Genomic DNA, 69,216 nt, shown 5'->3' with positions numbered 1-69,216 from the left:
GCCTGGTAATTCCTCTTCCTAAAAATGTCAGTATAAATTAAGAGAAAAAATAAAGGTAATAGGTATCCACAGAAAAGGGCACTTATCATAAGAGGTATTTATTTGTGAAGTTACGCTCTTCCTGGACTCGTTACAACTTTTTTTGGAGTGCGTTGTGTGCTGTTGTGCAACATGTGCATTCCATAGCATAAAAAAACCATTAAGGAAATAGCTTGGGTGAAGCAAAAAGATTTTCCTTTCTTCACATTCCTTTCCTTTCTCCACATTCCTTTCCTTTCTCATGCAAGTGGTTCTTATTTTTAGAAGATTCAGCCTTGTAAAGCTGTACCATGGGGCATTTTTGGTGCTGATTTGCTGATAATTTGCTCTCTTTACAATGAAAGTATTTGCTGAAATAACACTTTTTTCATTCTTTTTATTTTTCCTTGAAAGGATAACAAAACTACCTGCAATTGCACCAATGATTTCAAAAATACATTATTTCCATGTTTAAGATCAATGCAAATATTTTTACTTGTTGTAATTAAATATCTAAATTCAGTCTACTCTCTGCATTGTAAAGGTGCCTGAATGGGATTCTGCAAGGTACTGAGATCTCTACCTTGATACGGAAACTATTAAAACACAATGCTATCTACTGACAGAGAGCAAAAAAAATATGTAAATGTTCTGTCTGGATAAAAGGCAGATTACTCAGCTGCCTCCATGGTCAGACACTAATGAAACATATTAATGGGGGGAAGAGAAACAGTTGTGGGCTGCTTTTGATAAAGCTGAACTTTCAAAGCATCCCATTAGACACTCAGTCCAAGGAGTGTTCATTTAATGGGCACTATATAAAAGGCTATAATAATTATACTATGTCTTCTTTGAAACTTAAGGTATCCCTGATTGCCACGCAGTAATATAACCTTTAGTCACAAGTGCAGGATACATCACTGAACAGAGATAGCAATCAGCCTTCACGGGCAATGAGCATATTCCAATGACTGGCAGGCAGAAAGCAGTTTCACAACGGTCCATTAGCAGGACTCATGTACCTGCCAACCATGTTGTACTTTGCCACTGCCACTGTTCAACATGGTGCTATTTGAATCCTTAGGACTGCTGGCTGAAGATGTAGCTGTATGAGTCACAAGGAGGAAAAGGGATTATTTCTCCCCCTCTCATGCTGAATATAGTTATAACAGACATTTTTCTGTCTTTAGATGTCTATTGCAATCTCTTGATAACAGAGCTAATTCAGGTAGCAGTCTTTTTCCCAAAGAGTTCATCTCTCAACTGGGAAGCAATGGAGACAATACCTTGATAAGCAATACACTGTATTTTCCCTGACAGGGTTGTCTTTTACTAGCAACAAAGGCAATGCTAAACTCCATTCTAACAGATATATAGCTTACCGCAAAGAATTCTGCTTATGTTTGGCAAGTTAGAAAAAATTACCTAGATGTCTATATTTTTACAAGTAACACATTTCATTTCAGCACAGGACTTTGTTTTTCCAGTGAGACTCTGGATAAGGAGTCCAATGGTACTTAGGAAATATGATATTTCCCAGCTCAAGCTCTTTTTTTCATGGTTGCTATCACAGCGGCCAAAGTTGACACTTTACTTGCACTGCTGTCACACATCTGATGGTCTGCTTGTTGATAAAAAGGAGATATTTGTTTCCATGTTGGTGTTTTTCTCTGCTCAAACCTCCTATCATCTGGAAATTCCCATACAAACAAGGTGAAGCCAAACAATTAATAACTACAACTTCAAATACAGCTTGAAAGGGGCAAGTGGGAAAAATCTGTAGAGATCAGTCTGGCTACTTTCATCCTGCACTAATTCCCAAATAGTTTTAGCAAGACAGAGGTAAACATTGTTGTTCTGCCTTCTTCATTCAGCTTCCTTAAGTTCTTTTTGGCAACATTCTAGGTAAGCTGTTATACTAATTACATAATGGATTACATATAAAAATATACTTTTACATCCATCAATAAAGACTTTCTTTCCTTCCTTCTCTCTTTCTTTCCTCCTTTCTCTCTCTCTATCTCTCTCTCTTCCTTCCTCCCTTCCTTCCCTCCTTATTAACCCAGTTAGTATATGGAAAAAAACACTGGTATAGTTCTCCCCATTTCTAGGAAGCTTTTAATGGAAATTAGGAAAAGTAACTTTCAAATACTGTCTTAAAAGTAACGCTCCTAATCAATTGGTTAGGTTAACTTGATTTTCACATATAAACTAGAGAAACCTATAATCATGAATCCTTTTTCAATCTGACATTATATTTAGGCCTCAGTTTTTCAATTTGGATATCACCTTGTTCAATTATTTTTCTCTTTTTTTTTTTTTAATCTTCTCATGAAAGACAGTCTGCCATTCTGTTATATCTATATACCTATATCTATATCTACATCTATACATTTTCTTCTAAAATACACATCAATTCCCTATTTCAATTCAGACAACCAGTGGCAACATCAATAAATCAGATATAAATGATCCTTCCTCCTGCTTCACATGCGTATGCTTCCAGTTCCTGAAGCCCCATGGTATCACTGCTAGTAAGAACCTATCCTGGCAGAGGTCTGGAAGAAATCTTAATTTCAGCAATGTGTCCTGAGTTATATTGCTTAGCCCACCACCAATGGTTCTTAAATTGACTGATTACATACATGCTTAAAGAGCCATCTTGCAGCATCAGCTGTGTTGCATTTGCATTTTTAGTAACACAGATTATACCAGTTCATTTAACGGTATCAGACAATATTTGGATTTTTTGAATTACATTTTTTTAGAGATCACTATAATTACCTTAAATGCTATTTCTATGAAATAACTGCAAACTTAAAGCCAGACATTCACCACAAGAAAAGCTACTGCTACTACAACAAATTATTTTCTAATAAGTTCCAGGATGTACTGGAGAATTAAGCACTAGTTTAGTTTCTCAAATAGGATATGGTAGATTGAAGCCAGAGATTTTCCCACAGCAGGAGTGCTGTTGTGGAGCTGGAGATGCAGGCAGAAAAGAATAACCGTACAGCACTGTAAGAGAAATAAATTTATGAGATTTACAACACAGACCATCCCTTAATCAATAGGAAATAGAGATTTATGCCTGTGTTCTAAGAGATCTGCAACAACGCAGGATCACAGCATTCTGTTACCCAGAAGATTTTGCTTCTGGGTTACTGAGCTAGTAATTTTTTCTAGCTGAAGCAGTAAAATGGATTTCTGGCAAAAAGAAAGCATTCAGGAAATAGATACAGTCACCTATCCAGGAATTTTCCTAGGACTAGGATAACAGTTCTGTAACTGCTCTGCACTGGTAGCAATATAGTGAAAGAAAACAAACAGGCAGAATATTATTGTCTTTTTTTCTCAATATATCTGGACCTAATCTACAGTCCTCCTGGGCCAGTGGCTTTATGTCCTTAAGGGTATCACAAGAATGGTTTTAATCTTTTTCTAAATGGCTACAGTGAATTCAAAATTGTGCAGTAATTGCAACAGCTGATATGACTTTTTCTGTTGATCTGGATTCTAGAACTTTCAGAAAAATCTTTCCATCATGAAATTATACCACTTTTGAGGTATGTGAAAACTTGAGGTCTAAGATATTTGAAAGTATCCGTATAAAGTGTTCTCCAGATAAGGTAAAAGGACTATTTCTGTTTGACAAAATCGATTATTTAAAATGTTATTCTAATGGATGAGACCCTACATTAAAATGACATTTCAGCTTTTATGGTCAGGCATGAAGAAGCTAAAGCAGATGCACATTTTCTCAGCTAAATTGTGCTTGTCATAGAAGCATCAAAAAAGCCAACCCATACTGCTTTCTATAGATTCTTTTAATTCAAAAACCTTCAATCAGTATTCCAGCTCAATGTCTGAGTAATGCAGCCTTTATCTGATGAAGATAAGAAGTGGCAGTCGCAATTACAAAACTTCGCCACAGAATAAATACAATTAAGTTGTAGATTACAGTTACAGATGTTAATGCACAGCTCATGCAGGCAATTCAGATCCTGAAAAAATCTCTGAAGGGAAAACTTAGGCAGCCTTAATGGCAATGACAAAGCACTTAAACTGAGTTCGGGTTTTCATGTTACATTAAAGTTAGTCCAGGAGGAAATATGCTTTAGTGGATAATATAAAGGGTTATACTTGCTAACTTGCTCTAACTAGTGGCTTATTCCTGCCCTTGGCCAAACCATGTCATGCCCTAGATTTTTCTGATTTTACAAAAGCTAATGATTTTTACCTGCTTGCTTGAAGCCTGTGCACAAAGAGCATTCAATAAGTGCTCAAGAGAATTAAGGAATTAATAAATTCACTATTCCTCATTTATTTTGAAAATCAAGATCAGCTTTATCCACTGGCAATTATTTCTCTACAGCATACTTTTTCATAACGAAAACCACTTTAATAAAAGTGAGTTCAGAAGCCAGTAGGATCCACTGGATGACTTTTATTATTATCAAACTCAGTAACATGATCACTAGTGACATTATGAAGCCTCTAAGAGCTAAGCTAAAGTCCTCAGTTAGAGAGGAGGAAGGCTTCTAATTAATAAAGTGTGAAACACCTGCATCCAATTCCATCAGCAAAAGCAGATGGAGTAAAAGAGACAACAATGACTGAACACAGATAGTCATTGATCAAAAAAAAAAACCCCAATGGCAGAAAGACGATTATTTTATTTCTAAAAGATTGATTTAAAACATATTTTTGTGCATATTTTTGTAAATGGAAGGTAAACATGAAATGTACCAAACTGGCATAACTGCAAGCTATGTGTTCATCCTCACCCTACCACAGCATTTGCAACCTGTCCCTGCAGCTCTGTCAGCAAGATGTCAGACATGGTCCTTTACTGAGATGTGAATGAAGGAATTCTCCTTTCTCTAAGGTGTCAACAAAAAGTTTGTCCCTGCAGATTTCTGCTTTGGCATGATCAGCTAAGAACTGACATCAAATAGTAAGTGTTAGCCAACAACCATATGTACAACTGGTCAAAACTTCCATTCCTTCTCTATAGGGTCCAGACGTGAACATGCAAGTAATCTTCAGAGTCAGAAGCCAAAACTCTAACTTCCAAGACACTAAGGGAGGCTTAATGATACTTCGTTGTATCTGACCTGGCAAGAAATCTTTTAAGCTGGGGATATCCAAGGTTGTTTAGTGCCATTTGATATTGGAGGAGGGCAACCAATAACCACCGGGCAATCAAACACTGTTTACTGACCCCATTTTGCAAATAACACCTTTTGATTCTGTCCTCTCCTGCTGTACACATCTCTCCTACTGTTTCTTAGTAAATTCTCTGCCCAGTAGCTGACAACTATCTTCACCCAGCTGAGTCCCCAAGGCCTCCAAGCCATCTTACATACTGACAAGAACCGGATTGCCTTCCTCCACCTTACTTGTAGTTGTCATAATGTGACTACTTGTGTTTGTGGTGAACAGAGCCCCAAGCCTGGTGAGATAGCACCTCTGACAGTTTTTGCACTAGTGGCCATCACTGAACACATTTCAAGTGATTAATTTTCTTAAAAATAAAAATAAACCTAGTGAGTGCACATGTGCTAACAAGTTAAAAATAATAATAGGTGTCTGTGACCATGCTGCTTCTGTCTGAATCCTTCAGGGAAATTCAGTTGCTAAGAACAACTTATGCAGCTTGCCATATCTCTACGTGTTAAACAACAACCAAATAACTATAGGCAAAAATCCCAGCTGTCAAGCATGAGGAGTGTAGGGGCTGATCGGGGGAGTGCAAGGCATTTTTCTCCTGTGTTATATATGCATATTAGGTAATTTAAAAGGAAAATGGAAGTGAGGCAAGGACAGAGTGCTACCATCTCTTCAGAATAACATGCCCAATAGTTCACAGAAAAAATTGTGTGACCAGTAGCTCTGTTTTTCATATAGTGCTCCTAACAGTGCTTTCTAGCATAATCTTTCCCAAGGAGAGTGCACTACCAGCTCTTTCAAATATCAAGAAAGCCGAACTTTTTTCAGCTACCGATAGATTTCTCTTCTGGGCAGGTCTCAGATACCATGAGAGGAGCTGGAGGCAGGTGTAAGAAGTAGCATCCATGACTGATGGCTCATTCCACAGAAAGAGCATCTGGGCCTCACTCTTCAATCTTGTCAGTCTAGGCTCTTTGTATGAGACGTTTTGTTTCAAACTGCCACTAATCAATATTGATTTGTATGACAGAGGCAAGAAATGTCATCTTTGTTTCTTCATACACAAATAAGACTGGAAAAGTTGCTTAGGCTTTTAACAAAAGTATTTTGATTTTTCATGACTTTGCTTTATTTCCAAGGTCTTACTACGCAGCCATAAAACTTATCCCTGGGTTGAAACCTGACATACAAGCTTTAATATGAGCTCAGAGCTTTGTTTTTTAACAGACATATTGGAACACCTGAAGAAGACACCTCCCTCCTCCTCTTCACAGAGATCAATACATGCTATACATGGCATCCCTACCGATTTTATTGGTGGTCTTCCTAGGAAAGGATGCTGAGAACAAAATAAGCATGACAATTAGGAGAGGGCACCTTTCCTTCATTTTCCCAAACTTATACTTGTGGTATAGGAAGGAAATTTTGTTTTACAATTTAGAGAGTTTGTCTCTATGTATGTAGTATATAAGCAATAAACACAGAGCAAATAGAATAATTTCTAAGATTTGAAGTGGATAGTAAGTCAAAATTTTAAAGCTGCAATGTGACAAGAAGCAGGTCAGTATAACTAGCAAGGCAGAGACCCAAGAGAATGCTGACTTACAATTATCCAGATAGAGCTTTAAAAAAAATTGTGATAGCAGCACCTGTACTGTCTCTTGGCTCCATATGATTTATGCAGGCATTCAAATCTGGTAGAGGTTTTACTGCCTATTAAGATCTTGATTCATAAACTAAAAATTCTCTTTGAGAACCTTAACACAATGCTCTCTAGCTCATGAAGCATCACAGAACTTTGTCAAGTCAATATTTCATGCTTTATTAATTCCCTATTTAGCTGGCTCTTTGATTGGTTAAATTTAATGTCTGTAAACCTCCTAGTTGCATGTTTACCTGAAAAGGCTCAAAAGAGCTATTTCAGGCTGATGGATAAACACAGGCTTAGAGAATTCCTAATATGGAGTTTACAAAAGACACACACTGAAAAAAAAAAACAAATAATAAGGGATGGGCATAAACAAAACATCATTGTGAAAACCTGTACAATTGTGTTTGTATGCTGTTAATTGTGGCCTTATATATAAAGGATGTTCTCATCTCATAATTAATTTTCTCTGAATGTGCCTAACTCTGCATATCTACAGCAATAGAACTGTCTATTTCTTTATTAGTTTTTAATGGGTGCTAATTCCCGGTCATCACATGATACAGTTTCAGTCACTTCTGCATCTTACCACAATGACTGTCAGAGGAAACAAACTACTTAAGAACTAAAATCAATGACTGTATAAAACCTCCCTGCACAAGCTTCTAGCATATGCTCTGATTTTAGAAGGTGATTGTATTATAGACATTCAGCCTGATTCATTCGTCATAATCCACCACTAGGCATTTGGAGCTATAAGCTAAAACACTAAGTACTTGCCTATAAATTGGACATCATCCCTTCAGTACACTGAAGAAGAGAATAACTTCCAGTTGGAAAAACCAGTGTGATAATGCACTTAAAGATTATGCATCTGCACAAAGGGACTGACGTTGCTGACACAGCTGATTTTGAGTGGTTGTGAGTGATTGACTTGGGAGCTATAACCTTTGTTTAGAATCTTTTAGTATATATATAAAATGTATAAATAATAATAATGTGTTTGTTAATGTTGATGTAATGTGGAGGCTAATATAGAAAGTACACAAAGACATGTAAAATCAAACCTATTGTGTGAGTATTACATAATATCAGTACAGAACAATGCTTCAAACACAAAGATTTTCAAATTTCACTTTTGACATAACATCATTCATGACGTTTCACGTAAAAATTCTTATAGCGGAAGCCAGTGCATGAGCAGATGTGTTCAGCCCAATAAATTGTGCTTGGAATGAGGTATATGATTTAGAAAACCACACTGAGCCTATTTAAAGATTTCAGTGACTACCAGTTTCCCTGGGTAAGCTGGTCTATTGGCAAACTATACTCCAGTTTAGAATGCAGATAATTTTCCTATTGCATTCAAATAGGAATCCACCTGACTTCTACCTTCAGTCACTGAAGTTCCCTGAGCCTTTTTATGATGTCTGATTGAAAACCCTCTTAATATCTCCTGTAGGTATAGATCTAGATACTTGTTCTGCTTCTCTTTAATCATCTCCTTAAGTATCATGCAAAGACATTTTAAGAACTCAGCTCCCAGAAACTCTGAACCTTTTTTAGTTTTTTTTTCTTTTTTAATACGTGTATAATTTATCATAATTTGTGGAAATTTAAATTAAATTTTAACAATATGAAAGCATACAGAAGATCATAAGATCAGTGTCTTCAATTTACTTATTTCTGAATTGGAGTTCTAGACCTTAATGCTTTCCTAGTAAAATTTTTAATACTATCCCCATTATGAAAAAAAAAAAAAGAAATAAGAAGACAGAGAGAAATAAAGAAAAGCAGCGAGTTTTGGACTCCAGATCAATTCAGTTATTTTATCTGTAGAGCCATCCATAAGTTAGCTCGACTACTTAAAGCCAAAGAGTTTAAAACTTTAACTTATATTAATTTGCTTTCAATGCTTATGTTAACCAACAGTAAAGTTCTACTGCACATTCAAATTCTCCATTCAGACACATTCTGAATGTGCTTATTTGCACAACTGAAATCTTGTGCTTTTCCCCACAACAATGCAATGCTGCTGGATGAAAAATATCTTTCTAATATAAACTGCTCTGTTGCAGAGTAATTAAAAAATCATTTTTAGGGTAGGAACGATACTAATTATGATTGATTTCAATTTACATTTGCTAAACTTGCTGTTAAATTAAAAGAAAAATATAGAAGTTCAGTTGGTATAAGTGCAGCTATTAGTACACAGATATTTTGAAAATCAAAGGAAAATGAAAATATTTTCAACAGAAATATTCCCTTTTCTGCCCTGCCTTGTATTTGCTACACACTCAAGACTTACATCCACTTTAAATGGGAGTTCTGGGTATATCAGCTCTGTAAGACCCGTTCTTCATAGGGAAATATGACACATAGAAAGGAACTGAAAAAGAGAATTCACCTTGAAAACTTTAACTGGATTGTACAATTTGCCACTGATTCAATATATTTCAAAGGTATCCCATAATAGCCAGTAGTTCTTTACAAAGGTCACTGTAAAATCATAACCTGTATTACTATATATTTCAGGAAATGTTCCTTGACTGCCAGCTGTTCAGCTGAACTTTGTTAATGAAGGCAAGGTTTTCTATGGTTATCACTCTGACCCTTAAACTGTATTACCTAGAAAACCATAAATCTTATAAAAAAAAAAGATATGAAAAGGTTTATAAAACATTCCCTTCGCAGATCCTGTTTCTAGCCTCACCTTTTGATCTGAAGTTGGTTTCAAGCTCTTGCCACCATGCCTGCTGATTACAATGGGACGTGGGAAATGGAAAGCAATGAAAACTTTGAAGGCCTCATGGTTGCTCTAGGTAAATGAAAAAATATTATCTATATAGAGATAAAGAGAAAACATTTCAATTATAAGTAAAATCCTTCTAAAAATTAATTAGACTATTTCTGTAATGTGTGTTGTGGCATAAGGGTTTCTGCTAATCACATTAAAAATCAAGTAATTGTAACAGAATTAGAATGATCTAAGCATATAAGCAAGAGAAGACTTGTAGCTAAAGACAATAGTGTTTATTTAGATAAATGAAAAAACAGATACAGATGGATGAAAAAAAAATAGGCTGTCAGATACAGAAGCTCTTTTTTTATTCCTGGTATATACTTGCTGTAACAGTCACGCCACAACTTAGTTGGCTGTGTTAAAGAGCAATAGAATATTTTATATCACTAAAGCAACAATAGTGTTTAGTACTTAATTAGTGCTTTGAACTAGTAGAAATTATATGTACCAATTGCATGGCAAAGGCAATAAAAGCTTTAAAAGCCTTAAAAAATAAATGGGCAGATACTTCTGACAATTTTTGCGGGAGTCATCCTTACACATCAAGGAGACTTAGGTCACAGGTGTTCTTAAACACGTGTTTACGTGGTTAACTAAGCTTCATTTCACTTGGCTACGGCCATCATTGATGACAATTATATATATATACCTGCAAAAAGAGATGTTCTGCTCTTTAGGCAACTTTCTTTTACTACTTTGTTAGCCTCTTTATCATTAGAGGTCTGATAGCTACAGTTTGTGTATCCAATATTTTAGATATTAAGAATACCATTCGTAGATGCTAGACTGCCGAAACACTGTTAACTGAATGCAAGAAATATCCTTGTCAGTTCACATCAAGATCAAGTTTATGTTGTTTGTATTTATTTTTCCACACACTGACAGACTCAATTTTTATAATGACTGGATATAATTTTATGAGAAAAATGTCTTCTTTCACTGCACCTATTACTTTCAATATAAATTGCCTTTCAAGGATTTTCATTCTTGTAAAGGCATAAACCTTTTGCTCTCGGTCATTATGATTATGCAAGTAGTGTGCAGGAAATCCTTCCTCTACTTAGGTTAGCAGAGGTGTAGATCTTTAATTTGCTGAAAAGAAGAAATAATAGAAGACATCAGCATTTCTCAATAATTTCTTCAGTACACCCTGAATTGGCATTGAAAGAACAGTTACCACCTTTCCACCACCGCAATAATACAGCTGCATACCAAACCCACAAAAAATATGGGAGTTAGATTTATGCATGCATGAGAAGTGTAATCTTTAGGATCAAGAATCTTCTCCCAGCTGTACTACATCATAGATGAAGGGCATAAAGGACCATTGTTTCCTTACCCCACAAGATGTCTATGAAACTTACACAAGAAAAGTACTCATTAGAGTTGGGTGATTTAACCTAGATTGGAGGAGTCTGTCTGGCTCTGAATCATAAATTAGGATGTGGCAAAAATCAAGCCTATATTGGATTTTTATGCTTACAATTGATAGCCCTCAGGGGCCGAACTGGACCTGTGCACTGCTCATTCCCAGGCATATTAGTGCTTTCTATCTAGTGGTCATTCATTTCTATATTCTGTTCAGCATTTGCTCTTCTCTGTCTTTCCACTGACACCTCTGTAAGAATGATGCTGATGTACGAGAGTTTATTCAGGTCAAGCTGCCTTGTACTTTTCATCAGCAATTGAGATCAGACTTGTGGCTTCTTGTGCTTTGTTCAAAAGGTGTTGAGTCAAGTTAATGAAGATCTAAAGAACTTGTTTGCTCAGATTCCAAAATATTTGCTTGTAAAGATGTCGATTATAAAAACAATTCAGTGGTTCAAAATCAGTGACTACACTGTATAGCCACCTCCCACAAGCTAAGAAAATGTATTTGTTAGGAAGAAGGGTCTAATATATAGAAGGTAATCAGGTAATTGAGTGTGACAATTGTCGGTAATTCTCAACGTCTACACCAGTGACTGATTTCAGCATAACTACCATAAAGTCCTTAACCGAGATGAAGAATTTGAGGCTTTAACTGATTTTCTACTAGTTTTACTCTCGTCAAAGAACCTTTAATTTATTTATCTGTTCAGACTGAAAGAGAACATACAAAATACAAATATATACATAAAAATAAACTCTCTTCATTATTCAACAACAACTGAAAACAGTTATAGTTTCCTCAAAGCTTCAGCTCTTTTAAGAGAGAAAGGCAAGTTTCACTATTCATAGTTTTAAGCCTTTGCATTTATTGAGAAAAGCTTCATCACTTTAGAGAAGTCTGTAAATACCATACACATACGCCTCCGAGGCAGAAAAAAAATAATTTATAAAAAATAAGAATGGTTAAGCTAATATGAATTTCAGGAGACAGATGCACACTAACTGAAGTGTTATGAAGTGAATGCTGGGATTTGACAGTTATGCATAAAGAATAAGTACTACTTTATATGCAACTGAAATGTAATTTCAGCATTAAATATGCCAGCTGCAATGAGCCATGGGATCTGTTGGTCTGGATGATACTTAAGTCAACCCCTAGTTGTCACAAATTGACTATTCCAGGCTACCTTCATCTACCTCAGGCTTCTCCCACTGCTTGTCTCAGCTTTTGGTCTTACCTACAATTCTTGCAGCTGGCCCAATTCTCTCTGCTTGGGCTCTGCTTCAACCCTGACTCCTCTCTTTGCTCTGAGACCTGACCTGCTTTTGTGGGGTGTTACTCAAACCACCAGACAGGATGGTCATCCTGCTCTACGTTGCCTTGCTTCGCAGTGATAAATTTCATCGTATTTGCTAACTCTCTTTTGATAATTATCTTGATAAAGATCCCTTTACTTTTTATGTTTATTCCTTTCATATTTTTTAGGATGCAAATTAATGCTTGTGGTGTGCATATTTCCTTCCCCAAAGGATTTGCGTTTATGGTGATATCTTTGCAGTTGGTTGCAGTGACCATTTCATTATTGTTCCTTTCTTCCCTTCCAGGGTATCAGCAGATGAGATTCTCCTATTGTTTATTTCAGATGAGCTGTAATATTTCACTTGTGTTTGTCTTAAAATTTGGGAAAAATGTCAGGGAAAAGCATACCAGCTTCTAATAACAGGCATTTCTTTGAATTTTAATTTACCCACTGTGATTTTCACTCAAATTCAGTAAGAATTTAGCGTCTAAATGTCATAATACAAATATTAATTATATCAGCTTTAAACTAAACTTTAATTGTCATTGTCCTTATATTCTGATCCTTTTATAATAAGTGATCCATTTTCAATTTTATAATTCTTTTTGTACCATAAATGCTCGCATGAGCTCGTCTACAGCAGTTCCTCACTGCATCTCCCTGGCATCATTAGAACCATTTCAGTCAGTGGATAAATTATGACTTTGTTATTACTAAATCAAGTAGATTTTTGATCCCTTTCTGATCTTATGTATCCCAGCAGAAACTGGGAGACAAATGGGTGGATTCAGCCTACAATGGGGTCTGGACTACAGGCACTCAATACTGGGAAGCATGCTTAAAAAAAGACCGTAACTCGACCCACTCAACAGCCTGAAAGAAAGCAACAGGAAGAATGTGTCAGAATAAAGAATGCAATATAGATGTATTTTTCCTGGGAAATACTTTGATTCATTGCCTACCCTGGGCAGACTGTACTGGAGAGGTACTCACGGAACTTTCTGATAAGATTTTCAAAATACTTTCCCAATAAGAATGCCAGCAACTGGTTGGGATGAAGGAACTGTTTGCACCAGTTGTCTGGATATGGCCCTTCATAAGTACATCAGGACTTTTTGTAGATATGTACATCTATATACTATAAGTTATACTAATTAACAACTTCCAATGACTTAGCAAAAAACCTGAACACCGATAACAATGCACAGATGTATATGGCTATCAGTGATTATCAGAATGGAAAAAAATTACATTGAAAGGATGAAAAGGTATTGTTCTGTTCTGTTTCTCACAATTCCAGATGTAGTTGATATTTTAAGTATTAAAGTGCTCATGTTCAAAGCACACTGAGGTTTTGTTGTTGTTTTTTATTCATCCATCCTTCTAATCGATGCATACACATTTCTATGCTTTAATTAAAGAATAGTTTTGCCTTTTAAGCTAGAAACTTTGATTTTATCATAAACATGTTACAAAGTATTTTAATTTACTATAATAGAACACTATATCATTTTTATTGCTTGTGTTGTTCAAAATGCAGTTATGAAAACTATGCTTTAATAAAACCTCCCCTGATTTTTCTCCAGGAGATACAAAGCTAATATATTAGTCAGAAACAGCATTTCTTTAGAAGTCTAGACACTTTTTTTCCTCAGAGAGAACTGAATTTTATGTTACCTGGCTATAAATCAGACTCAGAGATACCTTTAATCCACCACAGCAGATAAAATATACCCAAGAAGTCTTGAATATAAATACTGAACAAGAGCATTATTTCCCATGTTAAAAAATCACCATTTTTTTCAAGCCAATCCTCTAACTCAACTCGATTAGTACTTCACAAGCAGTATCATGAATCTACCGAAAAAAGAGGGCTCCATTAGTATGTGGCACTGCTGATCTGACAATGATTAACTCACATGCAAAACCAGTAAAGGGTGGCTAACAAACCCAAACTGTGTTTCAATCTCTTGCAGAAGCATGTGAGATTATTTCATTTGCATATAGCACTATAACAAGATTCACTGCCAGCTGGTCAGAAATATTTATTGCAGATGCTAATGCAGCTGGCATTAGGTGGATTGTCTGAGGCAAACTGTCATCATGGCAATATATATTCTCCTTTTGATAACTTTCAATGCATTCAGTTGCAAGCAGTTGTTTACATTATCATGTTAGGCTTCATGAACAAAATAAGGATGTTAAGAAGGTCAGTACTGCATAAAATGTTGACAGAATATTAAACAGGAACTGTCAAATGCTGTAGTTTGATACCTTTTTGACTTTGAATTTGTCTCCCTTTAACAGCTAGGCTACAATTCATTTCTGTGTCTAACAAAAACAGATAGGTCAGGCTTTTATTTGATTTTTAAATTTTTTATTCATCAGTATAATTTCCATTCTTTTAAAATTAATTAATTAACCTCTTGCATACTCCCACAGACTATAGGTTCATCATAAAATAAACATGCCAAAATCCCTAACATGCTTATTTTCTGAAAAGGAATATTATTCTGAGACCCTTATTTTGGGGGTGGCCAACATTTGTAACCCCACAGGACCAAGAGCTACATGATTTACACTACTTGCTTAGAAAAGGGAATGGCTCCCAGGCCTAAGATGATAATTGCGCTCCTGGCATCCCACAGTTTCATGTGTGAGTGAGGCCAAAGAGGCAATGTCAGTCTTAATAGCCCCTGTTCTTTCACATTCTCTAAAAAAAAAAAAAAGGAGATTTGGGTGATTTAACATGCCCGCATCTATGCACCACTGGTTGTACATTGTAGCTCTGCTCACAGCATTCCCACAGATATCCTGTTAATAAATATTTTTATTTGAAATTATCTTTTTCTCTGCAAAATGTCACAGGAAAAACATCACTTGTGGAACTATGTTCCACATAAAATGCTTGGGGTTTTTTTATTATGTGTAAAAACAAGTGCTGTGGTTTATGATTTTTGGTAACAAATATTAGAATTTTCATTGTGATGCTCTCTTTTCTATTTTTTGGCAGATATTGATTTTGCGACTCGTAAGATTGCGAAACACTTGAAACAAACAAAGGAGATTATTCAAGATGGAGATAATTTTAAAACAAAAACACTCAGTACTTTCAGAAACTATGAAGTGAATTACACTGTGGGAGTGGAGTTTGAAGAGCACACCAAAGGACTGGATAACCGAGTGGTAAAGGTAAAAACCTGGTACCTTGATATCTGTTTACACTACAGTCAGCACCAGGAGTGAGCAGTTCCAAAAATCAGCTGAATATATTAAAAAAAAAAAAATACAGACATAAGATGATTTTTATAAAGCAGAAATCATTTGCATCTTGAGACAGTTTTCTTTCCTGATATAAGCTTTTGTTATAAATGCAAATCAGGATGATTACTCATATACATGAGGAGAATCATTAATTACATGTTTTTCTAGTAGGGGATTGTTCTAGCTTTTCTATGACACACCTTTATGTATTTAGAAAGTAGCAAAACTGTATGTTTACCTATGTATCTTCCTTAATGAAACTGTAAATTCAGTCCTTTGAATTTAGGTCTTTCTCTATGTCGATTTACATTTTCAGTTCTGAATGGTTGGGTTCACACTGTATTTTTAATCTGAGCCTGCTCAATCTCCGTTGGACAGTTCAACAGTTGGACACTGAGATAAACCTGCACTCAGCTACTAATCTTAAGGGACCTTTGGGAAGGGACAATAAAAAATTGTGAGCCAAAGGTACCACTGATAGGGGTGGCAGGCCCACTAGCAGGGCCAGACAGGCAAGGAGGCCCAGCAGTGCATGCTTTAGTATCTTTAGGATTACAGGAGTAACCTGAGCTCAAAATTCCGCTGGGAAACCGTGGGCATATGTTCAGATACCTTTCGGTGAGATATGTGGAGAACCAACGTTTAGATCAAGGACCATGTGTGTCAGTCCATGCCCTACCTCCTGCCACAGAGTCAACTAATACATTTGTTCCTGTGAGGCTTTCAAACAAGGCTGTATCAGGGAAGTCAGCGAGGAAAAGAATGCAGACAAGCACTAATTAAATTCACTTACTGAATTCAGCTTCATGTTTCTGTGTCAATACTGCTTCTGCTTTACTCTCCTCTCACCTCTAAAATACTTAAGCGAGATTTTCAAAGGTAGAAAGGCCAGTAGATCTCAAATTTCCATAGTCTGTCCCCTTTAGAGTCTTGCTAATCTTGCATCACTTGCCCCTCTTTGTCATCATTCCCTGAATCTACCCGTATCAACTCTTCTGCCAATTACCACAGTTTTATTCTTACACTCAGCTCTGAGCTCTCTTGCTCTTCACCAAACATACGCTGTCCTGTCGGTCAGTATCTTCCCAATAAACAGTTTTCAGAACTTGTTGCCAAACTCTGCAAAGCTGCAATCAAAGCTCATTGTCAACAAGACCTGTTTCGTTTTGTCAATTTCCACAGGAAACTGGCAGCATAAAGGACATGTTTACATTTGAACTCACATCATCTTTCACAGGAGTGGCACAAATTTAACAGAAGACATTGTTTATTCAGTATAGATCACTTTTCATTCTCAAACTAACTTTGTGCAGTTTAATTCCTATGACTTCTTCCAAATTATTTCTCATTCACAGCACTGCAAGCCATCAAATAATAAGACCAAGTATCGTGAATATCCCTATCTCTAATTTTTCCTCCCATCGCTTTCTCCAGTGGGCATTGAGTTGTACATATTCCTGTGACAGAGTTCATGCTTTAAAACATTACTCCCACACCCCTTTAGATCAGTGGAAAGCATTACTAAGGATGTAAGGACTCATTAGTTGCCTAATAAATCCATAGACTAATGCTGCTCTAGTGCTCTTCACCACTCTCAAAGCCATTGTCTCTCTGTGCAAAATCCTTTCACTTGCAGACTCTTCTCTTCATTATCGGGAGGAAGGAGGGAAGGAGGGAGGAAGGGAGGGAGGAAGGGAGGAAGGGAGGAAGGGAGGGAGGAAGGAAGGGAGGAAGGGAGGGAGGAAGGGAGGGAGGAAGGAAGGGAGGAAGGGAGGAAGGGAGGAAGGGAGGAAGGGAGGAAGGAAGGAAGGAAGGAAGGAAGGAAGGAAGGAAGGAAGGAAGGAAGGAAGGAAGGAAGGAAGGAAGGAAGGAAGGAAACACAGCTTGTACAATTACAACCCTACCTGATTTAATAATTTTCATCTAATATTATTTTCTAAACAAATTTTGTTATTTGTTTCTGACAAGAGGAGAAGGAAAAATAATTATTCTCTAGACTGCTCTAAAAGAGTTTTCTGGTCATTTTATTAACAAAACAATGCCTCAAACACATTGAAGTCATTGAAGTTAATTGAAGGTGCTAAAAGTGCTAGGCAACATCTAAATGTAAAGAGGGCATGGATAATTTAAAGAGCATGTAGCTTAAAAATTCCGTAAATAAGAAAGAAGTTGACTGAAATAGAATTAGTTTTGTCTCATTATTAATAGAAATCTCCCTCATAAGAGAAATAAATCATCCAGGGCTGAACTAGAAAATGAATTAAACTCCCAATACTCTTGGAGATTTTTAATAACTGAACTTACACTGACTGTAAGCGGTCTCTGATGAGGATTTGCCTATGATACGTGGTTAAATGTCTCCCTAAAGTACAATGGTTCAATTCCAGAACAATTCAAACAAAGCTGCTTTGAATATACTCTAGCATATCTGACTAGAGAATTTAGCTTGTAAAGAGAACTTTTTATTACAGATATGGTGGTCCTGCTCCTGGACAAGAATCAGCACACCTGATACCCCGTTTATTAGTGATAGACTCTGAATCACACCAAATCACGTTTGAAGGTGGAAGGGACCTCTTGAGATCACCTAGTGCACCCCCCTGCTCAAGCAGGGTCAGCCAGACCACATTGTCTAGCTTATAATCATATATCTCTTCAAAGATCTTTCATGAAAGTGCTTTAAAATAAATCAATAAATTTATTGTATAAGATAATATTAACATACACTTCATCTTGCTATTTTATGCAGAGCTAGGAAAGGCGTCAGCATGGCACAAGTTAGTATAAGCCTCCAGGTCTTCACTCATGAAACCTTATAAACAAGCAAGAAAGGAAAAATACAATTTGCATGACTTGCACAAGTATCTGTTAATTCTCTCAGCAATTTACTAGTTAGAATGAACACTTTATATTCGTGTACATGAAGAAATACACGGAAATGACAACAAAGCACTGTAAAAGCTTCACATCAAAATGCTGTTTTCATCTTGAATAGGTTTGGGTTGTTTTAGGAGGAAGATGGGGAATGGTAGGAAGCAACTGCAATCATATCTTCTCATTGTTTGATTGAGATTATTTTCATGTATTCGTAAACTTCTTGTTAACATATCAAAGTTAATTATCTGATTCCTGCAGACACTAGTGACCTGGGATGGTGACAAACTGGTATGTGTTCAGCAAGGTGAAAAGAAGAACAGGGGTTGGAAGCACTGGATTGAAGGGGACATACTGCACCTGGTAAGGGCTGCTGTACAGACACAGGGCACATAATGGAGGCTGCAACAAAGTATGCGTTTCCATTTCAAAGGGCTCGTTACTTGTTCTGGTTAGAATGGTCTTTATTTAGACAGCTCTGACCTCTGAACTATAGGGAAATGCCCCCTCTGCTACCACTCGAGAATGTTCGGTTTCTTTCCACCTACTCACAATTAAGTCACAACCCTGCCTTGTTTTTTTTTCCTCCAGTCCACTGCCCTCCAGCTATTAACCCTTCTTGGTACATTGCACCGCTACTATCATCTAGTTCTTACATAATCGATGGTAGTAAAAAAAACAAACCAAAACCAAAATCAAACCAAACCAACAGCAAAAAAACACAGTATGGGAAAGACTGCAAGAAAAATACTAAATTTTGTTCCAAAAGAAGCACTATGAAATTTTAGCATGCTATGCTCTAATACATATCAGAAACCTCTGGATACTCAAGACGATCCTTCAAACAACCTACACTGCGATTATTTTGTGCTCGTACAGTAAAAATTCAAAACATTCCCACATCTGTGTTAGTAAGCTGGAGCCCAAACACAAATGACGTGAGTCCAAGAGAGGCCAGAAGTGCCAGTGCGGGAAATAAAGTCAGTGAAGTCCAGAAAGTTTTAAAAATAATAGATATACAGAGATAATGATTCTGGAATTTCTTGGGAGAGCAATCAAGAAATGAGCATTGTAATGTTGGATGGTGCAACAGATGGGTGCAGAAAGATTATGGAGGAGAGCTCATTGTTCTGTCTCATGATTTGCATCTAGGTATCTACTCCTTCATGAGTTTACCCTACAGAATGTTTCAAGTCTGTGTGCTTGAAAGGTCAAAGCAATGAATTAAAAACCACTATTTGCCACTGAACTAAAAGCCAACTGTCTAGTACGCTTTTTAAGCTCTATTTTAACATATATTCCAAAACTGATCCAACAAAGATTCTACATGCTGGCACCAGGGTTCAGCCTAAGGCTGGTGGAAAGAGAAAGACCAAGCAGATTCATACAACAGTCTTCAGAAACTCTACTGCAGGTTTGGCCAATTGCTGGCCGAAAAGCCAGCTTCAGCTCGCTTCCAAGTCCTGTTTGGCACAGGAATGCTGGCTAAGCAGAAGACTAACCAAACAGACAGTCAGTTGCAACACTGGGCAAACATGGTGTATTGTTCTGGCCTTTCAAAAAAGGCTGGGCACATCTCTGAAGCAAATGTCCTCACCTTTTTAAAGCCTCCTCCATTTTTTTAAATTTCCTTGTTTCATCGCTTCTCATGAACGACAAGGTAATGTGAATCATTACAGTACATTGTTTTAATAAGAAAGCATGAAAAAGCCTTGTATTAAAGAACAATTTTTATGCATTTTTCATGTTTATTCTTCTTAGAGCTCAATTCAAGTATCAAAATCTAATTAATGCAACATGTAGTGCATGCCTGCTGATTGAGTACATATCATAGACTATTCTTTCTGTTCTTTATTTCATAAGCATATCTTTTCCATGCAGTGGCTCAGTTGTAGTAATTTCTGGTGGGATCTGCTGTGTGTGCAAAATACAACTTCTATATACTTACTAATTGTTTTAATACTATAGGAACTGACAGTTGAAGACCAGGTGTGCCATCAGACATTTAGGAAGAAAAAATAAAATTGACCAGAAAGCCACCCAGATCTTCATCAGACTATTATGCTGTTATATTTTCTCTAAAAAGAAGAACCAAGCTAGATTTGCAATAATTCTTCGACACTGCTATGTGAATGTATTTTGTGCCTGTTTATGGAAACAAACAAGTTTTATGGAAATAACATCAAAAAGTTGCAAATATCGTAAATTCCTTTGTCTTCAGTCTGGAGTTAAATAAAAGTAATTGTATTTCAAATAATGCTTTCCTACATCTTTGTATTCATTTTCAGAAGAATGTCCTTTAGCAACAGTTGAAAATTAACAGCCACAATTATCTCAACCACAGTATATCTCTCCACAGTGCTGTAATATCCTAATATATTTGGATGACTGAATAAAATTGGACATTCATTGGACTGTTTCTATTTCATTTAGTCCTGCATCGCTAAGTCCACACTTTCAGGTAACAGCATGGCTCACTGAACATGAAAAGCAGCCTTTAACATCTAGGTTATTCATTTGAATTTGGCCCAGGTCTATAGCTGCTAGCAGTTATCACCTGATTCATGGCCAATGTGAAATGCTGTAGCTCCTTAATACTGTCCTAAAGCGGATCAGTGACAATGCTACTAACTTCCAGTTAGAACTGGCATCCTACTAATAATCCCAGCAGAGAAGTCTGCTGTTTGAAGTAAGCTTTACATTCAAGAGTTGCTCCATGATGCAAAAACTAAGGCATACTTATGGCTGTAAGAGGAAAACTGCAGAGTATACACCGACTGTATGTACCCTGCGCATAGAGTACCCAGCATGATGCAGTCTTCACCTTGTACATACCTTTCAGAGATTTTAAAAAGGAAAGTCATTTCCATAGAACTCTTCTCAGTTTTATTTAGGGTTTTTCAAAAGAATTCATGTTCTTTGCTAAAGGCAAGTTTAAGTTAACCATGGACGGTGAGCACTACTTCAGTAGATGGAAACTGAAATTATTCAACAAAATCTGTGCACACATTCACAGAACTGAAGAAGGGCTTGTATGCCCAAAAGCTCATCTATTTTTTCCCAACTATATGAATTATTCTAATAAAATGTACTGTCTTTCCTACAGCCTTGCCTTGCATATACATAAACTTTCACAGAAACTCTGTCACCATTTCAATTCCCTCTTGTCCATAGGCCCCCATCTTCTGTTTAGTACGGGAGGAGTGGAAATTCACTAAACAGATTGGTGGTAAGGAAATAGGAGAAAAGATGTGGAAAAAAACTTTGCAGAAATGGAGGAACATATGCTTTCTCCCCATCCCCACCTGCTGCTGAGCCTACTCACTGTCAATAGCTCAGAATAGGAGTGAGACAGTCTCCCAACTGAAAACAAAATTACGTCTGCAAAAACCCAAATCTGATTAATATGTCACTAATACTTATATGGCCATGGGCAAATAAATGCGTATGTAAGGATATTTGTATAAATTGGACTTTGCTTCTCCTGATAAAGGGTGACCTGGTATCAAACTTCCTGTGCACTTCACCTGAGCAAAGCTCTAATGTCAGTTCACATTGAAGAAACTGCAAATGGAGTTGGTAAACTCCTTATTTTTTCTTGTTCAGCCCCAACCTAGACTTTCCAGTAGAAACATATTTAATTCATGTTTCTAAGTCTCTGCTAGTTACTAGGCTAAGTAGTACCACAGTTCATGAAGCTTTCAAAATGTTATCAGAATAAAGTAATCACTAGGAAACAAAATGTGCATGTTTTAATCAGTGACATTTCTCACAGTTGGTTCTTGCCAGGAGTAAGCCTGCACAATGCAGGGCTTCATAGCTTCACACCAAATCGTAAAACAAAGAAAAAGCTTTCATCTATCGCAAAGAACTGTCATTAATTCACAAATTATGAGTCTGAAGTCAGAAAGCATGCGTTCTTCAATTGATTTCTTATTATGTTTACTAGTTTTATCTAATGGATATGGTTGAGAAGTAAATTAAGTACTCAGTTGTGCACTCAAGTAGACTTTGATTAGGAGAAAACTGGATCTGACCCTATTTTTTGAAAATTTTAGAAATGAAAATTCCAGACTTTTGAACAGGGAGTGAGAAAATGTGCAAGGTTTTTTACACGCCAAAACAACATTTTCTTCCTGCACCTACTGATATGCAAGAACTTCCAACATCTTTTACAACTATATGCACAGCATTGGAGACAGAGGAAATATTAATTATGTTGCATTATAATTACTTACAAATGTATACTTATTTGTATCATATCTGTGATGTTAGGTTGGTCTCTAAGCTGTACAAAGTCCCTTGTCTCCTTGTCAGCAGATTAAATACTTGCACTGGAGGAATGGACCTAACTGGTAAATCAGAGAATGTTCATTCACATTTTTTCAGCCCTTTGGCATTCAGTGCTGTCTCAGCTGTTTTGAAGGATTACCACTTGAATTGATTCTTTTCCTCATAGAGAATATTACTCAAATGCAGCTAACGGGAAGGGAAATTAACAGCAACATTCTGATCCAGAAGACAGAAAAGCCTGTACAAAAGCACTTCCTAGTGTGTACAGTACTGGGCAAAGAGTCAATACCATTACCTGTCACTGGACTTTTCAAATGACAATGACAAAGGTATGTGTAAGAAATGGTTATGCTGGGATTTCTAAAAATCCTCTGTATTGAGCCCATTTTTCTCCCTAAAAGTCAGCTAGCATTTTCTTATCAGCTGTTAAAAGAAGAAAGCAACACTGCAGGCAAATGCTGTAGAAGAATGATGTAAATGCTCCTACCACTAATGTTCTTGGCTAGTTCCTAAGATGCTATCTTTCTATTTAGCTCTGAAGGGTCACCTAGGTACTATGTGCACAGAATGACTTTCAAAATTTCCATGAATATCCTGTGCATTCTGCTGATCTGCTGCTTGTGAAAGATGTCTACTCCGCTGCCATCTGGCAAAAAGTCCGAGGTTTCTAAATCAGCATATACTTAAAGATCCAATGAGGACAAAAAAAAAATCACACACACACAAAAGTTGTTTAATTACATTTGTTTGTATTCCTTTTAAACAAGGGTGTGTATTTTGCCTTAATGGAGAGAGGTTAATATAAAGGATTTATTGGGAAGGTTTTTTCTGAATAGAATACATGCTTTCAGGTTTAATTTGTGGTTGATTTGGAGGGCAGAGGTTGCAGATATTTTAAATTCAGCTCGATGATTACACTTGTTATGCAGATGGTGAAGATTAGAAGAAATCATTTGTGAAAATGAGATTTAAAATAAAATTAACCAGACAAGCCTTTCAGTAGCTGCAAAAAAAAAAAAAAAGTCAGTTATTCTCTAAATATCACACTTGCTTTAATTATATCTCACACTACAGTGTTTCAGTCATCATTAAATAGAAATGGGAATGCAATAGATGACAGGATATATTCCAGAGTTCCTAGAGGTGGAGGAATCCATTAAAAGATTAGGAGCTTTGCCTTACATGACAGCAAACAGAGACTCCACTTGCCCTAAAGAACACAAACAGGAAAGGCTGCTGCTAAAGGAATGAGGGCACACTGACATCCATGGCGGGAAAAGAGAGACAGAACAAGAAGAAACAGACTTAAATTGCAGCATGGAAACTTCAGATGGACATTAGGCAACACCTCTGTGCTCAAAAGATAATGAAGGGCTGGAAGAGGCTGGCAGATGAGCTTGTGGAGTCTCTATGGTCCAACCATAGTAACCGCTTTCATCAACAAATCAAGCCAAGTCTTTCATTGTCCCTGTAGCAATAGTTGGCAAAAAGACTGTCAGAAAGATCTCAAGGATATTATATTCTTACTGTTTTTATGAAAAAAAAAAAAAAATAGCCAAACAGAGTACCTGCAGTAATAGAAAGGCTACAGCATAAACTCATGTTTACCAAGACCCAGAAACCAGCCTGAAGAACGACTTGAAATTCTCTTTACCTATTTTCATGTTGCTATACTTTGGATTCCTGCTGGTTTTAGTTTAGGTAACAGTCTATCATAGAAAGGTTTTCTGAAAATCTGATAAACCCTTCACAAAGGATTTTCCTGTAAAATTAGTTATGACTTCAGAATTAAACCATGGCATGAAAGTTAAATAGAATACCTCCCTGTGAAAACTGCAGAGGGCATTCCTTTGAACTGCTTCTAAAATGTAGCACCCTCTCCTGCCTTTCGTCACAACACTCAAAGTCAAGCATTTTCCTACAGTTTTTAAATAGTTTTTGTTTGTTTCTTTGTTTGTTTGTTTTCTGTCACCTTGATTTCATTCACAAGCATAAAGACTCTCTAAGATCTTATAGTTCTACAATTTTATGTGAAAATTAATGGCCAGATAGAAAGCCTTCGGTAAAAGACAGGCTACAGGGTGAACTCATGTTTATCATGTCCCAGAAAAATCACTTGGGATAAAAACCCAATAAACGCCTGTAACCATGGAAAATCTTTGGCTGGAGTTTGTATCTTGTTGCCAATGAATTCAGTCATGAGAATCAAGCTTCAGTAGTTCTGCTGCTCACAGTAGTACTTGTTTTATTGACTACCTTATAATATTTAATATTTTTGCTACTTAGTCAATTCTCTGATTTGTCTTTTTCTGGCTATCTATCTCTAGTATCTGATCACTTGTTTTCTTTTGAAATTTGCTCATCTCTTCCTACACATGCAGAGGGAAAAAGAACTTTAATAACTGAAGAATAAGTATATGTTTTTTCCCGGAGGAGGAGCCCTAAAGCCAAAGATTGCTTAAGTTTCCTGGTGTCCAGACTAAAGCAATGCTCTTCTAAATTGACATCCAATGCAGTAGTCATAAAAGCCAACTGAATACTTTAGTATATCTTTTCAACACCTTGATTCATTGATTCAAAAATACCATGTTCCATGGTCATACCTTCTAGCTTGATCAGAGAAAGGCTATTGAGCCTTTGTCACAAAAATGAGTAGTCTTAGTAAAATTCAGTTGGCATGACAAGTAAGCCAACAGTGTATTCTTGAAATACATAACTTTATCTTTTTTTTTTTTACCCCTGTTTAATCGATTTTCAACTTTTCAAATAATTATAAGGGTCTCTAACTGTAGATTGGAGCTCGGTTTGAAAGTAGTTCTACTTAAGTCAGAGTACTGCTATGCTGTCATTTATTCCTTTCAGCCAGATCAGATCCTGAGTCAGGTCATACATATCTACTGATAACACAGACTATAGATGCTGAAGCTGAAGAATTTAATGCATTCGAAGTAGCAGTGTCAGAAAAATGTGTATTACTAGTCATTGTTATTGATATCTGCTTCAAAGATTCAACAACCAAATAATGCAATAAGCTTCCTGAATGTGTATTAACAAGGTCTTTAAGTTTAACATTTTTCTTTTCACTTAGATGTTCAAAACATGCAACTAAAAATAAAAGCATGTAACATATGGCAATTTTTCTGTTATCTCAAAAAATACTTGAGAATTTACATTTATTTATATAGATATATATCACATTGTATTTTTTAAAAATAAATCACTAACAATCTATCAAATTAGACTCTCATTTTCTACACATTTTTGAGAAGCCCATATCAGTAAAACAGTCAGGAATAACACCTGGAAGATGAGCTTTACTGGTTAGAGGATTAAGGCAGCGTTGAATGGCTCCCTTTGTGAAATAACAGTCTTGGTTCTCTAAAAACACAGATTGCGCTTTGCTACTAATGGGTGCCTTGAGTGGCATTACAACAAATTGCTTTCCTTGATGCCATAAACTGAATACACAGAAAACACGAACACTTAGTTAAAATGTTAGCACATCAAAAGTCACTAAAGGAAAATAACTGTTTTCCAGAGAAGGGCTTTGTATGATCATAATTGAACTATTTCTGTTTTAGTGAACTTGTGCCATTTAAAACAGGCAGCAGTACCAGATTTTTCTACTGCCATGCTGATTGCAGAGTCATTCAGCAGCAGAGCAAAATGAACATTGACTGTGATGGCAGGAATAAATTAACTGTTGGCCATCGGGCTGCAGGATCCAGTGTGATCCCCAATGGAAGCCTAGACAGCTCCAGCCCTTGCTCCCATTTGGACTTTCAGATACAGCACCTGCTCACAGCAACAGGCTTATCGGACTGTTTATGTTACAACTCTTCCTACCTGACTCACCTCGCTTAGCTTGTATGGTACCTGCACTATGAGAATCTACAGGAGCAATGCAGTACTGCAAGAGGGTCATATTTATCAGGAGATGATCTCATACCAACTGGCTGGACTCGTTCCATGGAATAAGTTAACTCAAAGGAATTGCAGAGCATATATTAATATAGTAGTTTAAACCTCTGTAATGTTCCATTGACACAGCATGAAGTGCAAGGCAATAAAGATTCTGGCTCTTGAGCTCAGACTTGGGTTTACAGGTTTTCATAACCTGTGTTTTCACAAGGATAAATCTCTTTATTCTGTTGATACAATTTATGTTTCTCTTTTGTTTCAAAGAAGAAAGTCAATCCTTCCCAATGTCATAAATAAAGAAAAAAAATCTGTTTGGCTTACTGTAGATCTCAATATAAACAAACTATAAGCAAAGCTGTGCATGAAAACACTATAATAACTTATCAGGTATGTGCTTTTATTTATAAAGCATCTGACAGAACTCTGTAGCTGTCTGAGTGCAAGTAATTTAAATAAAATGAGACCTAGAACATATTAGGAATCTTCCAATGAAAAGTAGAACATATTTTAGCACCCTGGAATACATTTTAAAAAGGCATAAATAATCCACCTCTCACTGCAAATTTATTTCCTAATGGAAGCAGACACATTAATATTCTTTCATAGAGTAAATCAGTATCACTCTCTTGGATATAACAGCAGTGCAACAACTTATCTAAAAATATGGGTCCGCAAAATATAGTCCTTTGCCTAGATTACCAACCATAGTAACAATCAAGACTTCTAAGTACATACACTCTGAATCTAATTCTGCAGTCACATATGTATAAAGCTTCACACAGAACAGTCAGTTTCACTTTAAGCAGTTTACAGTTCAGATCACTTTCTCAAATATTAGATCAGTGCTAGAGCATTTGGGCTGCATGTTGCAGTTGTTTTCTGGATTTCACTTGGACCAAAGAATGAAATACAGAAACATTTTGATCAACTGGTCTCAGATTGTTGAAAGATTATAATTTATCCTTCTTTCCTGACCACTCCATTAGATTTTGGTAATGAAAACCATTACTACTCCAATCCTTTCCTGTCAGCTGCATCAGCAGTAATTAATCTCCACTGACTGAAGAGCATAAAGGTAGCTTGGTGCTTTTATCACCATTTTTCCCCCGCATTATAATGATTATGTATCAAAAAAGATGCCAGAGAACATCTTTAGGTAGGAGAGGATTCAATCTGAGAACTTCTATACCTAGTTCAATGTCAGGTCTTATTATCTACCACTATTAGAGAGGGGGGGAAAAAAATCTTGGTTTATGTAGCTCTCCTTAATGTGTAAGATTGTAACCATGTCCCTGTACAGTGAAATGAGCTGCAAAGTACAGCACACCTGCCCCATCAAACACATGATGTAGGTAAGCTTTCTTAAATACTTAATACTAATATGCTCCATGGCCCTTTACAAAGTTACTTGAAGCCACAGAAGAATTTGCAGCATCTTCTCTGAAGACAAATGTTTCAATTTAGTTATTATTTTTTTATAAGAGAATTTATAGAACGACATTTTTAATAAAAATTAGTAATACAAGAAGCATATTTTTTCTATGCTATCATCTTCAGCATAGAAAAATTTCCTCAAAAGTCTGGTCTACACTGCAAAGGCTTGTTGCCAGAAACCTTCTTTTGTCACTAAAATTATAAATGCAAATCTAACGTAAGCTAGTAAAGCCCAGTTTTTGCCTTGTCCAAATTGAATCTACTTTCCCAAACAACAGAATTCTGTCAGCCAACACAAAGTCACCAAAAATGCTGCTGACAATATAACACTGGCTCCCAGTGTTATTTTATATGAGGTCCCAGCTTCTGATTGCAGTCAGAGCCAGTCTTCTGAGTCCCATCTCTGAGACTCAAACAACTCCATCACTAATTTCTATTACATTTAACATGACAATATTCATCAGCTGTCATTAAATAGTTCACATAAAAAAACAGATAGAATTTTTGTTAAAGCCTGTTGTTAAATAATTCAAAAGTTTCAAACAGTGAACAGCAGCTTTTCCAGTTACAAACCCATCTAATGAGGCTGGATTTTGTCGGCACAACAGCCACGTATGCACAGGAACACAGCAATGTCCTATCGCATACAATGTGTTCTAGTAAGGTTTTTGTAAAGGATGGCTTAGTGCAGCCCTTTGACACACGCAAAAAAAAATCACAAAGAAAATGGTTCCTGTTGTTCAGCGTGATGCCAGGAACTGCTCACGTCCAACTGTCCACCTCCAAACGCCTACACTGAAGTACTGTTTAACCAAAAATGAGGAAATTCCCCCTCTTTCATTGAAAGGGAGGCTGTTGTTATTTTGCTCAGATTAATGGTAAGAAACTGTCAGGTAGGAACATGCACACAGTTTACTGTGAAGCAGCTGACTCATGTTAATTTGTTATACTATGGTAACCTGCTTGTTACCAAAGACTACAGACCTGAAGTTATTAGCGCAGAGACTAATGAGCGAGAAATAGGAACTACAATGTTTGCCTTGATCAGTGGTTAAACAGAAGATTTCAGTCTCTCTCTAGCCTGGTCCACACAGGAATTATTTATGGACAGAAGCATGTCAGCATCAGGATCAGTGATAATTTTTACAAATGTGTGAGTACATATTATAAAATGGGTACAGTTATGCCAGAATTAAAATGCTTTACTGAAATATAGTTTGTTCCCCTCCTCCACCCTCCTGGTAAGGAAAAATGTGCATCAAATGAAACACATTTATACAAGCATTTATCCGCATCCACTAGATGTCTGTTAATAGGTGATGTGAAGGACACCATCCTGACCTCCTTCTACTTTTAAGTTACAGATGTGAAGCAGAGGGACATGGAAAAATAAGTATGAAGAAGACTGTTTTTAAAAGGGGTTTTGTCCAAGAGAGATAAGTTATCAATATAATAGAATAAGAAAATATTATAACAAAAACAAAACCAAAAACAAACAAAAAAAGAGATGAACAGGATCAAGGCGTCATCTAGTGGTGACGCTTTTAAATACACAGGTAAGAGAGGCATCCTATGGTTTTATTATCTGATGCTGAGTTTCATGTCCTCTCCACAGATTCAAACCAAAAAATACTGTCACTATTGTAATTGACAATATGTCTAGTATAACCATATCACAACTTTACAGGTGCTTTTTTTCTGAAGGGATTAAATTCAAACTACATACATATCTCAACCCACAAGTTTTACCTTTTTTCTGATTTTCACCCTGATCCCACTGGGGATAGAGTGAGGGAATAGCTGCCTGCTAGGTTAAACCACAACAATAAATAACTCGTCACTGTGTCATTGTGAAGAAAACGCGTCAAATACAAAGATATACCTTCAGTGCTACACACATGCCATACAGTTCTGTGACTGCTAATTGTTTGAACTGCAATGCAAACTGAGAAAGCACGTAACTGTGCAGCTCAAATCACAAAGGTACAGTGGTCTTGACATTTCCTAAAGAAAAACAAAAAACAAAACAAACAAACCCCCAAACAACTCCCCCCCACATATTAGTGCTACTGAAAACAAATTTAAAAAAAAAAAAAGCCCCCAACCCATTGACAGAGCAACTTTCCATTTTTTCCATTTGACAGGCATATCTTGAAAGAGTGGTTCTGGATTACAGCCACATTTGGGGTTTCTAAAAGGTTCTTCTGACACCCTGCACAAATTAGCCTGACCTGAAAGCAAAACCTAATAGCCGGATTTTGGTTTTATGTGCCTAGCACACCTCAAGCCTGACCTGCATTTGACTGCTATCAAACCATAAACGAAAAAACTGCTCATAGCAGAGCACTAGGTCATGTGGGCTGAGTGCCTAAGCAATAGGATCTTAGTAACAGGAATGACAGCAACTCGTTAACCTCCATTTCCTTCCTTTCATTTGTTGAGAAAATACTCAACTGAAAGATCCTGTCTGATATCATTGCAATCCCATAAAAGTAGTTTTAACATCATTACTGTTCCTCTGAAACAGATCCTAATGTAGAATATTTAGACACTAATACTGTGCAGTTCATTTTAAGCGAATAAACGTGCTTTGATTCTGTATTGTTATGTACATTGTATATGCAGACATTACACCAGGGGCTGAAACCTCACCTCTTCATCTGGAAAACATAAAACTGCCTGATCAAGCGAAAACAGCCAACTTTGTTCATTCACGAACTATAGTCAATTACCAAAGTCTGGCCACTAACCTTTCACATTGACTAAGTGTCCATAGTGCTGTTCTTAAATTTCCTTTTATTACCACTTTATATCTGGATAAAAAATAAGTCTATGTCAACCTTGTCTAACAGTAATAGAAAACAAATGCAGTATTTTCAATTTTCCAGAGTGCTGGCAACAGGTCACTCTGATGATTGGTAATACTGTTCAGTAAATAATTTTTGCAAGCTTATGGAAAACCCCATGCTGAGTCATTTCCCAAGCACACTCCAATTCTGTGGTCAGCAGTGATAAGGTAATAATATATAATAGCAACTGAAAGTGAAAATAAATGAATATTTTTGTTCTGAAACAATGAATACCTCTATAGAAATTTTTAAGTACCTATTGAACTGATACTCCTCAGATAAGAAGAAATAATTATATACATTCTCTAGTTCATGTTATCTCAAGACTACATTCAGGGCAAACTAAACTGCTTGCTGAATCAGATCTTAGAAAGAGTTTGACAGATGATAGGTTTAAAGAAGAGCAGAGAAAATGGAATAAGTTTATCTGAAGCCTCAAAACTCAATAAAAGAACACTAATACCAACATTCAGCTACAGTGGAAGACATTGTAAATCTGATAAAAAAAGAAATCACATGCTCTAAACTTGGAATACCTGGGATGATATACTGCTGCATTCCAAACCACTTCTGTGGTTTCAAGGCCTGCCCTTTTGACACCAATCTTAATGGAAGTGGAATCATGCCAAAATTGTGACTACAGCCTCCAGAAAATAAAACGCAAAGAAGCAAGTGTTAATAAATCAGAAGCAGTAGCAAGTCCCTCGAGATCATTCCTGCTAAGTGATTACATGAATTACATAAAGATAGCACTTATCTAATGAATCAAATGCACTTAAAGAAGCTGTAGCACAAGAGGGTAAGAACTGGAGTCTTTATATTACGTAAAACACTTTCTTCACTCTCACTGATAACCTTTTATTTTGTCAGAGTTCCCTGTTAATGGACATCTCCCTCTTCATTATTAGCATGCAGGTAACTTACTGTGCTACAACAATTAATACTTTATATTATATTTTTTTGCTTAAATTAAGTCCATATCAGATGTTGCTAAAAATATTGATGATTATCCTGTTTCTGATTTTAAGAAAGCTGGTATTTCGTTCTCCCTTAGTACCTTTTAAAAAATGACTAAACCTTTCTACTGAAACTTGAAAATACAAGCTGACACAGGTCCCTTGTTCAGTTGAAGACATCTAATACAAAAAGTTCTAAACTCACATGGCTGAAGCTTGGCAGAATTGCAAGCTGAAAAGGCAGGCCTGTAATGAAAATGTCAAGAGATATTACTTTAGGTGACTTCAAATAGAAAACTTCCAATCCCTTCTTTACATATTGCAGCATCTATTTTCTCTGTATGCACAACACAGATGATTGCACTTGAAGAAACAACCATTTTTTGAAACAGTTTATACACCACCAGGCTGCTACTGGCGGGTTGCAAGTTTCCGAGGGGACGAGATTACATCTTTCTAATATGAACTCTATGGTTTTGACAGTTCTGCTACAAGTTTCGATTTCTTTACTGGCATTTTAATTCCTCATTATCCTAGTGAGTTTAATACTCTGAGCTCTGAATAAGAGTCAGGGTTGTATCCAAGTCTAGTCTGTTTCCAGGAGAGTGAGAAAAGACAAAGGCTGGGCATCTAGGACTAAAAGAGATAAACTGCATTCCACAACACTGCTGTATCCCTGATCTGCAACAAACTGAAATACTGTCGTTTCAAGGGAGCTTTTCATTCAGATTTACGGTGGGGTTTGTCTCACAGCTCTGCCACCTACATGTTATTAACACCTTTTTTTTAAACTCACTGTGTCCCATCAGTCTTTACCATCCACCAAGTTAAGGCTGCAATGAGTTTTAGTTCACTGCACTGCAAGTATTAACTCCTGGCAATTAACAGCTCTTCACATTAATTTTGCATATGAAATAAACACTTTACAATACTATAGAGTTGACCTAAATATATAAAAGCCTCTGTATGTTCTAAAAGAAAGGATCTAATGATGATAATACAGTAATTCAGGTTACAAGATAACTCACAGAATACTTAGGGAATTAGTAAACCATCCATAATACTACCTCGAGATAAAGTTAGTCAAGCTCAGAAATGCTGGTAAACTGAGCCTCAAAGTAACTGCAGCGATGGTGGGAGGTGCCACATATCCCCATAAAGAAGATAAGCAATGGCTGAAGTCTGGAGAAGTAATTTACATAACTGTGGTGGTGTGCTCAGTAGAACAATCAAGGCAAAGAAATATTGGACCCTCAGGACTGAGCTGCCTACTGCAACAAGCAGCAGTTCACACTATATTTAATATACCAGGTATGGATCTAGCTAAGAGCATCTGATAGATTTTTGCCTGAATAAAATTTTCGAAGCATATAGAATGAGCCATATGGACATGGCTCTTATTTCTAAACCTCTGGTCTTTACCCAAGAGAAAAAGAAAGTGGACTGGTGTTTTATTGTTAGCCTTCCCCTGCTCTGTTAAAATTCATTTGATACCCTGAGGATAAACTATAGGTGCTTGTGATTGGTATCCCAAATTACTTTAACCTTTTTATTCGGAAGAATTATATTACACTATTTTTTGGTCTTAAAATGCTCCATCCTTCTTGCAGAAAATTTTTATTGCCATGAACATTCAAAACCTGTCAATAATTTCCTAGCCAAAAGGATCTGAACTGAAGTCTCAGAAAAGTAAGGTCGAATGGATTGGCTATCCTGAGAAGCAAGAGCCTTGTAAAGAAGAAATTACCAGTAGGCTGGAACAGTACCATAGTTGCTTCCTCCTTACAACTGTTGTATCTCTTGTTGCAATCCCATTATAGCTGCTGTGTTTCTAACTAAATCACCCTCAATAAAAATGTTTAGAATTCCACTATTATAGAACTGCAGTCCAACTCAAACTCCAGCACACAGCTGGTCAGTTGTTTAGAACACCTTTTTTTTGTAATAAAAAGATCCTTTTTAATGCCTTGTGCTGAGGACTTACAAGAGATTTAAAAGTAGCTTTGCACCTACAGGAAAGGTGTCCTGAAACACTGTATTACCAGCTCCTTTACTATACGCTTCATTGCACACTCACACCTGCACTTTACAGAAATGCTGTTCGTGTTTCTAGCAAAAAGACAATTGTAGAACGGTACTAGACACCACATTATAAATATTCTGTACAGCTTTATTCTGGTTTCTTAAGGGAACAAGGCCTATGATTGCACTGTACTCATCTGTAGCCATCTCATAATTTCCCTACACCATTTTCTCCTTCCCCCTTTCCCTGTCTATGATATCAAGCAGCCACAAAAGTAACAGGAAACAGACAAACCCAAGTTTGTGCCCTTCCTCCAAGGTAAAGAAAATACTAGATTTTTTTCAAGCTCAGGAGGAAATATCCAAATGCTCAGCAGACATGTACGTTGCTCCAGGTAAGCTGCAGCAACTGGTACACTGTAGCAAAGCAGACAGGGCTACGAAAGGGGCAATGAGGAACCGCAGGACAGGGCAATGCCCACAAAAATCAAAGCTCCCTCTGTTCCACTACTCCAGAGGAAAGCATTGTGTCGGGTTTTTTTACCCCCAAAATATCTTTCAGTAAATAGGCATAAGAATAGCTGTTGGGTCACATAAAAGAACACGAAGTAGAGATTTTGTTCTTATTTGATGTCTGTATTCAAAGCCTTCTTAGAGACTCCCCACAGTTCCAGCTGCTTTGTGTATAACCCCCCGTGAAACAGTGGCTCATATAGGATATATAAGAAAGAAATACTTAAGGATAACAAATACATAATAATGTTTCCTCTGTATACCCATTTCATTTCCAGTAATTTGTGTATTATGGTCTTTTTGACTCAGAACAGGTACCCTTGCATCTGACAGCTGTGATGGCTATTTCTTATTCTTAATTTCATTGTTTTATTTCATTGTTTCTCTCCTCCATAGGGTCAGCCTTAGTTTATACCCTGTGCCTCTTTCTGTATTTTAGTTTTTCTATTATTACAACTTCCCAGGATAAGCTAAGAGCAAACTAATTTCGTACTTTTCCTGCTGTTATTTTCTTGACTAACAAGCTCTATTCCTTCATCTTTCACTTACCTTTCTTTCTGTCTTTGATTCCGCTGTAATACCCTCATGTCCCTCTGGACAAGACCTTGTTGAGTTTTTCAAGGAAAAATATACAATGTGTGCTGTTCATCCCTCAGTATCTGTGTTCTCTAATATGGTTATCTAGCCCCTACATCTCTTCCTTTAGTGTTCTGCCTGTCCTGTCAGTATTCAACCTTAGCTGTCTAAAAATCACAAGTTAGACTCAGAAGTCGTAAATCTTACTGAAATCTTTACTTTAAAGCAAGTTTATCCAGATTCTACATCCTGAAATTCTGTATTCTAATGTTTTAAGCCGTTTTCTACAATCATTAATATAGTGAAATAAAAGCGAAAAGAAAACCTTAAAGAAAGCTGAAAGTCTAAACTCACCCATAACAACTGACAACATTGTGCTGCTTTTCTTGCTTCAGGAACATCTCACTTAATTTCATCAGGCTTGTGTTCTTCAAATTTTAAGTATCTGTCTTTTCTGTCCTTGCTCTTTTGGAGTGAAAATAACAAGAGTTGAAGGAATGTCTCTGTCACCCTTTTGTTTGTTTATGTCCTTCAAACTGTAAACACTCCGGGGCAATGTAATCCTCACTATGTTGCGGAATAAGAGCTCACAGGGCTCCTAATCCGCAGGTGAACACTGGCATCAAAAGGAGTTATTTTCTTTAACTGAATCCCAATGAATATAAATATCGTCTGTGTGATTCCTCTCCTTTGTACAGTGAAATGTGGGGGTTGCAATTTTTAATTAAAGATGGAACTTCAATCTGGCAGCAGTGCTGGGAGACATTTACTCAGCAGTGGCTCCTTGTGCTTTGCTGCTTCCCAAAATCTCACATTCCCCACGACATTACTGCTGGATGCTGTTTGGGGCTGCAATATTTGTTGCTTTAGCTGACAACATGAGGAGAAATGTGTCACATAGCCTTTCACATCTGCAGGACTGACCAGCTTCGCATCTTTCTCATTGAGAGGCAAGCAGGCTGCTTTGCAGGGCTCCCTGCAGGGTCCTGCTCACCCCGGGGGATCTGGCCCCTCTCACCAGTGTTGCCATTACGCACAGTGAGACCAAGGGACCCTTCTCTTCCCGGGGTCACTCACACCTGGGGCAGAGCACGGCAGCTCTCCAACCACCATCGCCCCCTCAGTGAGCAGCCAGGGCCGCACAAAGGCTGGCACGGGCACAGCGCGTGGCGCACTGCAACGGCCGCGGCGCGCGCAGCGGCCGTTACGGCCGTTACCGCCGCCCCAGCCACGCGGAGCTGACGGGGCGCGTGGTTCTGCGCGCGGCAACTACAACTCCCAGCCTGCCCCGCGACGCTCAGCCCAGCCACTTCCGACTACGTGTCCCGGCATCCCTCGGGGCCGCCTCGCTCTCGCGATGCCCGGTGGGGGCGGGATCCAGCGCGGCTCTCGCGAGAGCGGCGGGTCCGGAAGTTCCACGTCGGAAGGTGGGAGCGGGGCGCACGGACACCTCAGCCGGTCAGCGCGGCCGCGGGGCGACGCGGAGCCATGGTGAGTCCGGGGCCGCTGCCGAGCAGGCCTGCTGCCCGGGGAGCGCGGCGGGGCGGGGATGCGGCGGCCCGTGCGGGGAGGGTTGGGGGCTGCCCCGGTGGGTGCCGCGGCCGTTACTGGCCCCGGTGCAGGAGGCTTGAAGATCCACGTTGAGGTGTTTTTGCGTGGCCTCAGTGAGGTAGCCCAGCCTGGCACCGCGCAGCTGCTGCTGTGGCCGGCGCCGCCAGCGAAACAGCGGAGCTGGACGGGAATGAAGAGCGAGAGGCCCCGCGGAGACGGGGCTGAGCAGCCGGCCCGGCCGGGCCCCGTCCCGGGGAGCTGGGTCGGCGCTGGGCAGGACAAGCCGGGGGTGTGGGCAGGGGCTGCTTGCGCTGTTTGACCCGGGATTCCCTGTTCTGTGCCATCTGGAGAAGTCGTAGTGTTATTCTGTGATCTAAGTTAAGTAACAAAAAGAAAGGACTTGAAAAATCTTTCTGGCATCATAGAATCACAGAATGTCAGGGATTGGAAGGGACCTCAGAAGACCATCCAGTCCAATCCCCCTGCCCGGAGCAGGAACACCCAGATGAGGTTACACAGGAAGGCGTCCAGGCGGGTTTGAGTGTCTGCAGAGATGGAGACTCCACAACCCGCCTGGGCAGCCTGTTCCAGGCTCTGTCACCCTCACTGGGAAGAAGTTTCTTCTCATATTTAAGCGGAACCTCTTGTGTTCCAGTTTGAACCCATTGCCCCTTGTCCTATCATTGGTTGTCACCGGGAAGAGCCTGGCTCCATCCTTGTGACACTCACCCTTTATACATTTGTAAACATTAATGAGGTCTCCCCTCAGTCTCCTCTTATCCAAGCTAAAGAGACCCAGCTCCCTCAGCCTTTCCTCATACGGGAGAACCTCCACTCCCTTCATCATCTTCATGGCCCTGCGCTGGACTCTCTCCAGCAGTTCCCTGTCCTTCTGGAACTGAGGGGCCCAGGACTGGACACAATATTCCAGATGAGGTCTCACCAGGGCAGAGTAGAGGGGAAGGAGAACCTCTCTCGACCTGCTAACCACCCCGCTTCTAATACACCCCAGGATGCCATTGGCCTTCTTGGCCACAAGGGCCCAGTGCTGGCTCATGGTCATCCTGCTGTCCACCAGGACCCCCAGGTCCCTTTCCTCTACACTGCTCTCTAATAGGTCATTCCCCAACCTATACTGGAACCTGGGGTTGTGCTTGAAGTCACAGAGCAGATCCCTTGGGCTGTGTTACCTACCTGGGATTCATCAAACAGACCTATCAGTTGTCCAAGTGTTTTGAATATGTTGCAGTTAACCTTGTAGATCAGCCATAGTGTGGTCCTTAGTGGCAGTAGATAAGAGCAGTTCTAAGGATAAGCTCAGAATCACATGTAATAATCTTGCTTACTTTTCTAGTGTTGATGGCAGTAGAAATAAACCACAAGTTCATTCGCTACTGTCATATGTCATGTCCATATGTTACAGGCACTGCATGATAGCTAGGCATCTTTTTCTCCTTGCAGTTTCTGACATATTTAACTGCAGGTTTTATTAGTCTAATTCTGCTGCTGAACACACACAGCATTCTTTGTTTGGATATTACACATTAAGTTCTCTAACATTAAATGTCAGCAGCATTAAGTCAGCTCAACTGTCTTTGTGCATCTAAAGAATCTATAATGCCTCAAATATTTTAGAAAATCACTTTACTGTGCTTCATACTTTAAAAAATACTTTGGCTTTACATTGCTAGTGATGAAAGTGGAAAGTCAAAGCCTTCTTTGTAAGGGAGAGTCACAAACTTTTCCTTCCCCCCAGTTTTTACAACACAGTGTTCCATTCTACAGTTTAAAGTTGGAATTGTGAATAGAAATAAATTGATAATGGGCAAATGTCTTTATGTTCTGGTGTGATAACTGGCTTTTCCACCTGTTTTTCTCAGGTGAAGTAGCAGGAAGATTGTTTATCATTTGTTTTAGAAAGGTTTGCTTTGATTTAGTATTTTGGGGGCACCAGGAAGATGTACAGTGCAGCTTTTCTTTGGCTGTGCTGGAGATATATTTTCTGGTATGAAAAAATTTCACAAAAGTAAATTAAATTGACCCATTGCCATTGGTGGGGATGTGATGTTTCCAGAAACCCCTACAAAAACAGATAAGCAGATGGATAGAAAAGAGTAGTAGTCTTCTGTCTGCCTGAAAAGCAGGATTGGCTCCTTTTATTTTAAGGTTTAACTTCAGCTTTCCTTCTTCCATTGTATTTCTGTGCCAGTTTTATGTTGAGTGACTTTTTACTCTCAATTATTTTCTTCTTTAGCCTCTCCGACTTGATATAAAGCGGAAACTAACAGCTCGGTCTGACCGGGTGAAGAGCGTAGACTTGCATCCCACGGAACCATGGATGTTGGCTAGCCTTTACAATGGCAGTGTCTGTGTTTGGAACCATGAAACACAGGTGATGACTTTGGTTTTTATTATGAAATCTTCATTACCGACAGATGTATAAATTAAATTTTTCACTACTAGGTACACAAGAAGACTCTTAAATCACTGCCGCCAACTGACTGTATTGTCCCTGTCTTATTACAGAAGTCACTATAATAATAGACAAGGAATATCTTTAGCTGTGTCTTCAATGGTGTTTCATTGCCTGTAAATTTATTTTTAAACAGTTATCTCCTTTGCGGATTCCTTAAAAACTCACGTCTTTCCTTCTGACAGATTGGTTGCCTCTGTCTTGTACCTGACATCTGTATTTGTAAAGGTTATAGGAACTGTTAGACATCTACCTGTCTATCAAGTGTAGCTGAAATTGGGCAGCGCCTCCAAAAATACTTGAAGGTGGGGCTGGGTTAAGAATGAAGGGAGAACATAAAGGTGATGTTAAAAGAACAGAACAGGCAAGTATCTCCCTTCCTGGACAGGTATGTTCCTTTTTAAAAGTGTGCATGGACTGCTGTAGAACTCTTGGAGCATTGCCAAAGGCAACATAGTGGACACTGTTAAGATACAGAGCTGATCTCAAAATTGATATTTTCACCAGTGCTATAAACTTATTATTTTTCTTTTTAGACTCTGGTGAAGACTTTTGAAGTGTGCGACCTGCCAGTGAGAGCTGCCAAATTTGTGGCAAGAAAGAACTGGGTTGTTACAGGAGCTGTAAGCTGTCGTCATCTCGTGATTTCCATATGCAGTAGTTCTTTCTCTAGTTTATTTTCATGCTATTCCTTTGTACATCAACTAGTAATATGATTTGATATGAATTTGTAGAAGAGAAAGGAATATTTCACTATAGTTTCACAGAAATTTTTACCTTTAAGGAGGCTTAGAAACTTAAACTTTTCATTTCAAAGGAGAACAACCTAATATGGTGGCTAATTCTGCATGTAGTGCAAGCTAGATCTAAATTCAACTTTTATTGTCACCTGGAACACACTCAGCACCCAGTTTTGACTAAATACTGATAATGCTACTTGGACTAAGGTGAAACCATTGACTATTCTAGGTAAAATGACTTAGAAGTTACACTCTACTTTTGTTCTTGGTTATATTCAAAATAAGGTTTTTTTAAGTTTTATCTCTAGAAAAATACCGTGCTTTTATTCAATGAGGAATAGTTTGAGAGGAATAGTTTAATTCTCATCTTGGTCATGTGGCTTTTTTTTGATGGAATGATTTTTTTTTTTGGTCTAAATTGAGGCAATGCCTAAAATTTTTTGTCTCATTTTTTTTTCTAGTCTTTTTCCCTATACACAGAGCAGAAAATTCCTTGTCATTTAACTGTCTTATGCTGCTGTGACCCAGTTACTTCAAGTGCTCATAAATTAGCACTGTTTTGTTCTTTGGCAGCACAAGAGTTCAAACACCTGCAGGGAACTGGATTAGTAACTGATGAAAGTTAGTCTCCAATTTTATTTTCATCAACTTAATTTTACTTTGATCCGTTCCTTGATCTGATTCAGTGTGCAGCTGTGTTTGTCCTACCTTTCTCGAGGGAGGCTGCAATCCAGTAGCAAGAAATGGCAAGGAAAGGGCAAGACAGCTGCTTTCAGCAACAGAGCTGAGTCTTGAACAGTAACAAGGAAAATGTGACATTAGTCATTACTTATTCTGTGTGCTCCATGCTCATTATGCTGACAGGCTGCTCTCAAAAGAACGTACTTGTCCTTTTCTGACATTCTGAAGGATGTTTTCTGTAGGTGTTGCCGCCTAGACAGGCATGTGTGTGAAAGAGGAAAACTCAGAGCGGAAAAGTAAATGCCTTGGATAAAACAAGGAGTGTAGAGTTTATCACAATGTTTTGTTTATTCTAATGGCCTTGTGAGTCATGGTCACTTCTGAAAGCTTTAGCTGATTTTTTTTATTGCTTGTCAGATAGTTCTTCAATTTTCTTTTTTTAAAAAGTTTGGGAATACTGCTTTTAATAATACTGTATCTGAAAGAAAAATATCTGCCCCTCACACTCCACCGCTGAAAAAAAAAATATCAGTTTTAAACCATAAAGTTGAAATCACCTTTCCACTTGACTTAGAGCTACAACTTGCCCCCTGGCCCCACAACATTAACATTTTTGTAAATTTTATGTTGGAGTATGTTGCTTTTCATTTTCATATGAAGCATCAATAATTTAAAAATATTTTTGCACTTTCATTAATTTTAAATCAAAACACTATATTAAATACATCTTTTTAAAATGAAATTTTAATCGAAGTTTTTTTACATTTCATAAATGCCTTGGAATAGGATTAGGTAATTTATAGACTTTTGAATCAAAGTATAATTTGTATCATTAGCAAAGTACAGAAAATGGGTTTTTTTAACATTGTGTGGTTAGAGGCTCTTCAATGCTAGAATGTTTTCTCTGGCTACACTGCACTGAATATAAGGTGCATTATACAGAGAATCCTGTTTTAATGGTGGCTTTTCTTCCCTTTCATAGGATGACATGCAAATTAGAGTTTTTAATTATAACACCTTGGAAAGAGTTCACATGTTTGAAGCACATTCAGATTACATTCGTTGTATTGCTGTGCATCCCACACAGCCTTTCATACTGACAAGCAGCGGTAAGAGTTCTTTGGTATATTTTTGTATTTATTAACCAGCTATTTTTAGGTTTCTGTCTAGTGAGGCATTGCATGTTTTTTTTCTTTTTCTGCTGAAACAGGAACCCTCGAGCAAGTTGCCAACCTGACAGTTGTAACTTCATGTTATTTCTTTGCCAGATGCATTCATGTTTTTTTAATGGAATATCAACTGTACTTTAAAATATAATAGCTTACATTCTTGTCAGAGAAGACCAAAGAACCTTGTTGCTTAGTATCTGCCAGAGGAAAGGTTCATATATGTGCAAATTAGCTGTTATTTGAGAGTTTGCACACTCAAGTTCTGTTTTTTAAAAAAAAAATGACATAATCGTAGGGAGTGTGTTTTCAACTGGCAATTGGACTTGAAGCAACAGATACTTTCATTTTTTTTTCCCAAAATACTACGGAGTTCTCCAGTATTTGAGGCAATGTATATTACTTGGGATTGGAAGATCACAGTATCCAAACAGATCCTGCCCAAGAACAATTTCATTGTGCTCCTCAGTCGTTTTCATGCCCGGAAACCTTACTAGTGCAGGCAGAGCTCTGCAAGAACGCAGAGGGCCTTGTGACTCAGAAGCACCATATATTTCTGTGTTTTGCTATTGAAGCTGATACACTTATACCTGAAATAAAGGTACTAGGAGGGCAGCTTGGTTGTATCTGCTGCCTGTTCCTTGGTGCTCATCAGAGTAGGTGCTGCAGGAGGAAGCGTGAGTCCATTTCCTTAATATCTGCCCAGTATTTTAAGATTAATAATTCAGTACCTTAATATCAATTTTTAATCTCCCTTTTTAATACAGGTGCATTTCTTACTTAGTTTAATCACCATTTTACTGGACAATCTTTTTGAGAAACTTGTAGTCTCTGTAGTCCTTCTGCAAGGAAGGACCCGTAATCTTACAGATCGAAAATACATTCAGTGTTAGCAGTCAGGGGTTGAGAAATGAGTGAGCCTTTAACTTGAAGTTATGAAGGATTATGTAGTTTAAGAAAGTAGGTATCAGAATATATTACACTAACTGAAACTTTGTGTGGTTTTCTTTTTCAGATGACATGCTCATTAAACTCTGGGACTGGGATAAAAAATGGTCTTGCTCTCAGGTGTTTGAAGGACACACCCATTATGTCATGCAGATTGTTATAAACCCAAAAGACAATAACCAGTTTGCCAGTGCCTCCTTGGATAGGACAATCAAGGTACAAAAACTGTATTTGGGGTTGTTTTTTTAGTCATTAAGTAATTATCAGACACAGTACACAAACCAGTAATACTTTGTGGAAAATGGGTCAGAATTCTTAAAAGCAGGTGCAATCATAGAATTTTTATTGAACAAAGACCTGAACATTGGTCAGGTTACTATTTACTTACTAAGTAATTCAGTAAATTTACAAGATTACGTGTCACCTTAGTTCGTTGAAATGTGGTTCTCTAAACTTTAAGTGTTGCATTTCCATTTGGATTACACATAAACATTGGGGAGGGGTAATGGTTATACTGTCAGTAAGTAGTTTGGGAGAATTGAAACCTTGTAGATATATATAGAGAGAGATATATATACACATATATATGTATGTATGTATACATATATATATATATATATATATATAGTGGGTAAAGCTTTTGTGTGCATTTAAAAATAAATTAGTAAAGGCATTTGTTCCATTGTTTTCATGTCCTTGGCTGTCTGTGTATTGAATTGCTTCCAAAGGTGCCTTCAGCTTTCTCATGGTAGACCCTGATTAGTCTCATTTGCTATGAAACTATTACTAAATATCTGGAACTATAGATTTACAGCTATCTGAACAGTGAGAATTCCTCACATTCCATATAAATTTTCAGTATGTTGGCTGTAAAAAGCCAGTTTTGATTTTGTATGTTCTCAGATGTTGAGGTTAGGCGCACATAAATGTTGATTTGATGTGATGATCATGCAAAAATAGCAGTATATCTACAACTTGATTAATTTTGAGTCCTCATTTGGCATGTGATTTGTCATTCATTTAATGTAACTGGAAAAAAGAAAAGAAAAATCAACAAAATTCAGGATACAGTTGGGAGCAACTGGTGCATGCACAAATAGTCGATTGCTTTTTCTAGGCCTATTAGTTAATTTCATAAACAGATACTACTTCTTACAAACAGTGTCTTACATGATGATGTGTCTTATGTGGTATTATGTCCCTAAAAACAAACAAAGAAAGAAGTTAGAAGAAACCGATTCCATTGAGATGTGAGCACAGCATGTGCAACTTGTCATGTTATTTCTATTTATTTGCGGAGGGAGGATTGGTAGTTTGATAAGCAGTGTTCTGAACCTGAGAAAACAACCGTGTCTGTGTAATTCCATATTCTATATCTTTGGAATTGTTAATTACGTCTGAATACCTAATCTTTTTGGCAAGATTGACTTGGATGCAAAAGACTCATAACTACATGCGGTTGGGTGTGTGTTGGTTTTTTTTTTTTTTTCTGGGAAGGTGTGGCAGCTTGGCTCTTCATCACCCAACTTTACTTTGGAAGGCCATGAGAAAGGAGTGAACTGCATTGACTATTACAGCGGGGGAGACAAGCCGTATCTCATTTCAGGTGCAGATGACCGGCTGGTTAAGATCTGGGATTACCAGGTATGTGCTCAACTCCTCATAAACTTTTGTGCAAATTGCCATAGCAAAACCTTTAGTGAAGAAACAGAAAAAGAGGGAAGGGATTTCAATACACTCACAGATATTCCTCATTTTTCCTTGGAAAGAAGGTACCTGGGGCGAAATATTTCCTGACATGTTTTTAATTTAAAAAAAAATATTTTAACCCTTGAAAAAATCTGCTGTGAATTTAAATAACCTTAAAGTTAATTAGTGGAATTAAATTTGACAGAAGGTTTCTATTATTAGCATTAGGTTTTTTTCTCGTAACCTAGTAATCCCTGCTTTTTGGACTTTTTTGTGGATTAAGGTGCTCCTCTTCTATGTTCAAATGTAAATATTGTTCATGTATCAGCTCTTTCCTTCCTTTTGCTTCTTATGAATTCTTTTCCTTTTTCATCATATGCACATTTACACAAGCACATGTGTATATGTACACACGTGCATGTGCCTCTATTTGACAGTTTGCAGGGGTTGTGAGGTGACTTGTTTGAATGCTCTACAGGAAAGAGAGATTGAATCCAAGTATTCAATTCTGTTGCAGAAACCTAGAGCTTCCTGTGTATAAATGGCCAGAAGAGCCAGACAGAACTTGTTAGATGATACTTTCTGGTTGTTAAAGCACGTTGCCTTAGAGTAAATCCAAGTTCAGAGTTAAAGCTAGTGCTGTTAATTTAAGTCTGCGCTGTAGTAATGACTGATGAATAACATTGCGTGAAATTTTGCCACCAGGTACAGCTGTATACATCAGTTATGTAGTCTAATCTCAGTTTTCTCAAACAGAGTAGACTTTTCTTTCACATCCGTATGAATGAACATTCTTAACAAAGACAGTATTGGATCTGTCTTCACCTGTAATTACATTCAGATAAATGTTTTGCTCTGCTTTTTTGTTGGTGTTTTTTTTTCAGTGAACTCTGCTTTCTATCTTGCTTTAATTTGTTGCGCTGCGTAGCTGTGACAAAGCGTATCTTCTAGGCAGGAACCCATCTGAAAATAGAGGAAAGCAACTGTGTCAAGGGAAATAAATATTTTCCTCTGGGGAGTATAAATTAACTCAATATAAACATAGTTTTTAATGTCTAATGCTGTTGTTGGAGCAACTTGGGAATAAATGGTACTGGAAGAAATCTAGAGAAATATGGTTTGGGGGGGACACTTTTTTAAGAAAGGAGTGTAAAAAATGTAGCGTGTTTATTATCTGTATCTGTACTTCTGACTCTATTTTGCAGAATAAAACATGTGTGCAAACACTGGAAGGACATGCTCAAAATGTGTCGTGTGTCAGCTTCCATCCTGAATTGCCTATCATTATCACAGGCTCAGAAGATGGTAATTTCCCACTTTCTGATATATAAAGGACAGGGGAAGAACTTATGGGAGAACTCTTTTTGTGGTGTGGCTACACACTTTGTGCCCTTGCATTGAGAGACGAGATAAAAGGCATGTGTTCCTTTCTTTCGTCTAGGAACTGTGCGCATTTGGCATTCAAGCACTTACCGCCTGGAAAGTACCCTCAACTACGGTATGGAGAGAGTGTGGTGTGTGGCCAGTTTAAGAGGATCCAATAACGTGGCTTTGGGATATGATGAAGGCAGCATTATTGTTAAGGTACAATTAATGATTTGAAATGAGAAATTGTGATTCATCACTATCTATGTACAGGGCAACTGATTTCTGATTCTGTGATAATATGTAAAATACTGAAAATTTGGCTTTTGAATTGGCATTTTTAGACAGAACAAGGGTATTTAACTAGATATGTTCAACTGCAGAGAAAATCAGGACTGTATTTTCTCCATCTGCTAAATTCTTATGCTACACTTCCTAGCTGGGTCGTGAAGAACCTGCCATGTCCATGGATGCAAATGGAAAAATTATTTGGGCTAAACATTCAGAAGTCCAGCAGGCTAACTTAAAAGCTATGGGAGATGCTGAAATCAAAGATGGAGAAAGATTGCCACTGGCTGTGAAGGATATGGGGAGCTGTGAAATCTATCCTCAGACAATTCAGCACAACCCTAACGGACGGTAATAGATTTTAGCACAAAATACTCAAGTGCTTCTGATTTTCTCTCTTTTTTTAATATTGGAAAACTTTTTGAATGAAAAAAATTAAGTTGCATGTGTGATGGTGGCTGAGTAAACGTGTATCAGAGCAAGGCACTGTGAAGTCAGAGTAATAGATGGGCTGCACCTGTAAGAGCTGCTTAAACAAACAAGTTACACATTCTAGGTAGTGGAAGAAGTATGCAAACAAATTGTATAAGGTAACAGCAGCAAACCACGTCGTTTTATCACTTCTCCTGGATTGGTTTTTGTTGACAGATAAGCTAAATTAAAAGAACAGGTAAAGGGATACTAAGTACAAGAGCTGCTCAGTATCATCCAGAAGGAAGACAGAATAGCAGTAGGTAGCAACATGGTGCAGAGGAAAGTCCAGTGAGATTTTTGGAATATATGAAGCTCTTTTATTCTGTCTGCGTTTGCAGTGATCAGATTGGGCTAGAGGCCTTTAACTTTTCGGTTAATTTGTCTCCTTGGTCATGCCTGTTGAACTGAACACAGATGTCTGACAAACGAATCTTTCTCCTTCTCTAGGTTTGTAGTAGTGTGTGGTGACGGCGAATACATTATCTACACAGCCATGGCTTTGCGAAACAAGAGCTTTGGTTCTGCACAGGAGTTTGCTTGGGCACATGATTCTTCAGAGTAAGTGTTGCAGATTTTTTCCTTTGTTTTAACTTGAATTTGCTGCTGCTACTTTTCAGGCTGTACAAACATTAAACTGGCCTGTGTGGATAATGAACTTTCAATAACTGCTTTAAAATTTTCCATTTGTAGCACTCTTCTAATTTTTGAAGGTAAATTCAATACAGTTATTTTGTAGAAGCTTATGATCTTAGTAATTTCCTACTTTGGAAGCCAAATAATTTTTAAAACTTTTTTATTTTACAATACAATCTTTAGATACGCAATCAGGGAGAGCAACAGCGTTGTAAAGATATTTAAAAATTTCAAAGAGAAGAAATCATTCAAGCCTGATTTTGGAGCAGAAGGTAAGTATTTACTTTTAAAATAGATATGTTGGCACTTTTTTTTTTTTGCACAATGTGGATTTCTTCCGCCTTTATCTTCTTGCAGGCATCTATGGTGGCTTCCTGTTGGGGGTCAGATCTGTTAATGGTTTGGCATTCTATGATTGGGAAAACACAGAACTGATTCGCAGAATTGAGATTCAGCCCAAACACGTAAGTTTCTAGATGGGACTGAAGATAGTTACCTGTCTGTGTTTACTGACTGTGCTTTTTTCACTAGACTGCTGATTTCCTTTAATGAAGCCAAGCTGTCAATCATAATGTAATAACTTAAGTTTATTCCAGTCTTGTAGTAGAAGGGGAAAAAAAATCCTGTATGCGTTGACTTCTCAGGTCCTAAAGCTTCTGTTAGAGTTAGCATGTTCTAACTTTAATTTATACATCCTCCTTTCTTAACGTGAGGTCTCTAAAACAGTGTCATTATTGATTTTGATGATACAGATTTTCTGGTCTGATTCGGGTGAGCTTGTCTGCATTGCTACGGAAGAGTCATTCTTCATTCTGAAATACCTGTCAGAAAAAGTTGCAGCAGCCCAAGAAACACATGAAGGTGTCACTGAAGATGGAATTGAAGATGCTTTTGAGGTACTTTCTGTTTAAAAATGGAATAGGACTAGAGCTCATTGAAGCAAGTATCCCCAGAGTATAGCAAATATAGTCCTTGCCGTAGTCCTATTAAATTTTAGTTTCCAGAACACTGAGTACCACACAGTATACATCTGTCTGAGGAACACTGTTAACAATTTTATTTGGGTTCCCTGGGGAGAGCATCTCCTTTTGAATCCCAGTATGACAGACCTTGATGCCTGTGTTTCTCTTCAGACATCTGTTTATTAATACTATTCTCTCAAAGTTACAGGGGTTGTTTTTAAAGCACAAACTAGGGTAGTATGTTTACATAGCTTAAACGTTTTCTGCAGTTTTCAAATTTTGAAATGTTACTGAAATTAGAAAACAAGTAAAACATCCTTTGAAATGTCAGAAACAAAAATTTCACAGGGAAGGTTGTCTTTGGTTATCTTTCTTAACACTTAGTTTTGTGCTTGTTTCCCGAATTTGTAATTGGTTAAGTATTAAGGTAGACATGTCATATGTGACAGCATTTTTATAAAACTAAAAGCATTATTTAAGTACTTTCAATCTGTATCTTAACTCTCTCGCAACTTGCCCAACTATTTACTTAAGTGTAGAATATTAGGTTTAATTTGAAAATGCAATAGTCTTACTGCTATCTAAAAGTCCCTTTTTATATATCTAATTAAACTGAACCTAATTTGCAGGTTCTTGGTGAGATTCAGGAGATTGTGAAAACAGGCTTGTGGGTGGGTGACTGCTTTATTTACACCAGTTCTGTGAACAGACTCAACTACTATGTTGGAGGAGAAATTGTCACTATTGCCCATTTAGACAGGTAAGTTGCTGCACTGGGTTGTAAGCAAGTGTTAAAGGTTTTTTCAACCAAGTTAGGACAAGGTGAACCTTGTCACCTTGCCGTACGTTACTACTTTTCCTTACATATTATGCTAATTTATGTTCTGAGGCAGTAATGTAATGTTGGAGGGAGTAAATGGTGTTACCTGGAAGTGTACATAGAGTAAAAGTAGAATTTTTCATGTGATTGTTCTTGCTACTGTGAGAACTATTGGGCTTTTCTTATAGACTATTTGGTAGTGGATCTATTAAAGATGAATATTATTGGTTTTGTTTCAGGACAATGTATCTTTTGGGGTATATCCCAAAGGACAACCGACTTTATTTGGGTGATAAGGAGCTAAACATTGTTAGCTACTCTTTGCTGGTCTCAGTGCTTGAATATCAAACTGCGGTGATGAGAAGAGACTTCGGTATGGCTGATAAAGTTCTTCCCACGATTCCAAAAGAACAGAGAACGAGAGTTGCACATTTTCTTGAAAAACAGGCAAGGAAACTACTTTTTTAGTTATAAAAAAACTTAATAAATCAATTTATTCACATTTCTAATTGAATTTGCTGAGCAAAACTAGACTGTTTTATCTGTAAGCATCAACTCTTGTTAATCATCCACATTTATCTGAGAATACTCTAACTTTCTGTTTAAAGAGTGCCTTTGTTAGAACATTTAGGGTGCTGTTCAACCTGACAGACGAGTGTGACTTTCAGATTTTTATTTTAGGGCTTCAAACAACAAGCTCTTGCAGTATCTACAGATCCAGAGCATCGTTTTGAACTTGCTCTTCAACTTGGAGAATTAAAAATAGCATATCAGCTTGCCGTGGAAGCAGAGGTAAACATATAATTTTTAGTGATTCATACTAATTCTGAGTATTAGTATGAATCTAAGAGGCCCTGTAAGGAAGGATAACGGCATGTGTGGATGCAGTACAGCCCTGTAAACACTGCCTATAGGCCTCCAACTTCCTTGATGAAGCTCTTCTGCCTGTAATTCAAAGGAGTCTAAGCTGTGGGATGGGGAGAGAAAAAATATTGTGTGCTCAGAAAGCTACAGGAACTCCTGGAGACTGCAAATCTTGAACCAAGAATCAAGCCTTAATCTCCAGTATTGAACAGAGTGAGGAGGAATGGCAGGACTGACCCTCTGGGCCTTCATTCCAGCCTTGGCAAGCTTAGACTGATGCACTGGGAAGTCTGACAGGCAGTGATTTGTCCCACAGCCATTGTTCCGAGAATTGATCCTGTTGTTCCTGTTGTAAAATAATGAAGTTAGTGATAAGGGATGTTAACTTAGTTACAGACACAAATATCTTTCTTACATTGCAAAGATTAACTTGGGAGCTTTCTTTAAGAGATTGTTGCTGTCTAAATTTCCAGAGTTATTTCTACCTCCTCCATGTTTAGTGAAAAACTGTTTGTTTTATGTAATGGTATAGGTGTGTAATGATCCGCATGTAAAGCTGTGTCATGCTGAGGAGCTGCAGTAAACCTAGTATGTCAAAGGGAGGCAAGCGTAGCAGTGGGATACAGTACCTTCCCAAGTACACCTACCTTTTTGTATTGAATGCTCTGAAAAAATCTTTAAACGCTGTTCAAAAATGAGGTGTCATTTGTTTCTTGGTTTGGTGTTGCCGTTGTTGTTTTATTTCCCTCCCTCTCTCCTTTTTGTACCATTAGTCAGAACAGAAATGGAAGCAACTTGCTGAGCTTGCCATTAGTAAATGCCAGTTTGGCTTAGCCCAGGAGTGTCTCCACCACGCACAAGACTACGGGGGACTGCTGCTCCTGGCGACAGCTTCGGGAAATGCTAACATGGTGAATAAGTTAGCTGAAGGAGCAGAAAAAGATGGCAAGAACAACGTTGCATTTATGAGCTACTTCTTGCAGGGAAAGTAAGTAGCAAGAGATTCAGATTGTTCTGTTGTGCTTTGCCAAGTGCGAAGAGCCTCAGGTTCTTCAGATGGCTAACTACAGCTAACTTAAAACTTAATGAAGAAAGATATTACCTCTTCAGAAAAGCTGATTCTATTTTATGATGGCTGCTACTTTTAAAATCTTTCATGTCATAAACATGTAAGCTAGTAAAAAGATTTATTAAACTTACTGGTTAAAATCACATTTTAAAATATTTTAGGCTTGATTCATGTTTGGAACTCCTGATTAAAACTGGACGTCTCCCAGAAGCTGCTTTTCTTGCACGGACATATTTGCCAAGCCAAGTTTCAAGGTAACTTGAAAGCATATGTAGAGCATGAGTAGTGTTGTCAAAAGTAGCTGTATATAACAGATATGGTTTGCATCTCCAGGGTTGTTAAACTGTGGCGGGAGAACCTCTCTAAAGTCAATCAAAAAGCTGCTGAGTCCCTTGCTGATCCTACAGAATATGAAAATCTTTTCCCTGGATTAAAGGAAGCTTTTGTTGCTGAAGAGTATGTTAAACAAAGTCTTGCTGACTTGCGGCCAGCCAGGGAATACCCCCTTGTCACTGTAAGTAAGAAGTGGGAGTTCTTGTCTCTAGAAGAAAAAACATTTGGTGCTGTGTAAAATCAGCTTTAAGCACATCAGTGCAGCCACTTAAACATTCCATGAATGTACGTTTTGTGGGTTCTGATTTTTTTAAATATTTATTTATTTATTTACTTGTAGCCAAATGAAGAAAGAAACGTACTTGAAGAAGCAAAAGGCTTTGAGCCTACTGGAGTAGTGGCACCTCAGGTCAGTGTTTCTACTGAATGATGAATTCTAAGAAGGGGGCAACTTCGTACAGTAACATCTACCTTGGAGAACAGTTCACCAATAACGGACAAATTATTGCTCTTATTGGCTTGACTGTAAGCACTGCAGCTGAGTTTCATGTTCTTTTGCCTCAGAGACTTCTTAATCTGATTTTGTAACTACTGCTGGCTTCTTGACTGTGAAATTGTTTCTTTTTTCAAGTTGCACATACAAACACTGCCTCAACTGCTGCAAGTTTTCTAAAAGCGTAGTAGTTGGAACCTGGAAACTAATGTGTATTATGGCAATTAACAATGTTTTATATTCTTTGCTATTTGGCATGGTTATGAAATAAGACTGTTAAATAGCAAACTGACTAGGAATCCTGCTCAATTTTTTGAAAATACATCCTAATCAATATTTGAAGTAACTCAAACTGATTTTTTTTTTACCATCTCAGTTGTTATCAAAGTATTATGCAGAAGGTATGATTTGATGTGTATGCTTATACCTTATATTTGAAACAAACACTTCAAAAATGCTTTTCAGAGCTTAAACAGAAGGTGACAACTTCTGATTTTTGCTCGTGTCAAATACACTGTACATTTGGACATGAAAATCAGAATGTGAGAGTTTCTTAAAGACAGTAGTTGTTTGCATGGCTGTTTGAGGCTGTAAACTTCTGAAAGAACTGCAGTGGAAACTGAGGGAGAGACAGAAAGTCACAACTCTCCATTCTGTCCCTGTATTTTTTTCGTTGGAGGAGATGCACTACAAAAGCTCGGTGGCAGTTCAGAGAAGTTAGCTTACTTCCCAGTAGCTTTAGTGACTATTTGCTTCTCACGTATCAAAGCAAGTATCATTAAGGCAAAATCAAAATTTTGTGGAAATTTGTTAAAGACAATTTTTACAATGCTGTTTCTGTATTATCTAAAACAAATTAGAACTAGCTTACATTAGAAGGTGAAAACAAGACCTCTAATGTTAGAAGCGTATCTTTGCATTCAGTTCATGATTGCATAGAAATCCTTAGAAGTTGTCTCTTACAGCTGAGGTTGAATATGGGAAGTTTTGTAGGAGATAATTATATAGTTTACCTAATTATGCTCAATAGAATAGTATTATTGCTTCAGTGATGTTATTAACTGACAATAAAATCTGGGCAGCAGTGAAGTGAGAAAGGTGTTAAACCATTATAGGGTAGCGAGCACAAAGGCCAGCACCAGTACTAAGATTTATCACTTGCTAAAATTCTGTGACAGTCTCAAGTAACCTCATCTCTTTTCTGCTGAGGACCTTGAGAATCACTGCCTTTCTAACAGCACTTCAGTATTTGGAATTAACTGATATTTTCTGAAGGTTGTTTTCATTGTACCAGTTCCATCAACTGCTTTAAATAAACTGGATAGGAGTCTCCAGTGAAGTGAGAACTAGAACGCTTACTGGCTGCAAAGATGTGGCTCAAGAATTACTGAGGGAAACTTTGAACTCTCCACAGGGAGAGGGGGATTATAGGTCTGCTGTTGTTTACTTGCCTTTGAAGGAATTTAAATTCAGAAGAACTTTAAGGAATCTCTTTCTCATTAGCAGAAGGCTGAGGAACCAGTTCCATCTGCTAAACCGGAAGTGATGAAGACAGTTTTGCAGAATTCTGATCCAATTCCAACAAGAGATCAAAAGGTACTCAAATATATTTTATGAAGGGAAAGAATGTAGTACAAGCACTAAATTCATTTTAGGCTGAAGACTTCAACTAACAATGTGATTTAACCACGCTACTGGAAGATGTCCCTCTCTATGTTAATACTCCCAGCCAGCCTAGGACCAGTACAGTGTATGGATCCCATCCTGCTGTACACAGAAGCTGAAACTGTACCCAGTAACATCACCCAGTTCCTGCAGCCTTGTGGGCTTACAAGGAACAAAGGGTGAAGTCCAAACACAGTTGGTCAGAACACAGCAAAAAGTGGCAACTGAGACACTTTCTTACCAAGAAGGCAGCTTCTCTCTGCAACTGCTCTTAACATTTGTTCCACCTGACTGCCTCAGTTGTGTGTTTTGCAGAATGTGTAAATACATCATACAGTCATACATCACATAAGCTGGCTAACATGTACCATATTAGCCTCTCCATAATCTAGTCTTTTATTTTCATAGACACTTCTGGACTTGGAAGATGACTTGGATAACCTAGATCTGGAAGATATTGATACCACAGATATCAATCTGGATGAAGAGATCTTAGATGAGTGAATGTGTTTTTAGCTGACCAAATCACTTACTCCAAACAAAAGAATGAAGTTGTGTGGACTATGTGCTCCAAGTTAATTTGATTTTTATACTGAAAGTGGACCATGTACTTGTAGAAATAAGGGCAGACCCAGCAACTGTACAAAAGGAATCAGCTTCCAGTATGTTCAAATTCAAGGTGTAGGCTTGCTCCAGCGCATACTAAAAAATGTTTCCGTTTATCGAGCAATTCAATAAACCCTTTTAAAAATTCTGTTCATCAGTTTTCCATTTACTAGTAATTCTACTATTCTTAACCCAGCTTCTGTAGTGTGCATTGCAAACATTTGAAACGGGAGCATAGTAGCCAAGGATTAGTATTTCAACCTGACTTTTCTTAGCATATACTCGTAGGTACATGGTTACTTTTCCACTGTGCACTGTTAACAAGCAGTAGCTCAGTTACTCTTCCACATAAAACTTCTAGCTAAAAAAAAAAAATCTAACAGCACTGTAATATGGGTTAAGGGACAGATATGGTATTATACGCTTTACTAAATGAAGCTGTCCAGACCCTGTACTTACTTCGATAATTTTAATTGTGGGCAATTCTTAAGGTTCCACATGCAACAACACTAAAGTCATTAAACTTGGGGTATATTGTCACCTCCAAACAAAAGTGATGATCACTGCTCTAAGTTCACTTACAGAACTTTTGAAAGTAACAAACTGCTGCAGTGATGCTTTTTTATTTTTAGTAAAAAATTTTCTAGAACAGTCATCCAAAGTATTTATTGTGGAATCCTGTACAGAGAATGTTTAGAAACAGACTTAAGACTTATGATGAACTAGGGTTTATTTCATGAAGCTGTAGAAGAAGCCATTGCTTCTTGGTAAGCCTGGAGGGCCAGTTGTATGTAGCCTTCTTTCTGTGATTCGGTTTTCACAAATACCTGAAACATGGCAGGAGAGAGATTAATGTACAATTAAGAGCATAGTTGCATAATGAGATTGCAGTTGTAGCTGGCTGATCTGCCACTGCAAACTGTAATCCTGGTGCAAATATATATAGTTTAAAAAAACCAACCTGGTATGCATAACAGTTCTAGTTAAATGACTGCTTCTTAAGGTAAAAAGAATTTTAGACTAATAAATAGGCTTCTGCTGTTTAAAAGCCTTCTCTAGTTCAGTACTGTTAAAGTAGAAAAGCATACCTTGATTAGATCAACTCCTTGGAGCTTCCCTTCTTTAGCTTCTTTTGCTGATTGACATTCAGGGTGAAGCATATGATACAGTGTGACTAAACATGTAGCGTCATCCAGCCTAAACAAATAAAGGGTTGTTTGTAGCAATTACTTTCTCTAAATACTTATTTAAAGAAAATGTACTTTGTGGTTTCACAAACTGCTTTCACTGAGTATACAGTCAGCAGATACAGCTAAACAGGCATCCCACCATCTATTGCGATGGCAACCTCTGCATGAGAAGGAAGCCCAAAAGCATGGAAACAGCAATGTGCACCAGGTAAGGTACATAAACTTATCCATACTGCAGTTTAAGCCTGAGTTCAGCAGTGATCAAGCTGCAGTGTCTCTCTAAAATACAATTAATTACCCATTAACAAGTATTTACTGGAACAACCACACCAAAGAGAGACTCTTACACTAACTGCAGTAACTCGCATGTTTTACAGAAGTAATATTAGCAATCTTGTGACACTGAACCCCAAGCTGAACTTAAAACTGGAACAGTCGTTTTACATAAACCTAAGCATAAATCATGGGTGGGCAAGCAGGCAAAATCACTACAAATTTGGGTAATTTTAAGGTCTGATATTTTAATTTTCCCTTTAACAACTTCATTCCAAAACCAAAACTGGAACTTCCCTGTATTTCTTAATATCCTCAGGTTCAAAAGTAAGATCTGACCACCTGTTAAAAGTTTCTAACTTCAACACTAGGGAATGAATGCCACCATCACTGCAACTTGGAGTTCTAATTGTACAAATTTCTCCTAGCTCTAGTGACATTTTGAACAAGTAAATACTGTTTACTTCAGAAAGTTTTGACTAAGTTTAAGAGCACATCTTACAGAAATCCATTTATTTAAAATAAAAGTATCTATATGTTCCTAAGCTACTTAGGAATTGGTCTAAAACTCAGATTGTGTCAACCTGAAATCAAAACTGAGCTCAGCAATATAAAATTGTTAGGCTTTAAGATCAGTAGTGCCCAGAGCTGGAACTACACTGACAATTACAGGGGAAACAAAAACCCAAGAACTAAGACATTTGTGAAAAAAAGTAGTTTAATACCCTGCAACTCCATGGACTGTGGTTGGTGCTTACATTCAGCATCTATATAGCTAAAAGTTACAGCTAACCTAAAATTTCATGCAAATTAAAACTTCTATAATCTTAGAGAAATACTGTTTTTATTTTCAATGTAACTTGTTTTCTATTTGTTTATGTAAGCAGAATTAATAAGTGACAAACACCACTTACAAGTCTCTGTTGATCATATCTATTAGTAAGCCATCTGTTTTCTTTCTATTTACTAGATACCACACCATTCCTCCAAAGTGTCTCGTTGAACGGAGCAGATCATATTTGGCATGTTTCTCAATGTCGTCATATGTCCGATGATGGACCTATACACAGAAAAGATTTCCATTTCATTAACACAAATAGTTTGATGACAATTTCTCCCCTCTACTACTATTTAGAGTTTTTCATCCATTTTCAGACCTCCGTAAAGTGCAAGAGTAAACCACAGGCTGAACCATGCAACCGTAAAGCTTTATACATGGTGTAATTCAGGATAACACTGGGATAACCCAGTTCTTAGCACTTAGGCATGGACACCTTTATGTTAAGAGAAAGGTAAATACTAGCTATGTACTGAAAATGTGGGAGGGAGGAACATAACCTCTGAACTTTCATTTCACGGCTGTCAAGTTGTAATCTATTCTTTAAGGAGAAAAAACCCTGGAGCAAAGAGGTGAAATTTTACTTTGAAGAAAAGGTACTTGAAAAATTGCCCAATAGAAGTTATGTTCTCAGTGATTCAAGGGGAAAAAAAAAAACCACATGAGGATAACAGGTAATCTATATGAAGGGGAAGGAACACCTATGAACAACTTTGATCACCAGGTAATATGTATGTTTACAAAACAAACCCTAAAGTTCTTCACTAATAATATTATTATTAGAAAAACTAGAAGTGAACTCACTCTGATATAGTCTGGTGAATCTGGCTCAAACTGAGCAATGCACATGTTAAGGATGTCCTCATGACGGTCTTGTTGAAACACAGTCTGAAACAACAGTGCAAAATTCAGGAATAGATTCTGTATCACACCATTCCAACTATCCAAAACCAAAACAGCAGCCACAGTATTTCTGTTCTGGGCAAAACTTCCAGTGAGTATCCCCTTAGTCACAAGGCAAAATGGATAACAGTGCAGTAACTGCCCTGATGACACTAATACAGCGTTTCTCAATTTTTGTTTCTGAAACACCACCTCACGTTTTCAGATTAGCATACCATTTCATTAATGCATAACTATTAAATGTGCACTTAGAGCATGACAGAATATTTACACCTAGCCTGGACTTACCTGGAGCTTTATAGTAAGTATTTTAAGTTACAATGATAATCAACTGTTCAAAACATAATTCAAGCAGCTTAAAACATACAAGCAGACTGGCTTTTCAGAGCTACTCTGTCTAAATAGGACAGTTTCTCTATGAGAGCATAAGCAAGTAAAAATGGTCAGTTTTCAAAACCAGGAAGCTCTTACCCCAAGGTGCTCATCCTTGAACATCACCGGGGGGATAACTCTGCGCCCTTCTTTTGGGAAAAATATCTGTATCATTCTGTCTCGTTCCTCCCAGGTTGCTTTGCGTAATACACCATTTGGTTCTCTAACTACAATGAAACGCTCCTGAAAAAAGGTTAAAAAAAAAAAGAGCATTATCTCCCAAAGTCTTCTCTCTTTATAGCCATTGTAAAAAAGATTCATATTTGGCAAAGTCCCTCTATATCTAAACCCACACTAATAAGCAGTTTCTGTCTGATTGTTGCTGTGCACTAGATTTATCATTTCTCCCTTGGTGCCTGCTAATTAAGTGCTACAGTTGCATCTTAATTTTACTGTATGACATAACTGTGCATGTGCCTACACTAAAAGCTGCAGTTCTGTGAACTTCAGACAGATATCATAACTAGTACCCAAAGAAAGGAGTTAGGGTTGCTCCTGGCCTGATTTTATGCATTTAATAACACTCACTTAATTAAGAATGCAAGTGTCTTTTTAACTTTGTTTCAGAGGTAGCTGCTAGAATCAAGTAAGGGCAAGCGCAAAACAAAAAATACAACAATTAAAACAATACCCAGATTTGTTCACAAGCCTATTTGATCTAGGGCTGCAGACAGGAAAGGGGAAGTTTTCAATACATTAAGGCAGAAGAATAAATAGCAGGTTTGTGGGGAGAGCTCTCAGATAGAGCAAGAGATGTAAGACTTGGCAATTCATTTCACGGGATCATCACAATATACATGTTTGAACCACGGAGATTTCTTAGAATCATAACTATTGTTAAGGATTTTTCAAGCCTCTTATTACTGGTACTTAAGACACCCTGGATGTTTCACAGTACAAAGAAATCTAGTTGTTTTCTTTATGCTCCACAATTTTATTTGACAACTGTTTCTTCACAGCTTTCACATGAATTCATTTATCATTTACTCAGCTTTCCATCAGATCTTTGCAACTGTGAAGTAGCTCCATCTTTTGGACTACACACAGCACTCAGTAATCCAATTCCACAGAAAGCTTCTAGGAAGTACAGAAGAACTTGGCACTCCTAGAAAATCACAAGCATGTGCTTTTAAAATAATTAACTATCCCGCGGCTTCTCCCTCCCCTCTTCTTCCTCCCAGCCTCACCTGCTTTTGAGCACTGGAATTAATTTATCATTATAAGTTACAAGCAAACGTTTAGCAATACATTTCTTTGTACTGCCTGGTACCAGACTGAATTTACAACTAATCAGCCTTTTTGCAGGCTACTATAACTACATTTTCTTAAAACCTAAAGCTTATTTTGAAATTATTAGTTAAAAACTCTTAAAATAAATTAATACCTTGTTACTTACACGATGTGGAATGGAGTAAGTTAAATCTGTAAACACGTATTTTGTAGTTTCAGTTCCTTCAAGGATTTTATCATCTGCTAAGACATCATCAATTGGCTCTCGTTCATTCAAAACTGGAGGCATGGCTAGTTTTTCTTTAGCTTCCTCAATGGCTTTTCTTGTGGCCTTAAAAAAAACCCAGTAGTTTAATTTTAAAATTAAAAAAAATCATCCTGTTGGAAAGCTAGCATACAATTTCGAGTTAAATATTTTCATTTAGAGATACATTTTTTTTTCTGCAGTTGAGAAGAAGTGAGACACTAATTAAGTCTCCAGGCTGAAGAACTGCATGTGAACAACATACCACTATTGTAACTTGGGCAAATGGCTGGAAGAAGTTCCAGAATGAAAATCTACATATCCTACTGCAAACACCAAGTTTATTTCAGGTATTTTTCCCTGGTAAATTTCCCCCAGAGCATAAAGGACAATAAATAGTTTGTATATTGTTGCGATCGTGGTTACAGAAGAACTGGCCCCTTCACCATCCTGGACCATAGTCTGACAACAACTAAAACACGCAGTCAAAGGATTCCCAGGGCTATACCTTAAGCATCAGATAAAGACATTGAACACAATTTTAAGGGGATAATAAAGAGAACCTTTCACTCAAGAAGAAAAAAAAGTATCCTATTTCTTTCTATATTCCATAAGAATCAGGAAGAATTGGATGAATAGAACAGACCACTTAAAGTGAAGAGACACTGATTTTCACTAATTTAGGAAATAATCTGAAACAACGGAAAGAAACCAAAACGTTCTCAACAGCAGCACTAAACGAAGCAGAACTATGGAGGGTTCCAGAGGGTTTGCTAATATTTCAACCCGAAGCGGAGCAGCTCACCTCTTCCAGCTGGGCTTCTGTCATCAGCTTGTACTTGGGCGGCTTCAGCTGCTTCTTCACCGGCCTGAAGACCTTCTGCAGGTTGAGCCCGGTCATTCTGCAGAGCAGGTTCTGCACGGCCTCATCCCCAAAGGCGGGCCGGGCGGCCTTCCCTGCTCGAGGGGGGTTTCACACGCCGTCAACGCGCCCGCAGAGGCCGGGGGCAGAGCGGCCGCCGCGGTCACGCCGCCCTCCTCCCCCTGCCGCCAAGGCCCCGCGGCAGCGGCCCCGCGCCGGCGCAGCCGCCCGCTCCCGCTCCCGCTCCCGCCCCCCGGGAACCGCGGGCGCGCACCGCGCCCCACCGCTCCCCGCACCTACCGGCCGCGGCCCCCGCGTCCTGCGCCAGCCCCCGCCGCGCGCGCCAGCCCCACAGCGCCCGCGCCGCGCGCGCCAGCCGCCCCGGCCCGCCCGCCCAGCCGAGCGCCGCCATCTTGCCCACGCCCCTTCCCGCCCCGCAGGCAGGCCGGGAAATGGAGTCGCAGCGCCGCGGGTGGAGCGGCGGCCCCGCCCCACGGAGGCAGAAAAGCTGGGAGGGGAAAGGCAAATGAAACGCTCCCGATGCGTTTGTATTGTTAAAACGCCGCCGAGGCGGAGGTGAGGGCCGGGTTAGGGTGGGAGCCCGTTCTGCCGTTCTCGTCGGAGCGGGGACGGCGGCGGCGGGTGTGAGGGAGCGGCGGCCGGGAGCGAGCGGGGCTCCGAGCGGCAGGCGTCCCTGCTCGGCGCGGGGACCACGCAGCTGGAAACGAGAGGAGCTGAGGAGGCGGCGCACGCCGCTGCGGTTGAGCCGCCGGTGAGCCGCGGCCGCGCGGAGCTCAGGCAGGGGCGCGGCGGCACGGGCGGTCCCGGCGGCCCGCGCTGCCCGCGGCTGCGGGACTTGGTGCGGAGTCAGAAACCGCGGTCACTGGAAGGGCAGTCCTGTCAGATTTTCTGTCTGGCCCGCGACCTGGGGGAACTTCGAAGGACACAGCGAGTCAGCGAGGAATATCCATGTCTGAAAGTGCCACCTGCGCCCCTGCAGAGAGCTGGCCTCAGCCTGGTAAAACAAGTCTGCCATTGGTGGTGATGAGTTCAGCCTTCCCGTGTTCAGGGAGCTTTAACATTTTTGTAAAGGACAGAAAACAAGCAACTGTGTCACACAGAATGACAGAATGTCAAGGACTGGAAGGGACCTCAAAAGCTCATCCAGTCCAACCCCCCCGCTGGAGCAGGAACACCCAGATGAGGTTACACAGGAAGGCGTCCAGGAGGGTTTGAATGTCTGCAGAGAAGCAGACTCCACAACCTCCCTGGGCAGCCTGTTCCAGGCTCTGTCACCCTCACTGAAGAAGTTTCTTCTCAAATTTAAGTGGAACTTCCTGTGTTCCAGCTTGAACCCATTACCCCTTGTCCTATCACTGGTCGTCACCGAGAAGAGCCTGGCTCCATCCTTGTTACACTCACCCTTTATATATTTATAAACATTAATGAGGTCACCCCTCATTAATGCATAAAACCAAAGCATAAAACCAAAATTATTATTTTTTTTTATCCAATAGGTACAGCAGATCAGATCTAATGGCTGTGAAGAGGGGATATGCAGCTGAAACTGACATGTTATTTCGTTAAAGCAACAACTGGCTTTTTATAGCTTTGTCTATTACAATGGGTTGGAAGTTTACTATTACTTGAAGTTTATGTTCTCTAGCTGGTCTGTATCTTCTATTGTGAATTTCAGTCTTACATGTTGTGGTTAGGGGCGTGTGAAACAGAAAGAAAACCTGTTATCAGCAGACAGGTCTCTGTATAAGGGCCCTGAATGCTCCAAATTTTAAAATGTTCGAAGCCACACGTTGATGCAAGCTGGCTGATGGCTTGCTGTCGAAACAAGAAATATTTCACTTCCAGGAGGAAAGATATGGAAACACAAGTAATGTGTTTGAATTCTGTCGATTTCCAATTGTTTTAAAGCTTAGTGGGTCATTCATTGCTTTTTCCTAAATCAAAGTCTAAATTACGTTGCTATTGAAAATGGAGATGGGAGTCTTGGAGAAAAGGAAGACTTTATAGCACATATTGGTTTTCATTAGCATAAAGTTAAGCATCAGATGAAACATATTTGTTTCTAGTAATAAATCTTCATCCTCAGCCTTCTTCAATATCCAGACACGTGCTGGGTTGCATTTTATGTTCAAGCTTTTCAATATCCTGGCCTTTGCATTGTCAGGTTGCAGCAGGACATATTCTTCTCGTATTTGTATTGGTACCATTAAGTTAAAGTCATTGAGAACTGATGAGTGCAAATGAACCCTTAATATTATTTTAATGTAATGTTGTGCTTAATTTATTTAAATAATGTTAAGAAAATGAAAAATTATTTTGAGGAAATTGAGACGATGTTGTTTTTCAATTCTTGCTCAGAAGATGTCTGGAGTGAGAGCAATACCCTATATGGGAATTGGGAAGTTATTTGGCGACTTGCCTAAAAGCCACTTCAGACCTGTTCATGAATTTGGATGGCAAGTCAACGTCCATTTTAATTCACAGAAGTGCTTAGAAAAACAACAGAATTTATGAGGCTATATCCAGGAGAGGTTAAATTCACAGTCATTCTGTACTGGAGTAGTAACAGCTGCTATGAGGATTAGCCTTTTGGCTGGTGGGATGAAAGGAAATATTAGCTAACTATACTGTAGATGGAAGTAGAGCAGTTTAACATAATTTATAAAATAAAATCAATTTATATTGCATAGGTTGATTATATTTTATTTATGGTTTATATTTGTACTGAAGTAACCAATTTAAGTAGGAAGTTTTATATTGGTATAGTTAAAAATACAACACCAGCTTGAAGAATCAGTGGTGTAAAAATTGATAATGAAATAAAGAATATTTCTTAGCTTTTGTTACTATTTTGAATTCATCCCAGGACAGTTGCTGTTGGAAAATTACAACCATCTGATGATGAGTGGATGTCCCTTGTGAAACACATTGGTGGTCTCAGTCTGGAATCTATTGGAAAAGTGTCAATTCAAAATCACCTCCGCAATTTGCATTAATTTCCTCTTCGTTGGTAGTTTCAGCAGGGCAAAAGGATCAGATGGCTGCTGAGAGGGAACCGGTTTGGTTAACATCTCAGCGAAAGACAAGGCAAATGTGGAGCTTAGGAGCTTGCATTGTTGCTTTGTCTATTTAGTTGATAAAACAAGGGGCTGTAGTTTGCCCGGCTTTCTGAATAATAAATATGTCAAATTAGTAGTAAGAAGTTGTTAGGAAGGAAGAATACAAAATACAAGGTTTAGTAACTGTATGTCCAACTGCTATAAGAAAAAACAGAGTGAACCCTTTGAGGCTGTGCACATGTCCATAGTTGATGACACGACCCTTTTAAAATTAATGGTTGGTTCTCTTGTTCCTGATAAGAAAGAATCTGGCAACCATGTGGAACATTTTTCTGAGGGACACAGTGGACCAGTTTGGAAGCTGATTTTGCTAAATCTGCATGAATTAGTCTGAAGAGAAATTATTTTTCACAGAAAAGGCAGAGAGTGCTGAAGTAGAAGAGGTGACACAAACTTTATTAGGTCATCAAATTAGTTTTAAAGGAATAATATATTAGATGTTTTGGTTCCCCATGTACATAGGTGGAGTGGGGTTTTTCGTTTGTTTGTTTTTTCTGAAATTATTGGGGTGGTTGTTTGTAATATGATTGTCTATTTTCAGGCATATTACCTGCAAGCATCTTATTTGCCAGTTTCTTTTGTTTAAGGGAGTGGCTATTGTTTTATCTGGAATTGTCTTTTAAGGTCTGTAGCCATGGATTGGCATTGCCATCTGGAGCCCTGTGTAGCTTTTTTTGATGATGATGGTCATGATGATGAGGCATGAGCATTTGCTAATACACCAAAGTGGCTGTTTTCTATCTTAAAGACCATATTAAGCTGTTTTATTTTAAAATTTCATTTTGCTGCTTGGCAGTCGTGACAGATCCCTGTGGCTGTAGAACTTTGTCCTGGGCTGCTAGGCCCAGCTTAGCTCCGAGGGCAGAGTTATGGGTAGTCCTGTGGACAAAGCCCATTTTTACAAATAATAACTGCGATGCTCACTGAAACTAAAGTAACTGAGCTCAACTGTAGCTATTATCATCCTGTGTGAACAGCTGCATTCTGTCACCTACATAAATATCCGTAGTGAGAGGGAATGAGTGAAACATTGTGCAAAAGTCTTCCACGTTTGTTTCTCTGGTGCTGACAGTTTAGCAAGTGCTAATAGTAAGCGCAAGTTGAAGAGCAAATATTCCTCTAGGATTTATTTGTACCTTCAGTAGCTGATATTTTTTTCTTTCAAATTTGAAATACAGATAACAAAACAAAAAGGATTATACATGCTCTTGATTTTTAATTTTCAGTCTAGTCAGACGAATTTATGCTGTGCATTTGTGCTATATTCCTGTGGGCCACAGGGGGGCGAGATTGAGGTTTTAAACATGAAGAATGGAAGTGCCTGAGTAGTTACAGTGGATAATGTAAATGAACTGTTTTCAGTAATGACCTAGATTTGCCTCCGTCTCACATAAAGCTGCCATAATCTCACTTTAATAATGATAAATTAGATACATACAAATAGTGTCTCCAGTAATTGAGATTACATACATTATTTATAGTAGGGATATAAATCCCACTTCAGTTTATATTGTTTTCTTTGCTACACTGTAGCAGCTTGAGCCAAAGCCCATTAAAGCCATTGGAAGTCCTTGCCTGACTTCAACAAGCTCTGAATTAAGTCCATATTTTTCAAATAAATTTTATTCTACCTCTCTGCTCTTGTAATACTTGTCTCTTAAAAATGAATTGTCAGGAAAAAAATAATAGTAAATATTCAGTATTATTCAAAGTAAGGTAGCATTTGAGTAATTGTTGTTTTCCCTGCTCTTAATCAGTTTTTAAGCTCCCTCTCATTCCATCACTATTTCAAGTCCTGTTCTTCTGAACCTAAGCACTCACCAGGGCATTGTGAACTGAATCTGGAGTCCAGCACAAACTGCTACACATGGGCAGGAAGGGACATACCTGATACCTTTATTTCCACAGTAGAAGAACAGGGCAAGGATCCTGGCAGATTTGTTGGTTTGTTCCGTTCTCTGGGGACAGGAATGTTTGGAGGAGATGGCATGCTCCAGTTCAAAGGTTAATTATAATTTTTACATCCTCGCGTGTTGCTAACACAAGTAGTCAATACCTTTCTCTCTCAATTGTACTTTTACCTGTTTTTCACTGAAGCCTGACAGAATATTCTGAAACCTAGACTGCCTGGTTTAAACCTAGATGTTTATTATGTGTATTGCCTGGCCTGTTGTCAAAGGCTTCGTAAAAATCCAAATCAGATGTGTCTACTAGTTATACTTGGTCCTATTTTGTCACTCTCCCAAAATAGCCTGGAGACATGATTTTCCTGCGTTTTCAATTCAAGTATCACTATAACAATTGTATAATTTTATTATTTTCATTTAATTATTTTATTAATGAATTTACCTCACACAGAAGCATATTGTCCTAGTTATAAACTGTTCTAATACCTATTCAGTGGTAACTGCAAAATTTTGTTTCCTCCAGCCTCTTCTCATAATAGCCAATTTTATTAACTGACACAACCCCTTCATTCTTCAATTCTTTCAGAAGTAGGTGAATACATTTTTCTGCTGATGACTTGTTACAGATAAATAGATTAATTTTTCCTAGAACTGGTTTACTCTCTGTTATAATTTTATTTCTGTGTTTATTTTCTTCCAGTTTAAAGAGCAGTTACCTCATAACCAGCCATCTTGTTGCTCAGTGATACCAAGAAACCACTCTTGACCACAGGCCATTCCCTTCTCACGTGGTTTTTGCCCCTGATACTCCATGGTTAATGGTTGGACTCAATGATCTTGATGGTCTTTTCCAACCAAAAGAATTCTGTGATTCTATGTGTCTCTGGGATTCTTTCACAAGTTCCTTTCTTCTAGTTTATGTAACTATTTAAATCTCCTAATTGTTCTTCATATTGCTCCTAAGCCTTCCTGTTTTCATCTTATATTACTTTGAATTCATCTGAATTTATTAGGATTTGTTTTGTCACCTTGTTTTCTTTCCACAAATACATTTTTCATGGAAATAAGCTCCTGTAGTTTGCTGTTTAACAATACGCATTTTTTAATTTACTTTGTTGTTGATAAGGGCAATGCATACATTTGGCTTGCTGTTATATATTTAAATAGCCTGCATGACACGGTCAACTTTTTTTTACTCAATTTCTTACCCATACCAGACTAAAGGACTTTTTTACACTATTTAAAATAAAATCCCCTCTCTTCTATAGGTGGTTGGTGCTGGATGAGTTTTTTATGGTGGTTTTTTTTTTTCTTTCCTTTGGATCCAGAGCGTAATACAAATTAAATTTGCTTAGGCAAACCCACTGTGTGTTTTTAAAAGTTGTTATAAAGACAGAATCCTGGGGGTCTGACAGAAAAGCTAAAACAGCTGTGCTGTTGAGTACAAACAACGCATAAATCTACGGTATCTTCATGATCGAATAAGTGAAAGAAAACGCTCAGAAAGTAAAAGATATTTTTATCTCACAGAAGCAGAGCTAAAAGAATTTGGTGTCGGTTTAAATCTCAGCCATTTCTGTTTGCATGTTAAAATCTAACTTTTTTTTTTTTTTTTAAGCAGAAATATTTTGATTTGCTAGCCAAACAACTCTATTTACCTGTTTGATGTGAAGGTTATCTTTAAGTTCAAGATTAAAGGGTTATTCAGCCGTTTAGTGGAGAGAATCTCTCACATGAACAGATTCCAGTTGTGTTTATTCTTGTTACTTTCTTTCTACACAAGCAATCAAGAAAATCCTAGAAACAAAAATAGACAGAGAATTAACTGGTCAAATATTTGTCAGGTTGTTTTCACCATTTATTTCCAAGTTAACCTCTTGACATTTGTTAGGTTTCTCACTAGATTTAATAAGAAGATTCCCATCCATTTTTGGACAAATTGTCCGAGTAAGAGATGTCACTAGATGATTTCCAGAACAGTGTGGACAAAAATGATTCAGCTGGTGCTATATCTGCTTAATCTGGGGCAAAACATATATGTGTTTTCCTTACAAAATGTTTTAAACTGTGTGCTGAACGAGTAATTGCATTTATGCTTCTTTTGGTTCTTAAAGAGTATGTGTACGGGTAGAAACCTGTACACTGTGTTACCACAGCTCTTTCTCTTGTGTACCTATAATCCTTGTATGCTTAGCCGTGCCATTTTGCAATACATGATATGATCATTAACATATGTCAATGTTTGTACATTTGGACTAGAATAAGTGCTTGGATCTTTATGAAGGCACATATTACATATCTAAATAAATAATGCAGCCAGGCAGCTGGAGAGATCTAGTAGTGGCTTTATAAAGTGTTTCAAGGGAAAAAAACCAGCAGACAGCCCAGCATGCCAGGAGAAATATTAGTGACAGAAACATAAAAAACACAGGCCTAACTCTGCCCCGTGCACTGTGTGCAGCATGCCCCCATTTGTCAGAGGGATGAGTGTACGAGACACAAAGTCAAAGCATGGAATTCTTTCCTTGGTGGGGAAGGGGATGAAAAACAACCTTACAGCAAGCAAGTAGACTGAAAATTAAGATGAAAAGCTAAAAGTACTAGAAGTCCAAATGTTTGTACCTAGTAAGACTTTAGTAAGGCTTTTTTTTTTTTTTTTTTTTTACAACTGCACAGCAAAGAGTGAATGTCTTGGTCCTTGCTTTTATTCACCCTTATTCTGATTCGTTCCCTTACACCCACTCCACACACACACATCATATCTTTTAATAAACCGTCTCAGTTTATTATGCAAGTGGAAACCATTGATAATTTTCTTTCAGGTTATTGAGCTGAATCAAGTCACAGAGGAGTCTAATGAGTGCCAGGATCTTCTGATTCCACTAGCAGCAAACCTCCAGATTGTGTAACAGCATTTCAGGTAATTGTAGCCTCAAGATGCAGTTTTATAACTGGCCAAAACTGACTTAAGACCATCCTGCTCCCTCTGTTCATGCCTTCCCTTGGGCTCTTTTGCTTGCTGGAAACATTTTGGTCTTCATGACAGTCACTAGATGGAGGCAATTATTTTCTTCTGATTTTTGATTAAAAGCACAATACTTTGGGCCATGTACAAATTCAGAATCTGACTCTGAAAGGCAGCTTATATGCTGCGTGGAACAGCAAATCGGATTCTGTCCCCTTTGCATCTCTGCAACAGCACAAAGATTTCCTAAACCTTACAAGGTATTATTTAGATGCAGCCAATCCACATGATGTTTGACAGAAAATGCTGCAGCACTGAGATCACCACATTTTTCCCCATGTGCTCCAGTGCAGCAGAATTACTTCCAACACTAGTAGTATTTACTTTGTAAGTACGGAGTGGAATTTGTGATTAATACTTAAAAATTAAATAGGCTATTGCTTGAATGGTTTTCATTTAGATCCAAAAATTAAAAGGACAATTTGAATGCTGAGGGAGCAGAAAATTAGGTCTGATCCTGTGAGCAACAGAGGAAGATGAGTTCGGTATTGTATAGTTTTGGATAACTGTGTCTGAAATTAACTGTGCATATATCAGCTGTAGGAACCAAATATTTGTCCTTAAAGCAGAGCATCATTTTAACTAGTTGTTCACTCTTTCTCCCTGTCATCTCTCTTTTTATGGTATACCTGATCAAACTTCTTCTAAATGCTGGTACAATATGTGATTCTGTGCAATATACTATAAGCTCTAAATATGATTATTTGTCCTACTGCTGATGGTTAAATGATGTTTACTTTATAGTCAGGCATTCTTTTGCTTTCTCCTATAAATTTCCTCAGTGCTACTCAAAATATTGTGAAATAATTTGGAATATCCTTTCAAAGTTCTCAGCATTCCTCCCTGTATGGGCACAGAGCACTAGATGGCACTGTGTGGCTGCGTGTCTGACACAGGAATGACAGTAGCAAAAGCCTCTCAACATAGGAAAGAATCCTCATCTTTCAAAAATATTTGTAATGTTGCCTTTTTATTATGAAAACAATCACAACGTGTAAATGCTCAATTTTTACACTCTAAAAGCATCACAAACCTCCTTTTTCCTGCATTATGCTTACGCGAGGAACATTTCTTAATGAGTTAGACTGGTGACTACATTTGCTCATTTTTTTGGTCTACTGTAAAGCTCTCCAATCGATTAATCTACCAAAATGGGAAGTTTTCGGTTCCTGATATCGTCAGCATGCTTCTTACCATAGAGCAGGAAGGAAGGAATGACAGCTGGTGTGTGGCCCTCTTCTGTCTCCTCAAATAACCCTTCACAGGGTGCCATGGCATTCATGACAATGGGCATTTAAAAAAATTACATGACAGTAAAAGGCGTTAGGTAGCAACAG

General features: G+C 38.1%; 3 protein-coding genes across 4 annotated transcripts; 2 read left to right on the top strand and 1 right to left on the bottom strand.

The window, feature by feature from the left end:
- Positions 1 to 9,587: 9,587 nt before the first annotated feature.
- Positions 9,588 to 20,473, top strand: RBP2 (retinol binding protein 2). Its single transcript, XM_065640332.1, has 4 exons — positions 9,588 to 9,660; positions 15,327 to 15,505; positions 18,713 to 18,814; positions 20,420 to 20,473. Exons 1-4 carry the CDS (start codon positions 9,588 to 9,590, stop codon positions 20,471 to 20,473), a joined length of 408 nt encoding a protein of 135 aa, XP_065496404.1.
- A 15,940-nt stretch (positions 20,474 to 36,413) lies between these two features.
- Positions 36,414 to 55,032, top strand: COPB2 (COPI coat complex subunit beta 2). 2 transcript variants are annotated; one of them, XM_065639841.1, is made up of 22 exons: positions 36,414 to 36,506; positions 38,821 to 38,958; positions 39,576 to 39,662; positions 41,443 to 41,569; positions 42,642 to 42,790; positions 44,072 to 44,218; positions 45,469 to 45,568; positions 45,705 to 45,847; positions 46,068 to 46,267; positions 46,838 to 46,948; positions 47,207 to 47,295; positions 47,381 to 47,487; positions 47,776 to 47,919; positions 48,615 to 48,745; positions 49,045 to 49,252; positions 49,487 to 49,597; positions 50,443 to 50,657; positions 50,900 to 50,992; positions 51,072 to 51,252; positions 51,412 to 51,480; positions 53,071 to 53,160; positions 53,638 to 55,032. In XM_065639841.1, exons 1-22 carry the CDS (start codon positions 36,504 to 36,506, stop codon positions 53,731 to 53,733), a joined length of 2,739 nt encoding a protein of 912 aa, XP_065495913.1. In that variant the 5' UTR covers positions 36,414 to 36,503; the 3' UTR covers positions 53,734 to 55,032. The 2 variants fall into 2 exon arrangements, with proteins under 2 accessions (XP_065495913.1, XP_065495912.1); XM_065639840.1 differs by having other exon boundaries at positions 53,068 to 53,160.
- On the bottom strand, positions 54,475 to 60,219 carry MRPS22 (mitochondrial ribosomal protein S22). The gene is made up of 8 exons (XM_065639842.1): positions 60,108 to 60,219; positions 59,751 to 59,902; positions 58,868 to 59,032; positions 57,511 to 57,654; positions 56,941 to 57,024; positions 56,213 to 56,358; positions 54,924 to 55,032; positions 54,475 to 54,662 (listed from the first exon to the last, which is right to left on the bottom strand). Exons 1-8 carry the CDS (start codon positions 60,217 to 60,219, stop codon positions 54,570 to 54,572), a joined length of 1,005 nt encoding a protein of 334 aa, XP_065495914.1. The 3' UTR covers positions 54,475 to 54,569.
- Between the last annotated feature and the right edge of the window lie 8,997 nt (positions 60,220 to 69,216).

Source organism: Caloenas nicobarica, chromosome 8 (genome assembly GCF_036013445.1).
Source record: "Caloenas nicobarica isolate bCalNic1 chromosome 8, bCalNic1.hap1, whole genome shotgun sequence".
Taxonomy (NCBI): Eukaryota; Metazoa; Chordata; class Aves; order Columbiformes; family Columbidae; genus Caloenas; species Caloenas nicobarica.
This window is presented reverse-complemented; position numbering and strand designations above follow the sequence as displayed.

Coding starts and splice junctions, on each gene's coding strand:
- RBP2 (XM_065640332.1), top strand. CDS start 9,588: ATGCCTGCTGATTACAATGGGACGTGGGAAATGGAAAGCAATGAAAAC. Junction 9,661..15,326: donor AGGCCTCATGGTTGCTCTAG/GTAAATGAAAAA, acceptor ATTTTTTGGCAG/ATATTGATTTTGCGACTCGT. Junction 15,506..18,712: donor TGGATAACCGAGTGGTAAAG/GTAAAAACCTGG, acceptor TGATTCCTGCAG/ACACTAGTGACCTGGGATGG.
- COPB2 (XM_065639840.1), top strand. Junction 42,791..44,071: donor CCTTGGATAGGACAATCAAG/GTACAAAAACTG, acceptor TTTTCTGGGAAG/GTGTGGCAGCTTGGCTCTTC. Junction 47,920..48,614: donor GAATTGAAGATGCTTTTGAG/GTACTTTCTGTT, acceptor CCTAATTTGCAG/GTTCTTGGTGAGATTCAGGA.
- MRPS22 (XM_065639842.1), bottom strand. CDS start 60,219: ATGGCGGCGCTCGGCTGGGCGGGCGGGCCGGGGCGGCTGGCGCGCGCG. Junction 57,655..58,867: donor CTTACTCCATTCCACATCGT/GTAAGTAACAAG, acceptor ACCTTTTTTCAG/GAGCGTTTCATTGTAGTTAG. Junction 54,663..54,923: donor AAGGAGTTGATCTAATCAAG/GTATGCTTTTCT, acceptor GCCATGTTTCAG/GTATTTGTGAAAACCGAATC.